This window comes from Eublepharis macularius, chromosome 1 (assembly GCF_028583425.1).
Source record: "Eublepharis macularius isolate TG4126 chromosome 1, MPM_Emac_v1.0, whole genome shotgun sequence".
NCBI lineage: Eukaryota > Metazoa > Chordata > Lepidosauria > Squamata > Eublepharidae > Eublepharis > Eublepharis macularius.
Window position 1 is genome coordinate 253,802,144 of NC_072790.1, and position 60,948 is coordinate 253,863,091.

Here is a 60,948-nt window from a genome sequence, read left to right on the forward strand (position 1 = left end):
CTGCAGACCCCACACTGCAGTTGGGTAAAATCAGCGGTTCCCCACACTCATGCATTAACTGCGTAGCCCCCGTCTTATGGAGTGGCCTGCCTGAAGAGGTCCAGAGATCCCCCCACTCTCTTGGCTTTTTGCAAGCTATGCAAAACTGAAGGCTTTTTCACTCAGGTGATAGGCCTCTGCAGTAAGAAATGGATCCGTCAAATATCTCGGCAAAGAGTCACGGCCTGCAGATTATACTGCTGGGTACTATCTGTTGGTGTAGATACACTCCTACTGGGAGTTTCTGCATCCTTTAATACATTCATGTCCACTTATTTATGTTTTGTTTCTTCAAAACATTTGTTTCTATGCTTGTTTTCAAATGTCTGCAATCCAGACTTACGCTGTGTAAACTACCTTGAGTATCCGTGAGAAAGGCATACAACGAAAAACATAAGGAAACAAACAAACAATGCATTTCTGTTTAAATACAAAATCAAAAAGAGTCCAGTAGCACCTTTAAGACTAACCAATTTTATTGTATTTTATTTTACAATTTTATCGTAGCATAAGCTTTCAAGAATCAAGTTCTCTTCTCGAAAGCTTATGCTACAATAAAATTGGTTAGTCTTAAAGGTGCTACTGGACTCTTTTTGATTTTGCGACCACAGACTAACACGGCTAACTCCTCTGCATCTATGTTTGAATACAGAACACCTCCCCCGCCCTGCTTGGGTGCCAAACCAGAAGACCCCCTGCTAGTTGTACCCACCACGACCAGCCTTCCAAAGTCTCCTTCTGCTTCCTTGGAAAGTGAGGATTTTAATTGCAGGATTAAGCAATTAAAGTAAAGACCGTTTCCCCCTTCAGCCTGAGAGCAGGCAAGGAGGCTCCTGTGGCAGAGGGATCCCGGCCCGGAGAGTTTCATCCCTGCTGGGTTGCCACTCACCTCCCAAACCGGGACCTCATTAACGGCATTGGCCCAAACTCTGTGGTTTAATGATAGAGATTTGACTAATTGCTAGCGTGGCGCCAGTGGCACGCTGACATCACTTCCGGCGCTCTGGAAGTGCTGTCAGTGCGTCAGGATACTGGTGTCCACCCCCCATTTCCTCCCCTATTTTCTCCCAGTGCCCGGCTGAATGGTGGCAGGAAGGGCCCACTGGCGGCAAGAGTTGTTCTGCTGAAGTGGGCATGTGGCAACCCTCATTGGATGGGAAACAAAAGCTACAGGTGGAAATGTGTCTCCCCTAAAATCAGTGGAACCAAATAACTATAACCAAGAAGAGAAATATGAGTGAGAAGGATATTTGAGAAACTAAGCAGAAAATACTATACAAAAATGAATGGAAAGGGAATTTTTGTGTGTGCCTAACCCCAAAGTCAGGTGCAGCCGACAGAATTTTCACACGGCTGCAAAACCAATGCTTTTCAGTGGATTTTTTTAAAAAAACCTTTTTCATCTTGTTTTTTCAAAAAAGGTCAAGTTGGCTTACTATCCAGTACACACTAGATTATTAAAAACTCCCAGCAACATCTTCCCAGCCTAAAAGGACCTCAAAAGAAGCTCAAGGCGTACCTAACTGGGGGACTCTGCCAGGCAGGGAGCCCGTGCGCCCCTCTTTCTGTTCCTCAGAGCAGCCGGGCTTGGAAACACTCTCTCAGGAGCAGCTTGCAAAAACAGGCGCCATCGGGAAAGGAGGTGCAGGAGGCAGAGCTTGCCCCGAGGGGGGCAGCTGGCCCTCCAAGAGAGACAATCACAGGCACCTGTGAACCTGCCCCTCCCCAGTCCTTGAGTAATGAGGGCCACACAGGTCATGATGTGCTAAGGATTAGCGCCTTGAATTGGGCCCAGAAGCAAATCAGCAACCCTTGAAGACGTTTCCAGGCGGGCATACTGCAACCGCAAGGGCTCGCTGCCGCCAACAGGCAAGCAGCCGCGTTCTTCCCGTGGTGGAGTTTCTCAGCAGCCTCCAAGGCCAGCTCCCTGTTCAGCACTTGGCAGTAATCTAGCCTAAATGGGTACAGCAGCAGGGGTCAGCACGGCCCGAAGGGATGGCCAGATGGGAGCAAAAGAAAGACTCAGGGCGCACATCCCGCTGCCCGCCAATAAGCAACAGGTCTACGCAAGTGAACTGTGCGCTGCAGTCTCCCTTAGAGGAGGCTATTTCTAGCGCAATGATGCGCGCATTGTCTTCACAACTCCATGGTCCGACTGTGCGGATAAACTAAATGGGACTTCTGGGCTAAGACTGTTCAGGTCTGCACAAGGAACTGCTGGATTCTGTGAGCTGCAGAAACAGAACTGGCGTTGCAGGATCAGGCGCAGGGTCGGTCTAGCCCTTTACTTCGACGCTAGCTAGCCAGATGTCCCTGAGAAGCCCATAAGGAGGCTACGAAGGCAAGATCTCTTCTCTTTTGTGTGCCTCAAGAATCTGGTATACTGTCTCATTACATGGAGGCTCCATTTAGCTTTCTGGTCGAGCAGACACTGATAAACTGAATTTTCCTAAATATTCCCCTTGCCATGAATTCCGTCTGGGCTAGTAGCAATCCCCACGTTCTATATAAATCATGGCCGTCAAACCAATCATATTTCAGAATTTATTCAGGAAGTTTGACAGGCATAATTTACTCTGCTTCTGCCAGCTGTGAGAAGGGGCATGGGACCCGATGGCGCTCTGAAGCCTCCTGGCCAATACTGATTTTATGTTTCAGCCTCTGAAATCTCACTTCTCAGAGCCTCGCTACAAGTGACATCTTCCACGCGAAGGGCACTTGATCATTTTCGCAAGTCTTTCTGGGTACTGAAGTCCCTCTCCCACACCCCTTTTCCTTCTGTTCCTTCCCGTCTCCGTTAGCACGGCTGCCTGAAGAGACGGAGAAAGCCTAGGAGAGCAGCTTTTGCAAATCATCTTGCTGGGGGGTGGGGAATGCTCTAGAGAAAGCTGACATGTGAAGTCCTCCCCTCTCTGTTAGAACTGTTAGGATCGCTGCCTTAAAAGTCAGAGAAAGCTGCAACTTTCTAAGCTTTCTCTAGAGTATTCCCCCCCTCCCCGAGCTGCCCGCTGCAACTTTGCTAATCGTCTTGCTCGGGGAGGGGGGGAAATACTCTAGAGAAAGCTTAGAAAGTTGCAGCTGCCCGCCCCCAAAGATCATTGAGAGCAGGCTTGCGACTAGAGAAACGATTTGCAAACGCAGGCTTTCTCTGACTTTTAAGGCAGCGATCCTAACAGTTCTAACAGAGAGGGGAGGACTTCACATGTCAGCTTTCTCTAGAGCATTCCCCACCCCCCAGCAAGATGATTTGCAAAAGCTGCTCTCGTAGGCTTTCTCCGTCTCTTCAGGCAGCCGTGCTAACGGAGACGGGAAGGAACAGAAGGAAAAGGGGTGTGGGAGAGGGACTTCAGTACCCAGAAAGACTTGCGAAAATGATCAAGTGCCCTTCGCGTGGAAGATGTCACTTGTAGCGAGGCTCTATGTCAAAAAGGCTAAAGACTCGCCGCGGCTTCTTTCAAAAAGGGCTGAAATTCTGCACTCAGCAGCGCCAGATGTTCCCCTGAATTTGTGCTCACAGGGTCGTGCCAGCTGCCCACTGACATCTCATGAACCCAGCCGCTGTATCCCCCGCCCACCCCTACGCACTTGCCCAGTTGTAGCAATGTAATATTCAGCCAGATATGGCTGGCCCTGTGGAGAAGTTCCAACCAGCCAGATTTCTGTATCAGCAACCCTTCCTCAGAGGCCCTATCACAGACTTCTCCCAACATTTGTCATCTGCTTGGGGGGGGGGAAGCAAGGACCCCCCCTCGCCCGCCCACTCGCTCCTTGGTGCACCCCCTTTCCCTTCCCGTAAGTGGCCATTAATTAAAGCCCAATCACAGTACAGGGAAATCAAATGACTTCCTTGTGATTAAAGTCTATTACCACCGGGAGAAACGGCCTGCATAATAATTGGCTGCTGATAGGAAACCGAGGCAGAGGTGCCAAGGCCCCCGTTCCGTCTTCTGCTGCTGCTTTCAAGAGAGAGGGGCCGGCCAGCCCGCCCGCCCTGTCCCAGCGAGCAAGGGGGCTCCCTTCTGCCTGCTTAATGGCTTCTCTTCTGTTTTCCATGTGTTGACACCTGCAGGGACTCTGGGGGAGGCGATTGGTGGCGAAGGAACAATAGTCAGATGTGCCGGGATTCATCGTCGCCCCCGCCCCACCCCGTCCACCTGGTCTCCTCTTCAGGAAAACCGTATCTGCAGCAAGGCTTGGACTTGCAGGCCGCTTAGCTCCCCCACCTAAGAATCCTGCTGCGAAGACAGAAGGGTCAGAGAATCAAGAGCTTTGATGGCTGGTGGCTTCAGCATGTGCCATGTGCTTGCAAGGCAGTGGGTGGTGCTTGGGCTCCCAATCACATGCTCTGGCGGGCAGGGCTGGCTCAGGGTTTTTTGGCACCCTGGGGTTTGCCACCCCTCCCAGACTACCCTCCTTGCCTCCTCAGCCCCCTGCCATAAGGGAGGGAGGCTGCCCCTGCTCCCTGCCCCCACAGAGGGAGGGAGAAGGAGAAGAGAAAGGGAAGAGCCCACTTGGGCTCTGACACATCCTGAGACAGGCCCCCATCAGGTGCGGGTGACCGGCCAGGGCAGCAACAGGGCTCTTTAGCACCCCTCCACCTTTGCTGCCCTAGGCAGTCTGTTGGGATTTAGCGTTTCCGTTTCAGTCATGAAAGAATTAAAGTGTATGTGTGACTTAGTTAAACTTATTTGCATGTAACTACTTAGGCCTTGAATAAGGATTCCCGCCATGGAAAGGGGAGTCTCTAAGCTTAATGAAGTAGAATTAGGATTTTCTATTGGGCAACCTGCTTATTGGGGGGGGGGGCAATTAAGTGATGCTGTATACTGAAGTTTTATTGTTCTTTGTTCAGAGTTAGTCTCAGTCTTAGGACTACCTTTTACTAGCAAGATGTAGTCAGTCTAGCAATTTATTTTCATCCAACGTCACCCGATTTTTATATTCTTACAGAGCTCTACTGGAGTGTGTGTCTGTTCACACTAATTCCAATGTGCAATCTTTGCCTTAAACTCTGCGACTTAACTGTTAATTTCCTACACAGTCACCCAGGTGACCTTGTGGACAGGCTGGCCTTCCCGGAGGGCTCCCATGTGGCTTTTCAGCCCAGCACCATCAGCCAGCCGGCCGGCCAGCCAGGACTCCTTCCACGCCAAGAACCAAGATCTTGCCGCTGACATGAGTTCCACAGACTCTCTCCTGCCAGGACAGCGGGAAGCGTTTTGGTTTTGTCTGGCATACCCCCAACGGCTGTTCTCAGCCTCCTTCCTGCTTTTTGTGTTCAGTGTTTGTTTGTGTGTTTATTGAAGTGTTTTTTACACCATTTAAAATATTATTCTAAATTCAAATTGTTTTAAACTGTTGTTTTAAAATTGTTTTTTAGTGTTTTAACATTCACCGTCTTGGGACCCTATTTTGAGTAGAAAGGCCACATAGAATGAATGAATGAATGAATGAATGAATGAATGAATGAATGAAAACAGAAGGAAGGTCCATGCTTAGGCCCCCTTAGGGATACTGCTTAGCAGAGCTTTTTTTCAGCAGGAACGCGGTGGAACGGAGTTCCGAAACCACTTGAAAATGGTCACATGGCTGGTGGCCCCGCCTCCTGATCTCCAGACAGGGGAGTTGAGATTGCCCTCCGCGCCACTCAGCGCGGAGGGAAATCTCAACTGCCCTCTGTCTGGAGATCAGGGGGCGGGGCCACCAGCCATGTGACCATTTTCTCCGAGGGCAACCCACTGAGTTCCACCATCTCTTTTCCCAGAAAAAAAGCCCTGCTGCTTAGTATTTCTTCCCAGTGTTGTGTAGTGGTTAGAGCATCAGACTGGGATCTGGGAGGCCTAGGTTCAAATCCCGCTCTGCCATGGAAGCTCAGGCCAGCCACACCCTCTCAGCCTAACCTACCTCACAGGATAAAATCGAAGGGCGGAAATATTATTGCAAGCCGCTCTGGGTCCCATTGCAGAGAAAACCAGGGCAGAAATAAATAAATATCTTGAGAGGAAGGGTATCAGAGTGGTGTGTGTGTGTATGCTAAAAGCTGTGTGTGTGGGCTGAAAGCTCAGATACAACTTTGGAAAGCAATCTGAGGTGCACAGCTGCTGGGTTTGGCTGTGTGTGTTGGGCACACTGGATCTGTGATCTCCCCCAATACCAGACTAACCTGCCTCCTTGAAAAATTTGGCACCATCTTCTGACCCTCCGCTGCACCCCAGTATGAGAACTTGGAAGACAAAAGAAGCATCTTCCTGAAATGAAGCCTGTGGCACCAAATCGAGGCTGGCAAGGCACTCCTAACTTGTTCACGTTAGCCCGGTGTCATTTGCTACATAAGGCGAGACCTGTGTGGCACATGCAGTCCTACAAACTGACTGGCAAAGACCCAGAAAGGCCCTCAAGAAAACCTGCACAAAGGACTGGGCTGCTAAAGGGAAGAGAAGAGAACCAAGTATGTCTCCCTCTGGCTGCAGAGAAGCCCAGGCCACGGCAAGCCCCTGGAGGAGGAAGCTCTGATGGCTTGACTGGACGAGAAGCACATTTTGTGTCGATGCGACCTCAACTTTCTTCTTTAAAAAGAGAGAGAGAGCGCAGGGCATGGGAAATGTCTTCCTGAGAAACCCCACGGCTGAAACACTTGGCTTGTCAAAATTCCTTCATTGTTTCGCCCGAACCACCAAACTGGGCTTCCGATTTTCTTTTAGGAAAATGTTGGCCGCAACTCACACCTCCTTCCCGTGGAAGATCCAGCGACACTCTGTGTGTGTGAGTGAGTGAGTGTCCTTTGTTGTATGCACCTCCCCCCAAAGAAGTGGACCATTTTCATCCACGCTATTTTTTCTTTAATGTGCTCCCTTACCTACCCTAGCATTTTCTCTCCATGTCGTCATCCTTGCTGAAATGGGTGATGATGGAATAGCACACGTCCTCCAGCTCTCTCTTCCGCTCCTCGTACTCCTTCTTTGGCGCCAGCTGGTTTTCCTCCAGCCACAAGGCGGTCTCCTCACACATCTCCAGCACCCTCCTCTTGGCTCGATCGTCCAGCGACTTTCCTTGCTCAGCAACCCTCTTGAGCTGGAAAGTGGAGGACTCCAAAGAGTTCAAGGCTTCTGTCTTCTCCTGTTCCACCTTCTCCTGTTCTCTGTATTCTTCCTCCTCTTGTACGATGCGCTCCATCTCTTCTCGATCCAGCCTGCCTCGGGCGTTCGTGATGACGAGCTGTCTACTGTTGCCGGTGCCTCTTTCCGTAGCAGAAACAGTGAGGATGTTGTTGTGATCCACGGCAAAGGTGACCACAATAACCGGCACGCAACGTGGCGCAGGGCAAAGGCCGCTCAGAGTGACCGTTCCCAGGAGGCGGTTGTGTTTGGTCAGCGTTCGCTCCCCTTCGTAGATCTGCAAGAAAAGGCTGTTTTGGTTGTCCTCGGTGGTGGAGAAGTTTCTGGTCTCCTTGGTTGGGATGGGAGAGTTACGCTTCACCACGACGTCCATCACCCCCCCTACGGTCTCCAGTCCCAGGGAAACGGGGGTCACGTCCAAGAGCAGAAGGTTCTGCAGGTTCTGGTACCGGTGGCCCGTCAAGATGGCTGCTTGGATGGCTGCCCCGTGCGCCACGGCTTCCTCGGGGTTGATACTCTTCCGGAGCGCCTTCCCCTCAAAGAATTTTGACAGGAGGTTCTGTATCATGGGGATGCGCGTAGAGCCTCCCACGAGCACAATGTCATGGATCTGGGCCTTTTTCATCCCAGCATCCTCCAGGGCCCTCTCCACGTGATCCATCGTGGCCTGGAAGAGATCAGCACACAGGTCTTCGAAGCAGGCCCGGGTGATGGTGGCGCAGAAGTCCACTCCCTGGTGCAGGGCGTCAACGGAGACGGTGGCCCTAACGTTGGCGCTCAGGGCCCGTTTCGCTTTCTCACAAGCCACCTGCAGCCTCTGCACTGCCTTGGCGCTCTGGCCGAGATCCTCTTTGTGTTTCTTCTGGAATTCCTGCATGAGATGGTCCAGCAGCCGCCGGTCAAAGTCCTCTCCGCCCAGCTGCGTATCTCCGGTTGTAGCGACCACTTCAAAGATGCCGTCTTGGACAGAGAGGACAGACACATCCAGTGTCCCCCCACCCAGGGCAAAGACAAGGATGTTCCTCTTCACTTTCCAGTGGGTGTCGTCATTCAGGCCATAGGCGATGGCGGCTGCACTGGGCTCACTGATCAGCCTCAGGACCCTGAGTCCCGCAATGGCGCCGGCATCAATGGTGGCCTGGCGCTGGGCGTCACTGAAGTAGGCTGGGACCGTGATGACCGCCTGGGAGACTGGGCGGCCTAGATAGGCCTCCGCCGCCTGCTTCAGCTTGGACAGCACCATGGCCGAGATTTCCTCTGGATAAAAAGCCTTCTCCATCCCTCTATAGGACACTTGCACTCGGACCTTCTCTGCACACTCAACCACTCGGAAAGGCCAGCACTTCATACTGCTCTGCACGGCAGGGTCGTCATAGCGACGCCCAATCAGCCGCTTTGCACCGAAGACGGTGTTCTCCGGATCGAGGCCTCTCTGCATCTCTGCCGGTTCTCCCACGAGGCGCTCCCGGTTGGTGAACGCCACGCAGCTGGGGGTGATTCGGTTGCTGTAGTTGTTGACGATGGTTTCCACCTTGCCCTTCTGGCAGATGGCCACGCAGGAAGAGGTGGTGCCGAGATCAATCCCCACGGCTGGGCCCTTTGGTCGGGTTCTGGCTGGTGCCGGTCTAAACCTGGGAACAGGCTGTGGTGTGGAGCCATCGCATAGGTTATTGACATTCCCGTGGCTGAGATCTGCTCCCATAGATGCGCCTGTCCCCAGGAATTGGCCCTTCTGCCAAAGATGGAAAATTGGCAACCTGGGCGGGCCGGTCTCCTTGGCTCCTGGGGGTTTCCCTCTGCCTCTCTTTCCTCTGGATGTTTCTCCCAAGAGGGGAGGTGCTGCTCCATCACGCTTTATGTCATAAAGGGCTCTGGGGCCAGCTGAGCTTCAGCAGACCTCCCCTTCCCACTTGGCCTGCATCCGGTCCAGTTTCTCACTTTCTGTCAGGGTCAGCTGGGATGTGAGCCAGGAACCTTCGGATCTGCCGGCCGCTGGACGAAGACCGAGGCCTGGCTTGGCGGCATTTTTAGCCGTCAGGGAGAACTGAAGGCTCTCTGGAGGTGAGAGCACAGCCTCATGCGACAAGCCCCTTTCACACTGCAGACTGAAGGCCGGTCTCAGCATGTCTCCACCCACAGAGACAGCCATTGGTTCTCCCTCCAGATCAAGGGGCGGAGCCTGAAGTGGACTGCGATTGTGCCCATTTTATAGGTGGGGAACTGAGGGTCAGTGACTTACCCTGGCAGAGGAGGAGCTTGAGAAAAAATAACTTCCAGGTCTGACTGTCCCCTGAGTACCTGCCGCTTTCTGCAGTACTTGCCTCCCCGAATGCAAAATGCAAGCTTTGCTATAGAATATTCCTTGGCAGGCTGGATTGGCCGTCTTGTCTCGTTTAGCTGACGGCCGTTGGTTGTGTGGATGCCTTTCATAACTGATGGGTTACAATTTTCTATTTTTATATTATTGCTTTTTTTAAAAAATGGAAAACCTGCATACAAATGTCATCAACAAAAGTGATGGAACAAACATGGCAGAATGTGTGCACTCCAGTGGAGTAGCTTTGCCTGGCTTAATAAATTAGATCTTCTGGTTGCAGAAAGCAGAAAGCCCCTCCACAGCTGGGCAGCCCCACAGCCCACCCTTTCTTCCCCCTGCCCAGCCCCTGGGAGGGGGCCATGGCTGGAAGAGGGTGAGCCCCACTGGCCACGGGGGGGGGGTGGGGATGACTGACTGCCCAGCCTTAGACGGCTGCCCAATGGGCTGTAGGAACTGCCACTGCACTTCCTGGTGCGTGCAAAAGGCTGTTGCACCCCCCCCCCCAAACTGCCCCCAACTGCCCTTTAAACTTGAACTCTCTTCACAAGTTACAAAAATGCACTTACAGTCTGTGTACTGTGTATCCTTGATTTTTCAGATACGCACACGGAGTAATTCCCATGTTCCATTCAACACAAGCACAGCTGAATGGCAGATTGAAACCACACATTTATCCAGGCCCCTTGCTTCAGTTGCAAAGAGAAGGCTCTTATTTTGCAAACAGACGTATGCACGCACATGCAGGATGTACGTGTGTCCACCGTAGCATCAGCGCAGGTGTTGGACTGCCCGGAGCGCCCCTTGCGTCTCCCGTGTTGGCCCCGAGCGTGGCAAAGTGAGATTGTTCCAGACGGCCTGAGGTCCAAATCAAAATCTGGAGAAGCTGGACAATATTCTCCAAGGGTCTGCGGGGCTTCCCTTGCAGTTCTTGCCCTCTGCCAAGATAAGTGGGGGCCAAAACCGTTTGGCCCTGAGTCTCGCCTGGCTTGCGTGCCTGATCACGGAGGGTGCGGGGTGGGATTCAGAGAACCTGACAGAACGATCATTACATTATAACGCCAGAACAGTATGTCAAGGGCAATTTTTTAAAAAAGCCTTCTGGGGCTGGTGGGGAAATGGCGGCCATGGGGAGACCGTGTAAGGTTACCAGCCTCCAGGTGGGGGCCTGGAGATCTCCCAGAATCACAACTACAGGGATCACTTCCCCTGCAGAAAATGGCTGCTCTGGAGAGGGGAACCCTGTGGCATTATAATCCACTGAGCTGCCTTCCCTCCCCAATCGCCACCCTCTCCTGGCTTTGCCCTCAGTCTACGGTTGCCAGATCCAGGTTTGGAAATTCCTGGAGATTTGGGGGGTGGAGCCTGGGGAGGGTGGAGTTTGGGGAAAGGAGGGGCCTCAGCAAGGTATAAGGCCATTTCCACCCTCCAAAGTAGCCCTTTTCTCCGCGTGAACTGATCTCTGTGGTCTGGAGACCAGTTGCAGTGCTGGGAGATCACCAGCCACCACCTGGAGGTTGGCAGCCCTAAATCTCCAGGAATTTCCCAACCTGGAGTTGGCAGATCTAGGACTGGGGCAGAGAAAATGGTGCCAATGTGGACAGGACTGGGAAGATCTGGACATTCCCATCCACACGGTCACCCTGGATTTGCTGTGATCTTTCCCAAAACATTGCAGGAAAGCAGATTTGGGAAAGGGGGAGGGGGATCCATGGAAGCCCCGGGAGACTGTGCAGAAGGGGGAGGGGAACCCAGCTTTCCCATGCAAGGTGAAGCAAACACACTGGGTGTAAGTAGTGAGCCACATCTGGGAGAAGGTCCTCGGGACGCCTCCTCCGTTCACACACGCCTTCCCCTCCGCTGGTCTTTTTGGCACCCTAAATTCTGGAGCCCACCCTGTCGCTTTGCCTGCTCCTGCTAAGACTTCCTTTGCACTGGCTGCAGCCTGCCACGGCTGGCCTAGTCCCAAACATCCCGTTATTCGGCTTCTGTTCCTGGCTGCCGCTGCCCCCCAGCCTGGTAAGGGAGCTGCTCTGCAGGTTTTGCCTGGGGTGACTCCCAAGGCCTGCGACTCTGTTCCGTGCCAGAGGGATACAGCTGAGGCCATTTTTCCCACCACTGTTTTGTTTTAAAAATGCATTTTGGGGGGGCCTGCAGTAGGGTTGCCAAGCTCCAGGTGGGGCCTGCAGGACTGCTGGAATAACAACTGCTCTCCAAACGACAGAGGGCCGTTCCCTCTGGACGAAATGGCAGCTCTGGAGGGTGGGCTTTGGTGCAGGACATCCTGCTGAAGCTCCTCCCCTACAGAAGCCACACCCTCTCCAGCCTCCCCCTCCCAAACTCCAGGAACTTCTCAACCTGGAGCTGGCAACCTTAGCCCGTAGATGTTTCAGATTTCTTCTTCACACAAATACCTTCGTCTTGCCTCTATGAGGGAAACAATTCCGTGCTCAGTAAAACAAGACGCAAGCACAAATTTTGCAGATTCCACATCCTACATATGCACAATTGACTCTGCTCGGGGAGCCACCAAAGCACTAGGCAGGACCTTGGAGCCCTGCCTTCGGCCACAAGGAACACCGCTCCAGCCGCCTCCTGCTTCCTACCGCCTGGGGGTTTCCGCTCTGGAGGTGAGCAGCTTGGCCTGTCCCTGAGGAACCAGTGGAAGTCTGCGTGCCCCCTGGCCCTGGAAGCTACAAAACTGCCTTCTGGCCACTTGCACTGGTGAAGCTGAAGCAAAGCTGCCCCCCCCGCCCCCGGGTAAGTTCCCATGGCCAAATGCCCAGGCCCCTCTTACCTGGCAGGAGTCTCTGATTCAAGAGGCTACAAAAGGCTACCCAGCTTGCTTTTGAGAGCTGGGATTCCTCAGGGGACTGAGCCCTGTGCCTAATACCAAGTGCTACTCTGAACTCGCTTGCTATGGAGATTAGACAGCAGAATATACACAGCCGGGCTGCCCTCTCTACCGAGATACAGGGTGAATTTTTACCCAGATTTTTAATGTGCCCTGTAGATGGAGCTAGATGCTGTGGCCATAGGTGGTTCAGTCCATGTCCTCTGTGGTGTCTTCCTTGCCTACATCGGCCTGATCTTCTCCAGGTGTCCCGTCTTCCCTCTCGTCCTGAACATGCGTACTGCAGATGGCGTCCCACGTCTCCTCGAGGTCTCTCTGACGCTGCTCGCAGTCTTCCTTTTCCACCGAGCAGTTCCCCTCCAGCCAGGAGGTGGTACTCTCGCACATTTCCAGCATTCTCTTTTTGGCCGCGACATCCAGAACTTCGTCTTCAGCTGCTCTCTTTAGCTCAAGGGTGCAGGACTCCAAGGAATTAATTGCTTCAATCTTCTCCTGCTGGGACATGTCGTGCACTCGGAACTCTTCCGCCTTCTGCACGATGCTTTCGATCTCCTCTTTGCCGAGCCGGCCCCTGGTGTCTGAAATGGTGAAGTGGCTGGTGTTCCCGGTTTCCATGTCCTTCGCGGACACAGTCAGGATATTGTTTTCATCAATGGAAAAGGTAACTGTAATGACTGGAACCCCGCAAGGTGCAGGAGGAATGCCTTTCAAGGTGAACGTGCCCAGCAGGTGGTTGTGCTTCGTCAATGCTCTCTCCCCTTCGTAGACCATGAATAAGATGGTGTCTTGGTCGTCCTCTGTGGTGGTGAATTCCATGGTCTCCTTGGTAGGGAGAGGCGAGTTGCGCTTTATTATGGTCGCCATGACTCCACCTTGAGTGTTGATCCCCAGAGACAGAGGGGTGACATCTAGAAGGAACATATTCTGCATGTGGGGGGTCTGGTGGCCCGTCAAGACGGCTGCCTGGATGGCCGCTCCATAGGCCACAGCCTCATCGGGGTTGATGCCCTTACACAACTCCTTGCCGTGGAAGAAATCCCTCAGGAGCTTTTGGATCTTGGGAATGCGAGTGGAGCCACCAATCAGCACGATGTCCTTGATTTCACTCTTCTTCATCTTGGCATCTTTCAGCGCTCTCTCCAAGGGCTTCAGAGTGGCTCGGAAGAGGTCGGAGCACAGGTCATCAAAGCGTGCTCTCGTGATGGTGGTGTGAAAGTCTATCCCCCGGTGGAGGGAGTCAATAGAGATGCTGGCACGGGAACAAGCGCTCAAGGTGCATTTAGCACGCTCGCAAGCCATCTTCAGCCTCTGTGTGGCCTTCTTGTCCTGAAGAAGGTCCTCCTTGTGTTTCTTCTTGAACTCCTCCGCGAGATAATCCACCAACCTCTTGTCGAAATCCTCCCCACCCAAGTGGGTGTCTCCTGCCGTGGCCTTCACTTCAAAGATGCCGTCCTCTGCGGAGAGAATGGAGACGTCAAAAGTGCCCCCGCCCAAATCAAAAATGAGGATGTTTCGGCTCCCGCCCTCTGGGCTCTTTGTGTTCAGGCCGTAGGCAATGGCAGCTGCCGTTGGCTCGTTGAGGATTTTCAGGATCTGGAGGCTGGCTATGGCTCCGGCATCTATCGTGGCCTGGCGCTGGGCATCGTTGAAGTAGGCCGGTACTGTGACAATAGCTTGGGAGACGGAGCAGCCTAGATAGGACTCCGCTGTCTGCTTCATCTTGGCCAGCACCATGGCTGAGATCTCTTCAGGATAAAATGTCCGCTGCTTGCCCTTGTGAGAAACCTGGACCTTGAGCTTCCCTTCATGGCTCACCACAGCGAAAGGCCAGTGCTTCACATCCTCTTGCACGGTGGCATCTTCGTACTTCCTGCCGATCAACCGCTTGGCGTCGAAGACGGTGTTCTGGGGATTGAGAGAGGCCTGGCTCTTCGCCGGGTCCCCGACCAGGTGCTCCGTGTTGGTGAAAGCCACGTAGCTGGGCATCGTCCGGTTTCCCTGGTCATTGGCAATGATCTCCACTCTGCCATGTTGACAGACAGCTACGCAGGAGTAGGTGGTCCCGAGGTCGATCCCTATAGCCGGTGGATTGCGCTTAGGCATGATGATTCTGTTTGCCTTTTGGGTCAGCTGGGAACTGGAAGGCTGCTGTTGCTCCCATGAGAGTTCTCGTGGCCCCTCTCTCCTTCTCCTACTTCAGAGCCGCCTGCCTGAGCCTTCCTTCAGGGACCGTGGCATCTTCCCCTTTGCCTACGACTGGGTGGTTTGGGCTCTCCCCCGCCTACAGGGTGCAGAGTCCATCAGGCTGTCCCCTCACCCACCCCGATGACTTCACTGCCACACATCACAATGCGGGCTGAGTAGACATCCCTACCCTGCCCCCCCCCCGAGCTCCTGCTCCCTCCCTGCCTCCTGCTGCTGACCAGACAGGGCTTAGGGACGGTCCTGCAGCATCAGCCAAAGGACCGCACCCCGTTTCCAGCAGTGGCCGGACAGATGCCTCTGGGACGTTCACAGCAGGGCATGAAGCGGAGAGACTTGGCTTGGGGTTGGTCCCAGCATTGGGTATCCAGAGGTATACCACCTCTGCACATAGAAGTTCTACTTTGCAATAAGCTATTGGCAGGGCTTCTTTTCTGGGAAAAGAGGAAAAGAGGTGGTGGAACTCAGTGATGGAACTGAGGACCGCACAATGACGTCACTTTGGGTCAGCTGGAACAAGGGGGAGAGTTTTTTGAAGTTTAAATTGCCCTTGGTGAAAATGGTCACATGGCTGGTGGCCCCGCCCCCTGATCTCCAGACCCCCTCTGTCTGGAGATCAGGGGGCGGGGCCACCAGCCATGTGACCATTTGTAAGAGGTGCCAGAACTCCGTTCCACCGTATTCCTGCTGAAAAAAAGCCCTGGCTATTGGTAAGACTTATTTTCCAGGAACTGGTTTTTAATCTTTGTTAAAATACCATCTAAGCCAGAGGCTATTGCTGCCTACTGGGGCAGGACAGGAAATCCCATAAATCAACTTTAGTTTTGGGTTTTGGGTAGGGCTTTTTCTTTTTTTGCGTAACAGCTTTGCATCTGGATGCTCTTCCTTGCAATACCCCTCTCGCCTTCTGGCTGAGATATAGAGGTTCAGGGTTCTTAATAATAATAACAACATTCTGACTCATATCTGAAGAAAGGAGCTCCGATTCTCGAAAGCTTCTACCCTGAAAATCTTCTTGGTCTCTCAGGTGCCGCTGGACTCAAATCCTGCTGAGCTCCTGAGCAGGAGCAGTCTATCTAAGCCAGGATTTTAGAATACAGTTCTCAGGGCAGGACAAGTGCAGAATTTGTCACCTGCATATAAAGGAAGATAAATGGCACCAAGCCTAAGCTTTCTGAAAAGTGGGATATTAGAACATAGGGGCCCACAAGGAGCTCTCTCCTGTCCTGACTCAAGGGCCTTTTGCACCAGGTGAAGTTTCTTTGCACCAGGAGAAACGGCTGCTGTCAGCAGCCCAGATCTGTTGGAATCCAAACTGTAATGAATTTTTGAAGCAAAGGAAAGCGCCTGCATTGCCTCTCTCTCTCCCCCCCTCTCTCTGTGATGGTTTGAAAGAAAGCTTTTCTCAAGCACCTGATCCACATGCCTGCCTCCTCCCCACAACCAGGACCCCATTCACATAGAAAGGAAAAACGACAACAGCAGCTACTCCTAAAAGCCGGGTGAAGTTTGAGTAGGAAAACGGACACTACGGCTTTACAGTAGTGCCAACTATAGAGCCACTGTGTAGGCAGTGACCCAGGGGTCAAAGGTGAAGGGTTTCCCAGGAGTGCCTTTGATAGAGCCATCTTTGATGAGAAAGGAACCTCTATACACATGTCCCATCATTACCATTAGAATGTGTAGCAAAACTCAGACCCGAAAAGCGAGATTTAATGGAATGTAATTAAAACGGCACTGTTTGGATTTCTTTTCCAGGCGTTCCCCCCCCCCCCCACCTCTCACTTTCTCCCTTTTCGCTGTAACCCCTTAACTCTTCTCATCGCTTGGTTCGTGACTAGCCTTGCAGAGAGGGATTGTGCCCCCCCTCAGCCCTCCAGCTGGTTTGAATTCCATAGAGACCAGTGATAAAATGCTGCAGACGTTGTTGTCTGAATCACCCTTGCTTCCAACACCCCGGATCCCAACGCTGCTTCTCTTCCCAGAAGAAGCCTGGCTGCCCTAAGCGTTGGTGCTGAAGCCCAGGAGAGAAACCTTGAGCCGGCCTGACCCCAGAGCCCACGCTCCAGAGCACAGCAATGGATTCTTGAGGATTCATTTCCCCCAAAGGTTTTTTTCCTCAGCTATAGGCCAGGTTTCTCTACTTGATGCCTGAGGACAAATTCACTCAAAGAACGTTAAGACAGACCAGGGAGCTCGAAGACAGGCACGCAGTTTCCAGCAGCAGCTACTACATTGTGGCTGCCAGGGCGAATCAATCACCCCCCCTCCCCCCAAACACGAACGGGGCCCCTGCTAGGCTGTTCAATGGCGTTCACACCAGGAATTCACAACCATCGTCGTCATCGTAACAGTAATAACAGCGTGCTTATAGACCACCCTTCCGGGCAGATTAAGGTCCAACTCAGAGCAGCGTTCCCCACAATGCAGCTGGGGAGCAGGGCTGAGAGGAGGGCTTACTCAAGGCCGCCTGTTGAGCTCAGGGCAGCAGTGGGATTCCAACCAGCAGAGTACTGACTTGCAGCCCAACCACTTAACCACTATGCTACAGCAACTCACAGAACCAGAGAGCTGGAAGGGGCCATACAGACCTCCTAGTCCAACCCCCTGCCCAATGCAGGATGAGCCTCAAGCATCCCTGACAAGGATTCGTCCAGCCTCTTCTTGAAAACTGCCAGTGCGCTTATCTACGGTTCTTCTTGACAGATTAGAGCACACCCAGAGCTGCGAATGAAGTCAGTGCTATTATTATCCCCCATAATACAGTTGCGGAGCTGGGCTGGGAGGAGCAGCTTGCCCAAGGCCACCTGCAGAACTCATGGCAGGAGTGGGAATCGAACCAGCAGAGTGCTGATTTGCAGCCCAGCCACTTAACCCCTGTGCTACAGGCTGAGAGTCCCCGGAGCGGACTCACATTGGTCTCATATGTGGTTTGGCCTGGGGTCATCCCATTGATCACAGAAAGAATGTTCATGTCACCTCAAGCGCATTTTACAGCGGTGTTTCTTTAAGTCTGTGAGTGTCGGGTAATCCAGTCATGAGAAATTTGCATCGGTTAATACACATGCAAAAGAGGGGTAATCTCCCTTTGCAACATCAAACTGAACGTCACAGCTCGTCATGCCACCTTCAGAGTGCTAGTTTACGTATCTGTCTGCCACTCAGTAAGGGCGAAACTTCTTTTATTTGCCAGGAGGAAGAACAATGGCTAACTCTTGGTCCCTTACACTGAATAAGAGGAGGACACAGGCCACTCTAGGCAATTGTTTCTTCTGCCCAGGAGGACTCACCTCTCCCAAAATAGCCCTATAGAGTCTCTTTCAGGCAACCCATCAGAGAAAGCAGGTATGCTGCCATCGGACGTCCCAACAGTAATCTTGAAACTCGAAAGTCCTGCTTTGGGCCTAGGCCTCTGAAACTTTATCCACTGCATCCCAGAAGAGTTAGCCGTGTTAGTCTGTAGTTGCAAAATAGTCAAGAGTCCAGTAGCACCTTTAAGACTAACCTTTACTGTAGCATAAGCTTTCGAGAAACACAGCTCTCTTTGTCAGATGCATGTATCCCAGTGGCTCTCTACAACACTTGATGAGAAACTTGGAGCAGAATGCCCCAAAAGAACCTCTGGGTGTCCTTTCCCACCCTCCACTTCTCCTCTTGTAAACATTACCCAGTGTCACGAGATCACTTATGTCCCTGCCCCCCCCCTCACATACACACACACAGGCACACAGCGGTTGTTATTCACCATTGTTATTCACGTCGATGTGGGGTCGCTGTTTCGGGTAGATGCCCCTCCCTGTTCAAAATGCGGCAAGTAGCTCTGATTCCAATGCGACATCATGCGTCCACGTCCACGTGTGGGAAGGGCTGTAGCTTCTTAGCTAAGTAAATGTTCATTGCTTGGGCTCTAATTGGGAGGGGGAATACATCTCTTTCTCATTGTTACAGAGAAGTCAAAGCCCCATGGACCCAAGTCTTGTTATTTATCATTAGGAAAGGTCTCTTTAATTGCTGCCCTCCTCACAAAAGCCTGAGAAATCCTCGCCCGGCCAATCCCTCCGTCCCACTTTGAAAATTCGCTCAGGCCTCCCCCACTGTCCTTCATCCTTGACCTCTTTCCTCTCTCCACCACAAGGCCTGCCCTTGTCTACTTTCATAATATTAAAGGATGTCATATATCACGCCCCTCGCTCCATCCATCAAGCTGCCAGCCCTCAAGATCAGGGTCACGGATAAAAAGAGATCAGAGGTCAGCGGGAAATATACAGAGAGCACTAGGGGTGGGGGACTGGCACATCTTGGAGAATGACATTTCTGTTTTGAGGGAGGAGGTGGAGGCTAAGGGCCACGTTTTCTGGAGCTTAGAGTTCTCTTTGCACCTGACTATTGCAACCATCACCAACCAACAGGGAGACTGCAACGAGGAAATCAGAAGGAGACGGGAGACTCGGAAGGGCAGCTGGGAGGGAGCAAGAGAAGATCCTTAAAGATAAAGATGTCTCTCTGGGGACCAAGATAATCCAAACTATGGTCTTCCCCATTGCTATGGATGGATGTGAAAGCTGGACAGTGGAGAAAGCTGACAGGAAGAACATTGATTCCTTTGAAAGGTGGGGCTGGAGGAAAGTTTTGCAGATACCACGGACAGCCAAAAAGACAAATAAGGGGGTCCTAGATCAAATCAAGCCGGAATTCTCCCTAGAAGCTAAAATGATAAGACTCAGGCTGTCGTACTTTGGTCACATTATGAGAAGACAAGATTCTCTGGAAAAGTCAATAATGCTAGGAAAAGTGGAAAGCAGCAGGAAAACAGGAAGACCCAAAATGAGATGGCCGGACTCCATAAAAGAAGCCACGTCCTCCAGTTGGCAGGATCTGAGCAAGTCTGTTCATGAGAGGACAGTCTGGAGGTTTTTCATTCAGAGGGTCGCCATAGGTTGGAGGTGACTTGACAGCACATCACACACACACACACATGGCAACACTCAAGGGTTAACCAGCTTGAAGAGACGGGCAGCTTGTGGACGTGGTTACCAAAAGGGGGGAAAGAAAGAACATCAAAAAGAAACGTGAAAGGAAAAAAAGAGGATACTTTCACTAATGATAGTAGATGAAGCTCCAGTGGATGAAGACAAAGACCAGAAGAAAGCAGGCGAACCGAGCTGCAGGGCTCAACTTGATTTTTGTATGCGGGAGAAGAACACAAAGCAGAACGAAACACCCGGTTTACCTTGTCAGCCCAAGAAATGGACAACGTAGCATACGGCCCACAATCAATGCAACTGTTTTCTTTTTAAAAACATGTTTCTAAAGTGTTGTACAGAGACATAGATCTGATGTGCAAAGTCATAAGGACTGCAGCTGACTGAGCCAACCACTTAGTTACTGAGCGTAACTAAGCGGGGAGTAGAATGGGTTAGGGTTAGCAGGGGAGGGGACAGTTACTCCTGTCAATGAAATGTCTACTGCACGGAGCAATTAGATTATCAATAAATCTTTAACTCACCCATCCTTGGATTTGTGAAGTTACCTGAGATCTAAGCCGTCAGTCTCTGACAGGGACCCAGCTTTGGATAAGCCCCCTCCTCTGGCGAGGGGTTGCCGCCTTGGCCCCGCCTTGGCCCCGCCTAGGCCTCTGCGCACATCACACGGTTCCTCATCAGCTGAACGTGTGGCCTGACTCCATCGTTGTGCATTGTGCTTTGAGTTGGGGTGAGCTGCCACAACAGCTTCCACGCAAGGCATCGCTTGACATGATAATCTCGCGTGCCTCCCATTCAGGTCAATGGAGTTTTTGTGCCAGAGAGGAATTTGGAGGCGCCATGCAGATTTTGCCATCCCAACTGCAGTCTCCTCTTCAGAGCACGATGACCTGTATGGATTGATGTGCTGGACTTACGATTTCACCCTGCACATGGGTGAAATCATTAGCAGCCTGTACACGGGCCTTCTCTGTGGTGGCCCCTACCCTGCGGAACGGCCTGCCTGAGGAGATCAGGAGAGCCCCCACACTCCTGGCTTAATTCAAAAAGGCTTTTGTATTGTAGGGAGGGGGTCTCAGATGCTTTGCTAATGAGTTAGGGACCCTAGACTTCACCACTATGCTGCCTTTCGTACTATCTGTTGCTTTAAATTTGTGCTCCTATGAGCTTCCCGTGCTTCATGTTGTCTAATGTCAGTCCTAGAATTGCTTCTGTTCTGTTTCAGCATTTCGCCACCTCCATATTGGATTCCTGCTAATGTGAACGTGTATCTGTTTACCTTATGGCATTGTTTATGGAAATATCCTTGATATCGACTGTACTAATCTCACACTGTGTTATCCGCCTTGAGTCTCAGTGAGAAAGGCGGACTATAAATGACATTAATAATTATGATGATAACAGACATTTTTTTTAAAAAATGCAACTTTATTGTAGCATAAGCTTTTGAGAACCACAGCTCTCATTGTCAGATGCATCGACAGCTTTCTGCTGATGCATCTGACAAAGAGAGCTGTAGTTTTCGGAAGCTGTCAATGCATCTGATGAAGAGAGCTGTGATTCTCAAAAGCTGACGATGCATCTAACAAAGAGAGCTGTGGTTCTCAAAAGCTTATGCTACAATAAAGTTGGCTAGTCTTAAAGGTGCTACTGGATACTACTATTTAGCACAGCAAATGAAATTCAGTGTTGGTGTTTGATCATACAAATTCAAAAAGTTCTAAATATATGCTAAAGGGGTCTGAACTGGCTGAGATGTGGAGAGAAAGAGATCTTGGGATTTTAGCGGAAAGCTCAGTGAAAATGTCAACTTGGTGAAATAAAGGCAAACTCCATGTTAGAGGAGTTTTTAGGAAGGGGGACAGAAATATAGTGGCCAATATTGTAATGCTCTTGTATAGAGCCTGGGTGCGCCTGCCTTTGGAACACTGTGTGGAGTTCTGGTCACCGTCTCTCCAAAAGGACACTGCAGAGCTGGAAAAAGTACCAAAGAGGACAAGATTAAGGGGTTGGAGCTCCTTTCCTAGGAGGAAAGGCTAACGAGTCCGGGACTTTTCACTTTAGAAAAAAGATGGCTCCTGTGGGGATGTTAGAGGGTTATAACACTACACCTGGGGTGGAGAAAATAGAAAGAGAGCGCTTTTGCTCCTTCCTGTATAATACCGGGGGGAAACTGGGGGGCAGTAGCTTCAGTACAGACGGAAGGCAATATCTACCCTGAGCCCTTCGTGGGGAGGGCGAAATAGAAATCCAAAGAGAACAAACAAAATACTTCTTGCGTAAAGGAGTGACGGAATTGTGGAATTCACTGCCTGGGACGTGGCGGTGGCCATGAGCACAGGTGGCTTAAAGGGGGTGTTAGACAGATTCCGGGGGGAAGGAGAGGTCCATGAATGGCCACAAGCCACAGTGACCGAAAGAAACTTCTACCTGCAAACGCAGCAGATGTCTAAACCTCACTGCTAGGGGGCAACGTCACGGGAAGAGGGTCTGTGTGCCCTGCGAGAAGCTGGCCTAGGACGGCTGGCCTGGTCCGGCAGGGCTCTTCTCAGGTTCTCATGAGCACCTTCTGGAGAGACGGGGTGCAAATACTCTAAGCAAAATGACAGGAAATCCATTGGCCAAGGGTATCTAAGTGGAGATTAGAACTCCCATCTTCTCAAGCCCCCACGGACTCTGCCTGTTACACTAGACTGCATCTGTGGCATGCCAAAACGTTAGCGGTGGGTGGGCCGCTGCCTCCCCGGCACCATGCGCCCCCTGAAGAACTGCTTGCTGCAGGCTGCAGAGGAGGCCAGTTCTAGGTACGTTGTCCGCTCCAATGAGGCACTCGCATCCCTTCCCCGGCCTGCACTGCTACTGGCTGGCTCCAAGGGGGGACGGCAGCCATTTCCCGTGGTGCTGAGGGCCAGGAGGGAGCTGAGCCCCTGCTGGGTATGAGGAGCTGAGGAGCTCCTGGCTGAGCTACCTAAAGCAGCTGCTGGCTTGGCTTGGCTGGAGGGCACCCCCCCCCCCGGGCTTGGCATGGACTTTGGTCTCCTTTGGCGTCTACCTTTCCGCATGCACCACCCGGCTTTCTCAATCCCCCCAAGGATGCTGCCCCTCCAGAGGTGCTGGGAAGCTCTGGTCTAGCCTGCAGTCCCCCCCCTCCCACCTGCTTTGGTGCTGTCTCCTTTGCCACCCTCCGCATGGTCTCAAAAGACCCCCCCACACAGACACTTTTCATTTTATTCTCATCTAATTGAATGGGGAGCTAGAAGATAAAAGCTGGCAGGGCTAATTACGCCTCATTATTCCAAAGGGCCTCTCAGGCCTCACTTCTCCTCCATACTGGCAAAGCACAGGGGAGGGGCCAGGCCATTACGGAAGAGGCTGCAGCGGAAAACAAAGCCGGCCCATTCACAGGGGCAGGCAGGAGGAGGGCCTGCCTGGGTGCCCTCTTGCCGCTCTCTCCTCCCCGCACCCCTTTCCTGAGAGGCAGAAAATTTCAGAGGCAGGTGGCATCTTACTACACGTGGGGGGCACTAACGGAGAAGCCACGCAGAGGGCTCTCGGAGCAGGAGGCGGCTTTGGTGGCCTTCGGGGGTGCCTCGCTGCAAGACGAAGGGCCTACACGGAAGGAGACAACAGCACAAGTTCTGCCCCAGTTGTGTCTCTCCCTTTTGCAGTGTCCAGCCACAGGAGAGCGCAAACGGAAAGGGGGTCCAGGCTGGCTCAGGGGAGTCCTGGGGCAAAGGCCAGAGGCAGCATCTGCACCTGTGCCGATCTGTTCTACCTTACAGGGTTGTTATGGTGATCAAACCCTCACTAGATGCCTCCTGAGCGCTCGGAGGAAGAGGCAAATCGAAATAAGGAACGGATGGGAAAAACCGCACCAGACATTTGTACCGGAGGCACCACAAGCTTCCTGCAGTAATTTTTATTACTTTGGTTGGACATGCCATTGGCTTGAAATAGAGCCCTGAGAGGAAAGAAATGAAAACCTAAAGACTCCCAGAGAACCCTCTGACACTCCTTGGCTGTGGGAAGTGGTTGTCATTCCCCCCCCCTTGCAGTCCAGCAGGAGGGGGGGGCAGAGCCCCAAAGGGCTGCGGGGTCTGCTTCCCTCAGCATCTGGGGGGGGGATGGGAAGGGGGGAGAAGGCAGTGCAGGTGCAGCCCTCCTGGGTGGCCTCTGCCCGGCTGGAGGGTCCAGATCCAGGGCCACGTGGAGGGCCACCTCCCTGTCTCTCTCTCTCACACACATAGAGGTCCCAATCCAGAAGGCGCCTCCCTTGCAAACCGACGGGCTGCACATCGCCCTCCATTGGGGTCGGCGGGGCTTCAGGTTCTACCCAGCAGAACCCCCCAGGCGGCAAATCGGGCCCGCTCTTCAGCGCCGCTTCGTCCGCTCGCGTTCCATCTAAAGTCCAAACGGGTCTGGCGGCCCTTGCGCGGTGCCGTCCTTGAGCGCAGCGCCTCGGCGCCTTTGCTCGGGCCCTCCAGCGCCATCAGGGCGCACGTTTCCCCGACCCCACGCGGGCGAGGCGGAGGGCAGCGGCGCCCCCTCGCCACGGAGGAGACCGGAGCCTCGCGGGCCAGCCGCAGCCGCAGGCGACAAGGCCGCCAGAAGGGCCGGGCCGCCCGCCTGCGTCTCCCCGCGGAGCGCCGGGCCGGGCGCACGGAAGGAAGCCCCGTCCAAAGCCCCGAGCGCGACGGCGCCTGGCGAGCCTTCGCGGGGCCCCGCATTCGCCCGGCGCTTCTGCACGCCGGTGGGGAGGCGGAGGCCGGCCGGGGCCCTCCGGGAAGGCGGCGGCGGCCTTTCACTGGGCCCGGCGGGCCACGCACAAGGCTGGGTCGGGGCCGGAACCGCGGGAGAGCCCGGCGGCGGAATCAGGGCGGGCGCGGCGGCGCGTCCCTCCCCACCGACGGCGCAAACCAGCCGGCCGCCGCCCAGGCGGATCGGGGCCCCAGGCAGGGCAGGCAGGGAGGGTGGCCGGCAGCCCAGGCCAGGCCTCGGCCAAAGGCGGGCCTCGCCCAGGAGGGCGCCCTCGAGCCCCTCCCTTCGTCCACCAGCAAGGGCGGAAAGCCCTCCGAAGCGCGCTCGGCGGGGACTGGCGGGGCCCTGCGGAGAAGCGCCCGAGGCCGCTCCGAAGCGGGCCTCGCTGGCCAACAGAAAGGGCCCGCGGGGGAAGAGTCGGGCCGCTGGAAAGGCCCCCCCAGACCTTCTGGGAGACGCGCCCTTGCCGCGGAGAAGGGCGGCCCCGCGCCCCAACGCTGCCGCTCCTTCAGTCATTCGATGTTTAGCCCGCCCGCCCCGCAAGCAGGCTCAGGGCGGGTCACAATCATAAATGAACCACAATAAATAAAACCAATAAAATACATCTCAGTACCAACATGGATTTCAGCACTCCAGATGGTGCTGCGCCCGTTTAGGAAGGGGGGGGTTGTGGCTTTGACTGCCTGGTTGCGTACCCCGCAATTTTACACAACGGATTTTTTTAAAAGCCCCTGTAAAATAGCGCGCCCCCCCCGTCCCCTCCTCCTTGGAAGAGGCATTGAAATGGCAAACGGGGGGGGGGGTTTCTTGAAGAGTCCGCCTCAATGCCACGCGTGGAGTCCGGAGGCAGACCGGCTCCCTCCCTCCCGGCAGCTCCTGGGCCCGTTTTGCGCGAAGGGACCAAGTCGACCCCGCCTTCTGGCACGTCCCGCAGGTGCGTTGGCCTTCAGGTGGGGATTTTTGCAGGGGCAAGCGCTTTTGGCCCCGTCCCTCTTTGGGAATGAAATCCGAAGGGGGAGTTAACCGTCCGGAATTCGGAAGAAAACCCAAAGAGGTATCGGTCCAAAAGCGGTAAAAATCGCCCCTGCAAATTCTGCAAGTGACAGACAGCTCAAACATACAGAAGAGATGCCAGTTATTGAAACGGAATCGACAGCAGTCTCAGCAGCTTCTCTCATACGTTGGGAAATACGTTTTTCCCAAATATATATTTACATGGACAAAAATTGTCTGGAATTATATTCTGAATTTTAAAAATATTTTTAATTTTTAAAAATAGTTTAATTTTAAATCGTTTACTGCATTGTTTATTGTATTATACTATTGTCTGTTGTGTTGTACATATTGCCTATATTATTGTTGATAGACTAGTTTTTAATGCACTTTAAAATAAACACAGTCCACCTTGGGCCTCGGTGAGAAAGGTGGGCATTAATTGAAGCAAATAAGCCTTCACCCCAAACTGGGGACATTCACTGTGAAATCAAGTTCTCCCAGTCTGCCCAGCATCACGTTCCCACCAGAGAATTCTGAACGATTGGTAGCACCCTAAGCAACGTTACACCCGCTCTTCGAAGCCCACCGATTTCAGTGACTCTGGCGTAACTCTGCTTAGAATTGCACAGCAAATGTGTTTTTAATTCCACATGGAGGAGAATCTCAGCATAGAAAAGTGGGATTCAGTCCCCAAATGTATAGAATTTGCAGTCAGTTGCATAGAATCCCCAATTAATGGATTTGTAAGATTGAGAAGGGTCCAAAAACAGATGGCAAAGACCTTTATTCTTCCAGTGAAGCTATTGTATTCCCCAGAACTGGGATGTGTGCACTGCAGCACAATGCAACCAGCATGGGTTGTGCAGTTCTGTAACAAAGGTGTTGCCACAGCACTCACAGAATTATGGAGGTTGAACGCCGCCAGGGTGTCCGAAGAAGGGAGCTCTAAGTCTCAAAAGCTTACATTGAAAATCTTGTTGATCTCTAAGGTACCACTGGACTCCAATCCTACTGTTATACTGTAGACCAACACGGCTACTCATCTAAGTGCCAGGGAATTACACCCAATTCCTAAAGGAACTCTGGTCACAGGATATGGCATTGGCCATGTCGGGGACGTGCTGTCTTTAACAACTACAAGTAAAGGGTAAGTAGCAGGACTATAGTAGACAAAAGTATATACAGTGCAAAAATATATACAGTGCAACCTACTTGGGGTGTAGTAAAATGCAGAAAAAATAATTCAGAAAAAAAATGTCCAAAAGACATAAAGTTGTGCTGTATTTCCTACACATTTCCAAAACAACTGTCTCATCTTTAGAGGGATATGCAAATTGGAGCATGCAGGGAAATCTAATCTTCCTTTCCTACAAAACTTTCTCAGTTTCCTTCGAAATCCTGCCTGAGGAAGAAACCCGCACTCCAAATTAATCTTGAATTTCTTTTTAGGGAAAATGTTGGTGGCGATTCTAACTCCACACTAAAAGAACTGCATGCAAAATCTGCCCTAAATCTGTGTTAAAATTTGGCCATGCCACCAAAAGCCAGAGGATAAGGTATCAGAAATGACATACAGCCGCCGACCACTATTTATTACAAAGATCGATATCTGCCATCTGTGCGCCAAAACTTCCAAGGCGAGCTGTGTAAATACAACAAGCATTTCAATTACATAAAAACCAAATTTTGCAATATGTCTACCAGCAAAATCAATATCCATAACAAAAAGGCCATCTTGCTTAGCAGTCACCCAGCATCCCCCAGTCCCCAAAAAGCAAAGATGCGTCTCACAAGAGTGCACGTCCATCTTCCTAGCGGGTCACAAGAATCCATCCTGCACCCCCATTTCAAGGGCGAGATGGCAAGATCCCAGGTGGGTCAAGTGATACATCTGTGGAAGGACCCGCAGATCTCTTTAGCGAGCAACACTGAACTCCGAGTGTCCCTCTCCAACCCAAGGAGCCAAAGTTGTACTACTTGGGGAGTAACAAATTCACCACAGGTAGAAGAGGGGGCAGTTTGATTCCAAAAGCGCTAACCGTCTGGAATATACATTGCATCCAAAGAACCGCTTTGCTTTCAGAATTTTACAAAGCACCAAGAATCCAAAGGAATAAAGCACGAAGCCAGAGCAGCACGACGAGAGAGCGATGCCGTTCATACCAGGTGCACCCCCTTGCCTCAAAGCATGTCAGAAATTCCTGGGAAATGCAGGACAACAGGGACTGGCAACGGCAACTGCTCTCAGCGATCATTCCAGACGGGTAGCCAGCCGGAGCCGGGGGGACCTCTTGATCTGGTTTCCCCCCACCCAGCTCTTTGACTGCTTTCAACATGGCTAGACTTATTTATTGATGTCATTTGTAGTCCCCCTTTCTCATTGAGGCTCAGAGCGGACTACCAAGGGTGGAGCTGAGGCTGCTCAACTGATTTTGCTAACATTTCTGGAGAGTTTTCGTCGCTCCCCGTGAGAGCGTCCCCTTCTCGTTGAAATTGCCCTCCTGCTCAATCGCACTTAGTGACATCATCACAAAGACCTGTTTGATGCAACGGGCACTCCCACTACTGATATCTGATGATGTCATCATGTTACATGCATTGTGACATCATCTTTTTAACATCCTGGTCCCCAATTGGGTGGGGTCATCTAAGCAATTGAAGGAGGAAGCAATTGGAGAAAGAGCATCACGGGACAGCTCCCCCCCCCCACACAAGTAAATATTCACACAAACAGATGTTGGTATTTAGATTCATACTTTTGATTGCCAAACCACAAAACACAAGTATTTGGTGATGAGAATGCAACGAATGGATTGTTACCACTGGCATGTGAACAGAAAGTATCCATCTATCCATTCCTCATTTATCCTGATCCTATTGCCTGTATATCGGATATTGTATACTGTCTGATTAAATTGTTTTCTATACTTTGTAATCTGCCCTGAGTCTTAGGGAGAAAGGAGGCTTGAAATGAAGTAAATAAAACAAAATAAATAAAACCAAGCGTTTATATTTCACTGTTCTCTTAAGATCCAAAGTGGTTTCCAAATAAACATTTAAAAAACCCATCATATGTATATATATAAATCGAATGTTGTTATTATGTAATCAAACTATCCAGTTTGGGCTCTCAAAACCTCCCAACAAAGACACTCCATTCAACATCATAAAAGCTACATTGCTTGTAAAACTCCTAAGACGAGCCGCGTTTGCCAACCGTCGAGAAGGCAAAGAGCGGATTGATTTCAAAGAGAGGAGAACCTGCAGTAAATGCACGGGGCTGGAGGCTTGTCCTGCACTGCCTGGCACCAGTGTAATAATCCACTCTCTGCCTTGTTGATGGCACATTATGCCTCAGGCAGTTTTCTGTGTTGCCTCGTTTTTATAGCCCTAGGCCTGTTGCATTGATTATCGGATGCCTCGTGCCGTCTGATTGAATTGTGTTTTGTGTTACGTGTTTTGTAATCCACCTTGAGTCTCGGTGAAAAAGACTGGCTATAAATGGAATAAAATAAATAAGCAAACAAATAAATAAACGGAGCCCTACAAAAAAGCTCTGCTTTCTATGCCTTTTCTTGAAAAGGGAAAAGAAGCCCAATGATTGAGAGAAATGTGGCATGCAAATATTTTAAATAAATACAATAAGCTTTCTGCCCTCCATTCACTAAAACGTAGCCTGCATTTGCCAAACTGTTATACACACGTGCTCACACACCCTGTACACAACAGGGCCTTTGGCACTTGGTATGGGGGATCTGCTCACAGAGGCACCTTCCCCGCCCTCCCGTGTATCTACAGGATGGGGGCAAACACGTTTGGTCAAAATGAGGACGGTAATAGAAAGATAGCGGGGATCTCCTCCAGCAAAGTGGCTGTTGGATGGAATTAAATTTGGGTAAGAATGGGGGAAAGCCAGGGGCACATCCTCAGGGGACTCCCAGCTTCACAGTCCATCCACCACAAGCCAGCAACATGTGAGCGACAGATACTGCAGACTCCCTTGTACAGATTGCATTTGTGTGTCCGTAAACACATGTTCACAAAACCAGCTCCTTACCACAGCACCACTTTCCATTTCCTATGTCTCACGAATCTGCAATGCAGTTTCATTTTTCTGTGAAGGAAAAATGTCTGCAGAAGTGTCCTTAAAACCCACCCCAATGTCACCCAAACTTTAACATTTTGAAGTAAAACAGTGTGCACATTTGGCCAAATAGTTTAATAATAGATATTGAAGGAAGCAGGTTATAGTAACGGGATTAAAATAATCCTTTAATTTTAAGATAGAACAAAATTTCCTCCCTCCCTCTCTTCTCTCCCTTTGAACACCCAAAGTTTGATATTCGTTGGAATAAAATTCAGTAGACATATTTCCCTAAAGAGAGAAGGGCAGAACATGTTTCTCTTAAAGCCTGGAAGAAAATCTAGCCAGCGTCCCGACGACTCCCAGCCCTTCTCACCCAACGGCTCACCCTCTCAGTTCTCCTGGTCCCGGAAAGCCCTAGCCCGGAGTTCCCAGCAGATCCAGGGTTGCTTCAGAGATGGGACTAAACTTGGGAGGCCCTGAAGGGCTTAGTAAGGGGAAAGGGGTGGAAAAAAAGAAGCCAGGAAAGGAAAGAAAGAACCCCCCGCCCAGACTCGGATCAGCATGAATGCAGGCCTGCTGCTGAATCCGTCCATGTAGGACAGGCTCTTTGTCTTCCTTTGCTAAGTCCCTTGTGGCGGGGCTGTCTGTGGAGACTTGAAGGTGGGATAAACGGCTGGAGGGGGGGGGGATGGCTTTCGCACATGGAAATTCTCCCAGTGCAGCCATGGATGCTTCAGTAGTCAAGAGTCCAGTAGCACCTTTAAGACTAACCAACTTTATTGTAGCATAAGAACCACAGCTCTCTTCATCAGATGCATCCACCGAAGAGAGCAGTGGTTCTCGAAAGCTTATGCAACAATAAAGTTGCATCTGCCAAAGAGAGCTGTGGTTCTTGAAAGCTTATGCTATGATAAAGTTGTGTCATATATGCCTATCTGCATATCTGCCATGAATGTATTCTGTGTTGTGTACTGGTCCTCTGAGGGCATGAGGAATTTCTTATTGATGTTAAAGCAGTAGGTTCTCTCGCAAGTGTTTACTTTCTCTTTCCCCGGTGTCTCCAGAAGTGTCCTTGAAGGCTGGTTGCAGCCAGCTCGAAATATATCCTTCTTGGGAACTGAGATAATTTCATTCTTTGTTCTGTCTAGCCTAAACCTAGCTTCCCTCTTTCACTCCCCCTGGCTCTTTTGCGCCCAAAACTTTAACAGTCCTTATCTTGATGGCAGGAATGTTCCCTATAACCAGGGCTCATGTCCAGGGGGAACAGCGTTCCAGCCAGGGGTCCTTTCGTAGAAAAAGAGCTGCAGGAACTCATTAGCATAACTTATTAGCATACACCACGCCCCCTTGCCATCACCGGAAGTGTGTCATTTGCTTAACTGATTGGGCCCAAAATGGCAAAAAGGGGCTGAAAATGGCTGAAAAGGGGCCCAAAATGGTCAGAATTGGGCCGCTGCTGAGCAGGAGAGTGATCCACCCCCCGTAAGAGGCCTGATCCTGGCCGTTTTGGGACCAATCCTGGCTATTTTAGGCCCAATCCTGGCCATTTTGGGCCCAATCCAAACCAAAATGGGCCCCAAATGGCCAAAAATCAGGTGGGTGGGGCCGCCTGACATGCGACCTCTTTGGAGAACTACCAGAACTGCGTTCCTGCACATTCCCCCTCAAAATGAGCCCTGGTTCCGGCGCGTTCCCCCTCTTTCCCCAACAGTCAGGTGGTCCCGGCTGCCTGACTTTTGGACATTATGGACTGTTTTGATTGGGGCTGAATTGGTCCAGATCGAGGCCAAAATGGCCCGGATCGGGTCGGTCCCAGGCAGAGGAGGGTTCCCCCGCTCGGCACCGACCCGATCCAGGCCATTTCGGCTCCAATCCGGGCACAAAACGGTCCAAAATGGCAAGTTTTAGGCATTTGGGGCCATTTTCTGCTGGGATCAGGACCGAAATGGCCAGGATTGGGTTGGTGCCAAGCAGGAGAAGCCTCCCCCACCAGGCACCGACCCAGTCCTGGCCGTTTCGGCACCGATCCAGGCCCAAAACGGGCCCAAAATGGCCATTTTTGGCCATTTGGGGCCCATTTCTGCTGGGATTGGGGCTGGAACGGCCGGGATCAGGTTGGTGCCGGGTGGGGGAATCCTCCCCTGCCCAGTACTGACCTGGTCTAGGCTGTTTTGGTCCTGATCTGGGCCCAAACGAGCCCCAAATGGCCATTTTTAGCCATTTGGGGCCCTTTTCGGCCAGGATCAGGACCAAAACCACCAGGATTTGGTCAGTGCCTGGTGGGGGACCCCTCCCCTGCCCAGCACTGACCCGATGTGGGCTGTTTGGGGCCTGATCCAGGCCAAAACGTGCCCAAAGTGTCAATTTTGAGCCATTTTGGACCCCTTTCTGCCTGGATTGCGGCCAAAACAGCCCTAATCAGGCCACTGCCAGATGGGGGGACACTCCCCCCTCTAGCAGCAGCTGAATTCTCGCCATTTTGGCCCAAATTTTGACCCCTGCCTATAACTAACATCACCAACCCCATTTACCTCACTTTTGCCAATTCACTTGTCTGAGCACCTTGAACTTGATGGATTTCTAATAAAGTTACTTCAACCAATACACCTGTGTGGTTGCTGTGGAGAACTGGGGATTCTACCTGCCAAGGACCGACTACTTGCACCTGACAAAGAGAGCTGTGGTTCTCGAAAGCTTATGCTACAGTAAAGTTGCATCCATTCAAGGGAGCTGTGGTTCTCGAAAGCTTATGTGATGAAAAGTTGCATCCGCCGAACAGAGCTGTGGTTCTCGAAAGCTTATGCTATGATAAAGTTGCATCTGACGAAGAGAGCTGTGGTTCTCGAAAGCTTATGCTACAGTAAAGTTGCATCCATTCAAGAGAGCTGTGGTTCCCAAAAGCTTATGCGATGAAAAGTTGCATCCGTCGAACAGAGCTGTGGTTCTCGAAAGCTTATGCTACGATAAAGTTGCATCTGACAAAGAGAGCTGTGGTTCTTGAAAGCTTATGCTATGATAAAGTTGCATCTGACGAAGAGAGCTGTGGTTCTCAAAAGCTGTTGATGCATCTGATGAAGAGTGCTGTGGTTCTTGAAAGCTTATGCTACAGTAAAGTTGCATCCACTGAAGAGAGCTGTGGTTCTCGAAAGCTTATGTGATGAAAAGTTGCATCCGTCAAACAGAGCTGTGGTTCTTGAAAGCTTATGCTACGATAAAGTTGCATCTGACAAAGAGAGCTGTGATTCTCGAAAGCTTACGCTACAGTAAAGTTGCATCCACTGAGGAGAGCTGTGGTTCTCAAAAGCTTATGCTACGATAAAGTTGCATCTGATGAAGAGAGCTGTGGTTCTCGAAAGCTGTTGATGCATCTGATGAAGAGAGCTGTGGTTCTCGAAAGCTTATGCTACAGCAAAGTTGCATCCACTGAAGAGAGCTGTGGTTCTCGAAAGCTTATGCGATGAAAAGTTGCATCTGTCGAACAGAGCTGTGGTTCTTGAAAGCTTATGCTACGATAAAGTTGCATCTGACAAAGAGAGCTGTGATTCTCGAAAGCTTATGCTACAGTAAAGTTGCATCCACTGAGGAGAGCTGTGGTTCTCAAAAGCTTATGCTACGATAAAGTTGCATCTGACGAAGAGAGCTGTGGTTCTCGAAAGCTGTCGATGCATCTGACAAAGAGAGCTGTGGTTCTCGAAAGCTTATGCTATGATAAAGTTGCATCTGACAAAGAGAGCTGTAGTTCTCGAAAGCTTATGCTACAGTAAAGTTGCATCCATTCAAGAGAGCTGTGGTTCTCGAAAGCTTATGTGATGAAAAGTTGCATCCGCCGAACAGAGCTGTGGTTCTCGAAAGCTTATGCTATGATAAAGTTGCATCTGATGAAGAGAGCTGTGGTTCTCGAAAGCTTATGCTACAGTAAAGTTGCATCCATTCAAGAGAGCTGTGGTTCTCGAAAGCTTATGCGATGAAAAGTTGCATCTGACAAAGAGAGCTGTGGTTCTCGAAAGCTGTTGATGCATCTGATGAAGAGTGCTGTGGTTCTTGAAAGCTTATGCTACAGTAAAGTTGCATCCACTGAGGAGAGCTGTGGTTCTCGAAAGCTTATGCGATGAAAAGTTGCATCTGACGAAGAGAGCTGTGATTCTCGAAAGCTTATGCTACAGTAAAGTTGCATCCACTGAGGAGAGCTGTGGTTCTCAAAAGCTTATGCTACGATAAAGTTGCATCTGACGAAGAGAGCTGTGGTTCTCGAAAGCTGTCGATGCATCTGACAAAGAGAGCTGTGGTTCTCGAAAGCCTATGCTGCAATAACGTTGGTTAGTCTTGAAGGTGCTACTGGACTCTTTACTATTTTGCGACTATAGACTAACATGGCTAACTCCTCTGGATCTAAGGATGCTTCAGTGTCTCTTCAAAACACACCCCTGGTGCGAGGGGAGCCTGAGGTCACACTGCGCTGAGTGGTGCTGTGGGAGCAGCTGGAAATGTGGCAGGTATTCATGTTTGAAGAAAGACAGAGTTGCCATTACAGTTGGCAGAGTGGGAGGTGGAGAAATTGGCCCCCCAGGGCACATCTTGCTGGGATATTCTCCTGCAGGAGTTTCAAGGAAAGGACCACAAGCTTTGCACGGACGCCATTCCTTGCACAGGAGGAAGAATCCCATTTGGGTGCACATGTGTGCACGCAGGAGAGGCTCACCCCACTTCCCACTGGAGGTCTCTTCATCGTGCCGTCCCCAGAGGAGGTTGGGAGTCCCCTCTAAGTCCATGGAAGCCAAGGATGCATGGACTTTCCACACCGCAGCTGCACCCAGAGGACCAGGAAAGGGATCCAGGGAGTGGCCAGCTGGTAGTCCACACTCCCCAACTGTGATTTTATCGACTCTTTCTCTGAAACGGGTCTCCGGTTGTAATCCCAAATCTCCAGGCCTCATCCGGAGGTTGCAGCACTGTGGGGGCAGGTTCATTCCAGGGACCTTTGATGCCTTTTAAACCTGTTTTATAGTTAGGACTGTCAGATCTAATTACATTTGTGACCTCACCCCACCCCACCCCCCGCACCAATTCCATTTTAGGACTTTATAACAGCAAACCAGGGATTTTTCCGCACTGCTCTAAACATTTCCCTGCCACATTTTCTACAGAACTTCCAATGTGATAATGAGTTCTGTGGAATCAGGCAGCTTGCTCCCGACTTGGTGCCTTATTTGTCAGTCCTGATTTAAGTCAGGGAAGGCAAGTCCATCTTGCAGTCCCCTTGGCCAAGGTCCCACAAATGAAAGCAGAAGGTTGACCTGCTTTGGGCTTGTAAAGCCCCTTTCTGGTCACTAGGAGGAGCTCATGCCCCAGGAATCTCTCCCTCTGGCCCACTGGGCTGCTTTCCCCTGAATCATAGAATCATAGGGTTGGAAGGGACCTCTAGGGTCATCTAGTCCAACCCCCTGCACAATGCAGGACAGACTGCCCCTGTGACCCCTGCTCCATGCCCAGATGGAAGACACCTCCAGGATCCCTGGCCAAACTGGCCTGTGGAAAATCGCTACCTGACTTCGAGGCGGCAATCGGCCTTACCCTAGGCATGCAAGAAGGGGCCACGAGAACTAAGCACTGATGCAGCCCTTCCTGCCCTCCCTCTCTTGATCTGCCCAGGTTCGCAGAATCAGCACTGCTGTCAGGTGGCCCTCTGGCCTCTGCTTATAAACCTCCAGTGAAGGAGAGCCCACCACCTCCCGAGGAAGCCTGTTCCACCACTGAGGGACCGCTCTAACTGTCAGGAAGTTCTTCCTAATGTTTAGCTGAAAACTCTTTTGATTTAATTGCAAGCCGTTGGTTCTGGTCTGACCTTCCGGGGCAGCGGAAAACAACTCCGCGCCATCCTCTATATATGACAGCCCTTCAAGTACTGGAAGATGGTTATCCTGTCACCTCTCAGTCACCTCCTCTCCAGGCTAAACATACCAAACTCCGTCAACCTTTCCTCACAGGACTTGGTCTCCTCACAGGACTTGGTCTCTAGACCTGCGGTCTGAAGAAGGGCGCCCTGACGCTCCAAGGCCTGAAAAACTTGTTGGTCTCTAAGGTGCCACTGGACTTAATTTCTGCTGTTCTTCTGCAGGCCGACAGGGCCGCCCACTTGAAATTATCCTGCAGTCGACTATCTGTCGCTCTTATAAAAGCAATAGAGCTCTTTCTACTTCTGAGTGAAGATATACTAACAAATTGTGCCAGGACATGTTAACCAACCATTAGGTGAGCAAGGCCCACAGCCCAGCACTCAGTCAGTGGTGCGGATGGCGACACCCCCCCCCCATGTTATTCAGTCTCTTTAGGAGAAATCATTCCTAGCTCTGGAAATGGATGCCATCCCGGGCTCATTTCGAGAGGGAACGCCCAGGAACGCAATTCCGGCAGTTCCCCAAAGATGTCACATGTCAGGTGGCCCCCGCCCACCTGACTCTCGGCCATTTTGGGCCCGTTTCAGCCTGGATTGGGGCCAAAATGGCCCAGATTGGGCCTCTGACCGGTGGTGGACCACTCTCCCACTCAGCAGCGGCCTGATCCTGACCATTTTGGGCCCCTTTTCAGCCATTTTCAGCCCCTTTTTTGCCATTTTGGGCCCAATTTCGGCCCTGAATGGCCAGGATTGGGTCCAAAACAGCCAGGATAGGTGATGTCAGGGGGTGTGGCACATGCAAATCGGTTATGCTAATGACACATGGTCAGTGATGTCAAGGGTCGTGGCATATGCTAATGAGTTATGCTAATGAGTTCCTCCAGCTCTTTTTCTGTGAAATGACCCCTGATGCCATCAATATGCAGATGACACTGTCTTTCGTTCCCAAGGTAAGAGGTATACAGTCAATGTCCACTATAGTTTTTATTGGATGTTGAAAGTCTCAAGAAGAACAATAGCACCCCCACCCCGCTACTGGTAGGATCGATGGAGGACTGCATCATCAGGTGGAGTGAGCTGGGGCAAGCACAGGCGGTCAGTTTCTTCCAACCACGTCTCGGTTATGTAAACCAGGTCAATTCCCTCCTTTTGCAACAGTGTGGTAAGGTGGGCAGATTTGTGCCTTAGAGTTTTTTTCCACTGCTCCAGAAGGTCGGACCACAACCAACAGCTTGAAATTAAAAGAGTTTTCGACTAAACATTAGGAAGGACTTCCTGGCAGTGAGAGCAGTCCCTGAGTGGTGGGACAGGCTTCCTCGGGAGGTGGTGGGCTCTCCTTCTCTGGAGGTTTTTAAGCAGAGGCCAGAGGGCCACCTGACAGCAGTGCTGATTCTGTGAGCCTGGGAAGATCACGAGAGGGAGGGCAGGAAGGGCTGCGTCAGCGCTTAGTTCTCACGGCCCCTTCTTACACGCCCAGGGTAAGGCCGATTGCCGCCTCGAAGTCAAGTAGCAATTTTCCACAGACCAGTTTGGCCAGGGATCCTGACGGTGTTTTGCCATCTTCTGGGCATGGAGTGTGTGTGTGTGGGGGGGAGTCACTGGGGCAGTCGGGGGGGGTGTAGTTGTGAATTTCCTGCATTGTGCAGGGGTTGGACTAGATGACCCTAGAGGTACCCCTCCAACCCTATGATTCTATTCAATGATTCTATGTGATAGTTTGGTGAGTTTTGGGTGACCCCATGTAAACATCCTGAGGTTCCATGAGGATCTGTAACTTGGAACTATGTTTTTGTGCTGTGGCAGCACCACGAAGGGAGCAATACTTGACGGTTTTGGTGCTGCCGATTAGACTGAGACATGATCTACAATATGATGGCGCTTTTATTTTGGTTCAGTGAAAAAGTCACACGAGTTCATGAGGTTCTGCTTAAAATCACCTGGATCCAACTTTTACCCCCTCCTGTTCTGGAGCAGAAGCGCCAACAGCATGCGGGACACACCTGGGTGGGGGTGTATGAAAGAGAATAAACGTGCGCACGACAGGACCTCCACAGCCAATGCTCCAGTGTGCCACCCTGCTGCGGGTTCTTGGTGGCCCGGAGGCATCTCCCTTTTGGGTCAGCACTCTGCCTTGGGAACCATTCACCCGGGTGGTGCCATCCCCCCTGCCCAGCCTGCCATTTCTCATGCTAATGCCGGACAAAGGGCATTTGCCAGTTGGACCTGAGCGCTGCTACCACCCCTGCCCGACTGTCTTTATTAACAAAAAGGAGTTGCTCCCTTCTGGCTTTCGAATCCAAGCAGGGCAGGTTATTGCCAAGGAAACCACACGGGAGATTCTCTGTTGTGACAAGGAAACAAACACAGCAAGCAGAGAAGTGCCTCAGGTCATGTTGTGTGTGCAGCTCAGACTGCATCATAGGTGATGCGAGAGCAATGGCCCTCCTGGAACATGGAATAGGTGCCATTTTGAGCATAGTGCACAGAGGAGCCACAGGTAGCATGTCAGAGAGCTGAGAAGCCACTGGGGGAGCATCATGGATCCAGAGAAATGGCATAGATCACCAAGAGTCTCTCTACACGTTGCTAAGTACCTAGGGATGCTCAGGTGAACCTCATTTCACTTGTCCCCCCTCCAACTTCCCATGTGCCCGATAGCACAGTCACACTTCAATTTGCTCCTTCTCAGGTGTTTGATATCAGTTCCTCCTCAACTGCTAAAAGTACCCCAGTTTTCCCCACATCCATTCATTGAAATGCAGATCTTGACACTTACTCACACCTTACAGAAAAGCAAACTGGCAAGTCAAAGGAGCATACAGTACTTGTTCTCACAGCAAAAACAGAGCTGAATTGGTGCTTTGCCCTCTGAAATCACTTGCAGATGCAGCCACACAAAGGGAGCTCCCGCGAAATTGGCTTTCACATGCATTGAACAAGAACAGCCTGCACGTGAATTGAGGACTAGACATACATACAATCCTGCACTTGAGTGTCCCTAGGTACTTAGTAATGTGTAGAGAGACTCCAAGCTTAAAACTACAAGTGACGCCTGACACTAGTTGAACACTTGTCAGCTCCCCTCAAGTTTTAATGGGAAATGTAGACAGTTTGACGGAATGTTGGACAAGTGACAGTTGAAAAGTCCGTTGGATAGCAGTCGGAGAGCCAAGCTGCAAGACCAGGATGCCTACATTTCCCATCAAAACTTGAGGGAAGCTGACAAGTGTCCAACCGGTGTCAGGCATCACTTGTAGCTTGGCTCTTAGTGGCCCTCCGCCCTCATGTTGAAAATGTGTTTTCATTTAAGCATTACTGACACCTTGTGGTCAGCCGAGAGCTCAAACTTCAGTTCTTTAACTGCTTCTGGGAACTCGGAAGTTTGGGATGATGGCGCCCAATTCCCTCCCAGTCTCTGCAGTGCTCACAGAAAAAGACGACATCGGCTGGGAGACGTAATCTGACCACTACCACACACAGGCCACAAACCTTCCAAGCCAAACTGGGCCCCATCTTTGGAAGGAGCAATTCCAGTGGCCTGCTTGCCTGCAAAACCAGCCTGACCGAGGAGGAGGGTGTGTGTGCACCCCATCTTTCCAGCAGGTGCTCCGAAGAAACTAAGGAGAGCCCTACAAGACTCGGCCGGTGGTTCTTCTAGGCCAGCATCCTGCTTCACGCGGCAGCAAAGAGCCCGTCCCCTGATATTGCCTCTCAGGCCCCCGTCATTCTGTCCCCTTGTTGCCCTTCTGGCTATTCCTGTGTCTCTTTAAGCAGCCACAGACTTTCTCGGTGTTGTTCTCGGTGCCGGAGTTTGGCGCTGCTGCTCTTCCCTACCCTTGAGCCATCATCACGGGAGGGGGCATTATGCTGAACGCGCAGATGTGGAAGGTTAGCACATTTCTAAACTTTAAAAAAGAAAAGTGTGCACCATTTCAAGAGTGGGCAATCGATGCCAACAAAAACACACCAAGTTATTTCACAGTCACGTTAATTAAGCAGTGAAATAAGAAGAGGGCTGGAAGGGACATCCCTCCCATTAGCCTCATCCTCTCGGTTAAAGGCTCCATTCCGCTTCCCCTGCCTCTGAGCTTGTCCAGCCCTCCGTCGTTGATGGAATCTCGGCCTCTTTCCATCTGCTTTGGTCTTTTTTTAGACCACCCTCCTTGCCCCTTCCCGGACTGCTTTAAGCACGTGCTCTGCTCCTGGCTCATGCTACCATGTGCAGATGCCAGCTAAGGAACAGGTGCTTGCGCTGGTTGATTTATCTGTGGGCCGGCTCCTCTGCAAGCCCCTTCTCCCCAAAGCTGCCTCTGAACCAAGAGCCCTGCCTGCGCGTCACTAGATGGAACACCCTGGAGTGGCCTTCCTCGCCCGTCCCTGCCCCCTGCCCAGTGACGCAGCCCAGCCCCACCAACTCCTCTCAGTCCCACCCGGGAGCAGTGGGGGCCTCCCGGACCCTCTCAGCTTTTCCCACCGGGACCCCCTGGCCAAGGAGAAGTCCAGCAGTCTTCTGACAAGGAATGGTTCGTCCCTCTGCTGCCGAGGAAGAGCGTGATGCTGGTTTTGCAAAGCATTCTGCAGAGCCCACCCAGTTGCCTTGGTGTTAAAACGAAGAACGTTTCCAAGAATGGGTAAGTCAGCTTGGAAACACCTTTCCCACTCAAGGCACTCTGGGTCCTTTCCCATCTCGTGGAGCTGGGCTTGAGGGGTTTGCCGTTGCAAGGGGACCCGAGACGGGGCGTTTCCAAATATTTGAAAGAACAGATATATAGAAAAGGGGTCTGGGCTGTCCCCCTCGAGGGAAGTGCCACTGGAAACAGGCGTTAGCTGTGGGGCAACTTCCTTGGTCGGAAGAGGCACCAGGAATTGGCATATGTTCTTAGGAGGGTTAAAACTTTCACAGCACACCCTCTCTGTCCACACAGGAAGACGGCCCAGCAGCGGCCTTGAGTTTCTAAGTGCAGCCACGCTCTCGCATTTTAAAAACTGGATGGAGATCTCTGCAGTAGTGCGCATGCCTTTCTCCCGGGCACCCTTGGAGTGTCCGTTGTGTGTGTGTGTGGGGGGGGGGGGGGAAGCCGTGCTGAGTTTGGGAGCTGTCGGGCCACAGCGCCCCTTCACCAGCCCTCAGCGGCTCACATCCAGAAGGGAAACCTGCAGCTACACGCGGTGATGCACAACCAGCCTAGTATTGTATGGCACAAGCAACAACAGAGAAGTGGCTGCCCCAAGGAGCTTACAGTACGCAATGTAACAGTGCGAAGAGAATCGACGGAGGGAAGGGGTAGTTGTGAAAGGGGCGCGTACAACTGCACACACGTTGATTGTGTTCTGCCAGCAAGAAGGACCCATAAAATTCACAAACGCATCTGTCATGATATAGTTGGTGGTCTGTAAGTTGCCGCGTGGTATGCTATGGTTTTTGGTTTTGTTCTTTGAGGTTAAAGCAGAAAACTGGGAAAGGGAGGGCTGCAGCCCCCTCCTTGTAGGCCTGCCCATGCCAAGCCCCCTCCCTGCCCATTTTGGTGCCAGGTGATAACTCTGCAAGCTGCTGCTGTGCTAAATTTGGCCACAAAGCCAAGTTAAGTAAGACCCGAAATAATCCGGGGCGGAGGAAGGAAACATCAGCTTCATTCTTATTCGGACCCCGCTCCAGCATTTCCCCAACTTGTTGGACTTGCCCCCGCCTTTCTAAACCTGTGCCTCCTCCTGGGGCCCCAAACCGGCAGCAGCTGCCTGTCCTACAGGGGGACGTGCTGAGCTCCTGGCCTGTAGTCCTGTCCCAGCAGCCTGCTCCTGTGTGGACTGGGACAGGGGGAAGTCAGGGCCAGCATTGCCAGAGGAACAGAGGGGGATCGCTCCACCCCCCTCCTAAATCTACATACGGGGAAACATATATTCCCTGGAAGGTGTTCCGTTAGGTCGACAAAAACTGCAAGTGGTCCCTGGCCCCAAGGATGCTCGCCTGGCCTCGACTAGGGCCAGTGCCTTCTCGGTCCTGGCACCAACCTGGTGGAACTCTCTGTCTGTTGGAAGGAGGGCTTAGCGAGGTTTACTATCCTCCCGCCAGGCCTGCAAGTCGGACGTGTTCCGCCAGGCATGTGGCTAAGGCCAAGGCAGGGCGAGCTCCTCTACTGGTCTCCTGTTGCGGGGGGGGGGGTGTTTTAGAAAACCTGCCCTCACCCCCACTTCCTCCACCAATATATGAATGTTGTCTGCCTGCTACCATCTCAGGGGATGCTTTTGGGCCCTGGTTGAGCAATATGAATGTCTGCCAAATTTTACTGTATAAATTGTTTTTATTCTTTTATTGCTGATTTTATTGTAAACTTATTTATCTATGTTGTGATCTACTCTGGGAGAACAAACCAACAAACCAACCAACCAACAAACAAACAGAAACTCTTCCTGCCTTTACCAGTTCACACCAGGATGGTGGGGCAGCCAGGGTTCATTCACTCCCACAAACCAGGGAGCATTCACTGCCAGGGGGCATTCAGGCGTACTTAGTTCTTGGCTGGGGTGAGGCTGTACCTCAGGATCATACCCCTGCCTGGAATGTTGCACCCCAATTCAGGTGTTCAGTTCCCCCCCCCCCCAGTCCTGAAGAAACATGTGCAGGTACAAACGGGTATTATCTTTCTCAACAAATGCAGGAAGGTGCCTGAAGAAGGGAGCCCTGACTCTCTAAAGCTTACACCCTGAAAATCTCATTGGCCTCTAAGGTGCCACTGGATTCGAATCCTGCTGTTCAGGATTAGATTGGCCATCTAATCCTGATTAGATGACCAAGGATCTCCATATGTTCTTGGGAGGATAAAAACATCCACAGGCAAATTTTTCTAACTGAAATATTTTTATTTGGGTCAATTGGGCATAAAATTCTAGATGCAGGTTTTCAAGTCACACAGGACTCTTCCTGAGGCTGGGGGTCTGAAGGAGGAGAAAAGTAAGGATGCGCTTGCAAACCAGCTCCCAGTTTTCTCCCAAGGCTGGGTATGTTCCGCTCCTCCATGACAGACTGCATATCGCGGAATTTGATGCTGGCGGCAGAATTCAGCATTCACAACATCTTGTCTTTGGTTTGCAAAAAGAAGCTTCCCGCCCTTACGGCCCCAGTGATGATCTTCAGACTATGCAGGCAACATGTGCTGAAACCCAACGGCTTCCTGAGGTGGGAATGGGGCTTCTGTGCTCTGCAGACCTCTTCTCCCCGTGATTTGCAGCCTATTACGCATCACGGACACGCAGAATTCAGCTTAAGATGACGCAGCACGGGCATGCAACTCAAACCGTACAGCAGTGATGCCGCTCTGGTTTCTTCTGCACAGTTTGAGTGGCAGAATTCAGCTCTGGTTCTGGGAATTTGGGATCCTTTTGAGCGCGTCCTTTAATGCTCACCTAGCAACACCTGCAGCCATTTCAGCTGTGGACAGAGGCAAGACGTTTGCGGCTCCATTCCTGTCTTGAGAGTCTCTCTACGTGAGACACCTGGGCGCGTGTTCGTCAAGTGTCGGGAGATGCAATGTCAGACAGGAAGCATGAAAGACAGGAAGGCAAGGCAGCTCTGGTGTCTCCCCTTCCAGAGCCTTTGCCCTGCCGAGGCTTGGTTAATTCAAAGTTTTAGGCAGCGAGGGTGACAGGGTAAAAGCTCCAGAAGGGGGGACAGTCCGGCACACCAGAGCATGCGTCAGATATCTCGTGCAGAGAGATTTTGTGTGTTGTGGCTGACCGGGAGGAAAGGCTCGTGCATGCTGGGCCTTTGCTGCTTGGCATGCACCAGGTAGCGCTGACGATGCACACCTGGGCCGAGCTGGAAGACGGGCAGGGCAGGCAGAAGCCAGGCAGGCAAGCCAGCAAGGAGGCCCCCTGGACTTAGCTCGCCTTCATCTTTCAGATTGCAGAGCAAAGGTTGGATGGCCAGACTAGGAGGTCCATGCCGGGAACAGGCGGTGCCTGAACGTTACATCCCAGTGTGGGTGGGGGGGAATGCTGCAGGGGGGGGGACATGATGGACCCTCCTCCTCCAGCCTTGTGATTTTGGCCTGAACTGGGATGGGGGGTGGGTGGGCATATTCTGTTTAAAAAGCAAATCCATTAATCGATCCCCTAACGTCACAACGAGTTTGACCTTCACGAAGTCTTCACTGCCCTGCTAAAGATCTCCAGGGAAGAAGGCAAACTGGGGGGGACGGGCGGGGGCGGGACAAGGGCTTGGGACTTTCTGAATGCTCCGCCCAGCTCAGGCCAAGCCAAGAAGGTTCAAGGCACTTTTCTGACGGAGCTGGGAAATGCAAAGAGCGCCTCACCCCATGTTAAATATATCACCCACAAAGGAACTGCTAACGGGTCGCCAGTCAATGCTGCCCCTGAACCTGCCTCGTGGCAGAGCTCGTTCTTTGCCCAGGACCTGTCTACCCAGCTCCACCCCAGATTCAGCTTTCAGGACATGGGATGAAGCGGGCCAAGCCGGGCTGCCTGGAGAAGAAGGTCCACCAGCCCATCGGCACCTTAGAGACCAGCCAGGTTTCATTCCCGCGTGAATGTTTTGGGACCCAGGGGCCTCCCGCTGGCTTATTTTTGCTGCAGCCCACTCACCGGGCTCCATGTCTAGGGTTAGTACCTAAAAAGGCCCCCATGGCCCCCTGTGCTAGTATCACCCACCCGCCACGTCTGCTGGGACTGTCAGGCTCGGAACCAGGCCTCTGCAACAGACCCCTGGAGAGCAGCACGGACTGCCCCAGCCCCAGCTGTGAAAGGCATCTGACCACTTGGGCGCAAGGAGGAGTCAATGACCAGATTTTACACACAGGCACAGCCGCACCCACACCCACACATCTTCTGCCTGTGAAATCTTCCCTTTCCTTTGCTCCCCAATTCTACTGTCAGGATCAAAAATACTCCGGCCTATTTTTAAAGCCTCCGCTCACAACCTTTGCCTTTTGGGGGCCGTATCAGGTTGCCATTCTCAGCTGTTTTGGGCTCCCAGCCGGGGGTCTGACAAGCAAACTGGACATCTTTTTCTTGGCTAGCACCGAAGCCAGAGAGAGCTGCTTACAGACCTGGCCAAAAACGGACACGGGCATCCCGGGGAATCTGTACCAGCTTTCTAGCTCACACAGAGGTACACGCCGCTGTTTGCCACCGCCCCCCTCTCTGTCCAGCTACACATTACAAAGTCCTCATGTCTGCTGGGGAACAGCTTTGTATCACACGTGCAAGGGGAGTGTTGTGCCTCCCAGATGCGCACCGGCTCTTCTCTGCTTGTGACTGGGGCTAGAGCCTCCACCAGGGAGGAGTAATTGGACCCATTGTAAAAAACCCCTTCTTGCTTACATAGAAGTTTCACAACAGAGCCAAAGGAGTCTCCTGATAGGTTTTCTATCTCCCGGATGCCTTCTGTGCCAATTGCAACAACTTCTTAAGCAGTTGTGCAGAAGCTGTTGTATAACAAGAGCTGGGGAGAGGGGGCAAAGGAGGGAAGGGACAAACGAATCAACACCAAAGATCAACCTGCCTACTGACCATGATCAAAACAGTGTAAAGCAAGGAAACGCTCCCTTTTCTGCTTGGAATAATGAGGCGTTGAGAAGCCAGGTGTTGGTTGGCTCCCTGGCTGCCTACACAGGCACACAATTGCAGCTCACCAACAGCTCCTGGGGGCTGGCCGGGGCTGTGTTGCCCGGAGGTGGTGGCTCCAGGGGATGATGGGTCTGGCTTTTGACTTTCACGGGACTGGGACCCTTGGAGTTGAGAGTTTCTCCATTCATCTCACTCTCTCTTTCTTGCAGCCAAAAACCTCTTTCGGTTTGGTCTGTTAAAGCTTTCCTAAGAGCCGAAGTTGCGATGCGATGCCAGAAATGTAAAGAGAAGGCCTTTTGGGGTGGGGGGAATCTCTGCCTTTTAGAGGGAGAAGATTTGGACAGGAACTCAGAGAATCCCTGGATATGGGCGGGCGGGGTGGGTGGGGGCGCCTAGTGACAACGCTCTTGCTTTTTATCAAAAAAGTTGCTCATACGAGTGTGTGCTTTTTACATCTCCCTGTCTTGAGCCCAAACCTTTTATGTTAGAAGGAGCTGCTACAAGCCCAGAGAAAGGCAGGGTACAAATAGTTTAATATACAAATAAGGAAAGAGAGCTCGTGTTCCCAGCTGAACGGTTTTTCTTGCAGCAAGGCTTCTTCGGAATTGGCCTCGAATTTCTGGTGGCTTCCACCCACGGTTGCCAACAGGCCAGTCTTCTCCTGGCATGTTTCCCCTAGGGTTGCCAACCTCCAGGGGAGGCTGGAGTTCTCCCAGAATGGCAACTGTTAGAGCTGCTATGGAGATCAGTTTTCCTGGAGAAAATGGCAGTTTTCGAGGATGGACTCTACGGCATCACATGGTGTGCCAGAAATAATTTGATGTGTAATATTTTCCATTTCTGTAAATATTTTTTCCCAAAATGTTGATACTACAGGGCATGACCTCCACATATGGATGTAATCGCCTTGCTGATTGTAATTTCTCAGTTTGTGTAATTTGTATTATTTATTCTTACAGTTGTACTGGGGTAATATACCATCGATGTAATAACTTCAAAGAATTTTCCCTAAGTACTATTGATACTGTTTTCCTGGTTTGAGTCAGCCATAATTTGTTCCATATATTTTGTCCTATTTTTATCCTAATATCATTTCCCCAAATTATTTTCAGTACATTTGACATATTTGTACCTACTTGAGTGAAATAAGGATATATTTTAGAAGTTATTCCTTTTGTACTATTCATGTGTTACGTTAAAATCTGTTCAAATTTCGTCAACTTTCTGGTCATAGTTTGCCTTACTGTAGGATTCACAATTAAATAATGTAATTGACGGAGAAGGAACCAATTCACTGAGGTGCCTTGCAACTTTTCTTTCAGCTGTACTACAGTAAGGGGGATTCCATTTTCATAAAAATCTCTTATTCCGTAAGTCCCTTTTTCTTTCCATTTAACATATTCTTCTAGTTTATCTATGCAAGAAAAATTGGGGTGCAGCATAAATGGAAGTAGGGGGGATATTTCTGGGATTAGTTTATTTTTCCATTTATTCAAAAATTTTAATGTAATGTATGAAAAAGGATTCTCAACCCATTTTACGTCTCTTCCTTTTTTCCCTTTGAAGATATTTCCCCCCAATTAATTCCAGATGTTCCTATTTGCTTCCATGCCCACCCATGTCTTGTCAGAGGTACCCTCCAAGTATGATGTCAATGTTTGCAGCCGGTTTGCCTTGTAATATTTACTTATACTGGGTTCTTCCCATCGCCCTCGATCTAACCTTTTTTGCCCCAGAGCCTTTGTACCTTGTGATCTTTTACTATGATAGATGGAACTGGTAAACATCTTTTGCCATTTTGTTAGCTCTTTTGGGTCAATTGTTATGGGAAGTGTTTGAAAAAAATAATTTAATTTTGGCAGCACTTCGGTTTTTATAGCTCTGATTCTGCCCTTTTTAGGCTCTACCCAAACTCTCCAGGAATTTTCCAACCAGGAGCTGGCAACCCTTTTCTCCTCTTTGTGGCCAGTTGTCTGATGAGGGTTTGTTCATATAATGGAAAAAACAGGAGAACAGCTGGTTTTAAAACTCTTTAGTGGCCTTGAAGGCAAAGGAATTTTTGGTGTTGCGCCTTGAAGACCTTTCCAGCCCATTTAGAGTTATATTTTCAGCAGTAGATTTACTGTGCCTGAAAAGAAGCAGTAGAAAGGGGCAGGAGTCCAGTAGCACTTATAAGAGATGAGTTTTCGTGAGCTACAGCTCACTTCTTTAGATGCAGCTAGAATGTGAGTCCATCTGTCCTTATATGTAGGAGAAAGGAGCGATTACAGAAGCTGAATGAAAAAGAGCCAGTGGATGACAAAGGCAGGAGTGATTGAATAGGGTGGGGTATGCAGGGGGCAGCAGTTGTGGAGAAATCAGCATTGGTAATGAGACAGGAAGCCTAGGTCTCGATTCAGTCCAGGGGGACGCATTGTCTTGAGCTTCTGCAACTGATAACAAACCCTGCCCTTTGACCTCCCAACTCTGGCCCTATGGCTATGGGCCTCATTTTTTTTTCCCTCCAAAGCAGCCATTTTCTCCAGGGGAATGGATCTCTGTGGCCTGGAGATCAGTACTAATTCTGGGAGATCAGTTGTAATTCTGGGAGGGCTCCTGGGGGATGGCAACCCTCTCTGCCTGACCTTTGTAAGGCATTCTCCATTGACAGCTGATAGCATTAAGAACCCCCCCCCCACACACACACATACAGACACACATTCACCAGAGATGCCTTCTGCCTTTATGAGCTGCAAAGGCAGTGGGACATTCAATAGGTGCAGATTTTCCAGCATGGAAATGCTGCAAATGCGTTGAGGCGGGGTAGGGGTGGGGGGGGGGGCAGGGGGCAGGAACTGCACCTGGAGTTTCTGCATCTCAGAAGCTGTCAGGGAACCCCTGTCTGCTTATGGGTGTAGCCCTGGGGCCTGTTCAAGGTATTTGGTCATCCCATACCAGGGACACACAGCGCCTTCCCGTCCCGCGGCAGCAACTGGAGCCCCACAGCCACACCCTGAGAGCTCGGCTTTGACCTGGGCAGTGGTGGCTCAAGCCCAGGAGGGGTGCCAGACCCCTCAGCACCCTGGGAGCGAGCTGAGCCCCTGTGGTGTGTCAGTGCCCTCCCTGCTGAGCCGCCTTTGGGTGGAGGGCTGGCCCAGCACGGCCCCCAGGCCAGGTGGTGTCTCCCACGGACGGTCAAGGTAGGATGGGGAATGCAGCGGACGCCGCGAGGACTGCCGGAAAAGGAGGGACCTTCCACAGCCGTGCCTTTCAAGAAACCCGCGCAGCAGCCTGCGGGGCTGGGGGTGAGGGCTGGTTCTTTTGCTGGCGTATTTCTGGCCAGACAGCAGCAGGGGCAGCCCGAAGGCTCCCCCTCTCCATTCATGCCTCCTGCGCTGGTTGAAGAAGAGGGGGGGAGTGGAAGGTGAGCGGCCCCCTGCCTCAGGCTGCCCCCCCCCCGCCCTGTGTTATATTCCTGCTCGCAAGTGAGTCTCAGTGCCCAGCAATCATTTAATTTCTCAACTCTCCATGGCTCCCAGCCAGCGGAATGCATGAGCTGCGCCCACTGAGCAGCGTTGCCACTGACTGTCTGGAATGAGTCTCTCTGTGGCTGAAACCTGCAAGCAGTGAACGGCCTGCCAGCCAGCTCTTAGCAGCTGCTGCATGGCCGAGGACTGCCTCGCCCGCCCGCCCTGCTGTGGCCTCTGGGCAATGTGGAGACGGAGGAAAGCCCTGCAGGTCCCTTCGGCGCTCCGGGACAGGGACTCAGCTCCCAGGAGGGGCTTGGGCGTGGGGCGAATGCGGGTTGACCCTTAGCTCCTGCCAGGAGTCAAAGTTTGGCCCCTCTTTCTACTGCCTTCAGTGCATCACCTGCCCCCCTCCCAATGCATACAAACGAGACACGGAGGGCTTCCCATGTTTGCACAAATCAGCGAGAGACCCAAGGATGGGCCCTGCCAGTGTGGCGAAATGGGGGGGGGGGGTGCAACAGGTTTTCCCTCTGAGCACTTGGCCGTCTTGAGAGGAGGGGAAAGGAACAAACCCCAGGCTTGACAGGAACTGCTGCTCTTTCAAAGAAGAGTCCAGTAGCACCTTTAAGACTAACCAACTTTATTGTATCATAAGCTTTCGAGAGCCACAGCTCTCTTCATCGGATGCATCTGATGAAGAGAGCTGTGGTTCTCTAAAGCTTATGCTACAATGAAGTTGGTTAGTCTTAAAGGTGCTACTGGACTCTTGACTATTTTGCAACTACAGACAAACACGGCGAACTCCTCTGGACCTGTCAGTCTGGGAATCCCTCCCGGGGCTCCAGCGGCACAATCCCCAGCAGAGTCACACCGGGGGTGGGGGGTGGGGGGGGTGGGGGCTTAGAAGGATGCAGCTCTGCAAAGGATGCAGAGCAGAATGGCGCGAGGAGGAGAGGCTACGGAGTGGGGGGGGGGTCGATCAAACGCTAAGCTTTTCAGAAACCTTTTGGGGCCCCTGGATAAGGAACCTTCATGGGATGGATCCTACAAATCCAATCAGCCTGCAGCAGCGCTTTCCCACCAAAGAGTCTCCCCAATGAAGGAAACTCTTCCGCTAGAGACATCTGAAGAAGAGGGCCTGGCACCAGGGGAAAGGGCGAGTGGGACTGATCCGTGGAGTCCGGCCCCATGTCCGGAGCAAAGGCACCCCGCAGGCTTCGCGGAGGCAGGATGGGCAGGTTCATTCTGAGGGAAGGCTGAGCCCAGTTCTCAGGAGGACCAGAGCAACATGCCAGAGCCTGAATCGCATGGCATGCAGTCCTGTGTGTGCCTGAAGAATGTGCAGTCTTAGATGCAGCCAGGCCGTGCCTGATTCCTTTCTCTCTGTCTTGCTTCCCTTCCAGAGATCCAGTGAACAGAAGGGAGAGGAGAGGTTTGGGTGGCCACGCTCCATAAGCCCTGAATGGACGGGAATGGGGGAAGCGGCCTGCTTCCGGAGGCCACGCCAGGCAGCAGGTGCTGGCTTCCTCGTTAAAGCGCTCCTCCTCCTCCTCCTCCTCCTCTTTTGTAGGCACGGTAAGGCAGGGGTGGGTGGATTGCCGTCTTGTGTGGGCTGATTTGTTCTACACTTTTGCAGCCCCTTGCCTTGCTTTAGATTTACACAGCCAGGAATCCGCTGTGCGCCCTTAGAACAGTTAATCCCCTTGTTCAAGAACGTAAGAATCGCCTTTGGGGGACAGACCAAGATCCCTTTAGCATAGCGTTGCTGGCGAGGCTCCTAGTCATCAGCTGGTGCTAAACAGCGCCCCCCCCCCCGTTGGCCAGTGGTCCCCCCCCCTATAACAGTGGTGTGCCTTCTGCCACTCTTAATAATAATAATATTCTATTTGTATGCTGGCCTTCAGGACAACTTAATGCCCTCTCAGAGCAGTTTACAAAGTATGTCATTATTATCCCCACAACAACAATCCCTCTGTGAGGTGGGTGGTGCTGAGAGAGCTCTGAAGGAGCTGTGACTGACCGAAGGTCACCCAGCTGGCTTCAAGTGGAGGAGCGGGGAATCAAACCTGGCTCTCCAGATTAGAGTCCTGCCACTCTTAACCAGTATACCAAACTGGCTCTTGTGGCCATGGGCCCAGGGTTGAGGTTCTTCACTGGGGAGAGCAGAAAGGCGGTGGCGGGGGGGGGGGGGAGGTTGCGCATAGGAGACAGGTGTGGTGGAGGGCCACTTTGAGGAGCATGAGAGGCCAGGCCCCCATCCCCTGACGCCTCTTCAAAGGGCTTGCTGCACAATTCCATTTTCATGGATGTGGGTTATTCACAAAATATTTTGCAACTGCAGTTGCAAAGGTTCATATATGAGCTCTTCACATTAATCTCATTCCCAGCATTTCTTATGATAAAATACAAAACGTGGTTGGAGCCTATGGACCCATTCTGCTAATAGTGACCCCGTCCTCTGGTGCTCCCTACCCCGATTCGGGAAAGGGAAGGTGCCAACATTCATAGAATGCATCCACAGGATTAATCTCACTTATTGTGTGCGTTATGTGCCGTCAAGTCGCCTCCAAGCTACGGAGACCCTATGAAGGAAAGACCTCCAAAACATCCTTTTATGAACAGACTTGCTCAGATCATATGGCTTCCTTTATTGAGTCCAGCCATCTCATTTTGGGTCTTCCTCTTTTCCTACTGCCTTCCACTTTTCCTAGCACATCTCACTTATAATACGATCAAAAAGACAACTTCAAGATTGATGCTTTAATAGCCAGGAAATTCCCAGGAATACAGGGCTGTTTTCAGTATGGAAGACGCAAGGAAATAGTTTGCCGATCCTCCCCAGGCAGGGAAATAATGGGAAAAGGTCGAAGGGGATGGAGAGGAATACCTGGTAGAAGCCATTCCCCACGGGATGCAGAAAAACAGATGCTGTTGAGGGGCGCCAACTCTGAACTGGGACATTCCTGGTGATTTGCCACGGGATTTGCCACGGCAGAGCCTGGGGAGGGAACGGGATGCCACCCGGCCCACCATGTGAGGCTGCCATCTCCTCCAGGGGAATTGCTTGGAGATCAGTTGTGATCCTGGGAGAACTCCAGCCCCCACCCGAAGGTCGGCAGCAGCTCTATTAGGGCTTGAAGGAGTTGCTAGATGGGCAGGCAGGCAGAGGTGGGATCCAAGGCAAGCCCAGGAGAGCCGGGCCTACTTCGACTCTGAGCTTGTGGAACATGAATCTTTCCCTTGTTTTAGGTTATCAGAAAACAATAGAGTTAGAAAAGTACATTTCTTTTTTAAAATTTTTAATCGAGGGATTCTTGCTTGGGTCTTGTGGCCTGTGGTATGAGTCCGGATCATAGCCTCATATCGTCGTTGGGGGTCAACCTTCTTCCTGAATAGGGGTCCCTCCCCCCTCCCCTGAATCAGATGATTTCAGAGAGTTAGACAGATTTGGTCATGGGGTTGCCCGTTTCGGAGTTGTTGGCACACACACAATACTGGGTGGGCACCTCCAGAAATGATGCTCTTTGCTTTCCGTCACAGTTGATTCCCACTGCAAGATCTTGCGCTGCAACTCTGAGTACGTGGCCTCCACCCTCAACTTGCGTGGCCCCGGCAAGAGCTCGGCCTACTGCAATGCCTTACGTGCCTACTCCCGCTGCACCCGCCGGACAGCCCGCACCTGCCGCGGGGACCTTGCCTACCATTCTGCTGTCCACGGCATTGAAGATCTCATGATCCAGAACAACTGCTCCAAGGAAGGGCCGACCTCGTCACCCCGGCGCCAGGCACCGGCACCCAGCCCGCAAGGCTTTGAATCCCTGGACTTCTGTGATTATGAGAAGAGGTTTGCCTTTCGGCACGGCCGGCCACCTCTCTACCAGCACTGTGCCACGTTTGGGGACCCCCACGTGCGGACCTTCGGCGATGAATTCCACACCTGCCGAGTGGAGGGCTCCTGGCCCCTCCTAGACAACGAGTACTTATTTGCACAGGCCACAAGCTATCCCGTGGCAAAAGGGTCGAATGCCACGGCCACTAGCAAGGTAAAAACAGTTGCCGCTAAACTCCTCCCACTGACTCGCTTTGTTGGTTCAAGAGAGTAAGCGAAACTTTGGTGTGGCCATTCCTTGACCAGCAGGCCGAAATTCCTTCCAGGGACAGATCATGCACTCTGCACACAGAAGACTCCAGTTCAAGGCTCTGCCTCTCTAGACAGAATGATTTCGACCCTGCTCACAAAAGGGTTTACTTTTGTTGTTGTTGTTGTTTTGGGAAAATCTCGGAGAGCTGCCTCAGAGTAGACCATGCTAGGCTAAGTGGACCAATGGCCTGAGTTGTCAGCGCTCGTTCCGGCTTTGTACTGGGAGGCAGACATGCTTTGCTGCGTCTTGGGGGAAAAGCGTTTGCTTGGTTTCCGAGGGTCAGACTAGATGGCATGTCTGGGCGGTCGAGAATTAGGAACCTTAGAAATAAGGATGGAGGGACAGGGGGTCTCTCACCCCTGCCTCTTGTTTCTCACTGCTGCTCAGAGCAGAGGCAGGAGAAAAATTTTTTAAATGGCCATTGGGCGTACGGTGTGATGTCACTTCCAGGAAAAACCTGGAAGTGACATCCCTCCTATCTAGGAATTGCCATTAACCCATGATGTCGCGTCCATTTCCTCCCTGGAAATGACGTCTCACTGATGGCCGTTCCATAGGGTTGCCAGCTCTGGGTTGGGACATTCCTGGAGCTTTGGGGGTGGAGGCTGGGGGTGGGGTTGGTAAAGGGAGGACCTCAGTGGGGTATAATGCCATAGATGGCCCCTTCCAAAGCAGCCATTTTCTTCAGGGGAACTGACCTCTGTCACCTGGAGTTCAGTTGTAATTCCAGAAGATCTCCAGGCAACCCGACCCCCCATGTGCCCCCTCTGCCTCTTGAGCTCCCACTGGATGCCAGGCAGGCCTGGCAACCATACCAGTCCTAACTCGTTTTCCATATGGGTTGCCAGCCTCCAGGTGGTAGCTGGAGATCTGGAATAACAACTGATCTCTAGACAACAGAGACCAGTTTGCCTGAAGAAAATGGTTGCTTTGATGGGTGGACCCTATGGCATTATACCATGCTGAAGCCCCGCCCTTCCGCAAAACCCCACCCTCTCCAGGCTCCACCCCCCCAATCTCCAGGAAATTCTCAACCTGGAGCTGGCAACCCTACTTTCCCTGCAGCCTAGGGGTTCCCAGGCCACAGCCAGCAACCCCCAGGAAGTAATGTGGGGCCGGGCCTAGCTGGTAAAAACCAGAAATGACATCAGAGAGCAGAACCACAAGTGACAAAAGGCACAGATTGGACACTTGTCAGCTTCCCTCAAGTTTTGGTGGGAAAAGTAGGCAGCTTGGCGGAATGTTGGACAAGTGACAGTTGAAAAGTCTGTTGGACAGCAGTCGGAGAGCCAAGCTGCAAGACCAGCATGCCTACATTTCCCATCAAAACTTGAGGGAAGCTGACAAGTGTCCAATCTGTGCCTTTTGTCACTTGTGGTTCTGCTCTCAGATGCTCTAGCATTTTGCAAAAACTCTATAGTAAAGAGTTATGGTAAAGGATCCCCTTGCCCCCAGCACCAGTGGTCAGGCACGTTTAGCTTGACTCTCACCAAGGGCCAATTCTTAGAGATTTCAGGGGTGGAGTCTGGAGAGGGCAGGTTTGGGGAATAGGAGGGACCTTAGCAAGGCATAAGGCCATAGAGTCCACCCTCCAAAGCAGCCGTTCTCTCCAGGGGAACTCATCTCTGTGGCCTGGAGATCAGTTGTAATTCTGGGAGCTCTCCAGCTACCACCTGGAGGCTGGCAACTGTACATCTGGGGGAGAAAACGGTAGCGGATCCGGACGATTCCAGGAACCAGAGGAAAGTCTGAAAGGCTGGGGCGGGGGGGCGGCCAAGGGGCCCCAGAATGTGAGCTGCATGCAGCAGGGTGCTCTGGTCGGACCTGAAGGGCTATTTTAAAGAGGGGTAAGAGAATGGGATGGATTGTGTATACTATGCAGTTAATATATGGAATTTATAGATATGTTTGACATGCAAGGCTTGAGGGCATCTTGCTTTTTCCCAGATTTCCTGTAAAAGTTATAACCTTGCAGTTCCTTTGTTCAGCCTTAAAACAACAGGCCAAAGTGAAGGGATGCGTAGTTCGTTGTCACTATGAGCCTGAACGATGGACCTTCTGCCCAAGCTCGCTCTCAGACACAAGGACAGTAAAATACAGTTGGTTTGACGCTCGGGGGAAAAGTCCTGTTGTGAAGCTAGTGTCTGTTCGAACATGCTCAGAGAAGCACCACAGTAGCATGCCTTTAGCCAACACTAGAAGCTCCGAATATCTCAGATTTGGAATTCAGTAAAATCGCCGTTCCCTGTTTTTGACAAAACTCTGCATAAGAAGCTTTGACGTTTAACCTTTTTTTCTAAAAGTGCCATCTCCGGCTTGGGAAATTCCAGGAGATTTGGGGGGCGGGGCCTGGGGAGGGCGCAGTTTGGGGTGACAGCAGTATATAATGCCATAGAATCTGCCTTCCAAAATAGCCATTTTCCCCAGGAGAATGGCTCTCTGTGGCCTGGAGATCAGTTTAAATTCCGGGATATCTCCAGGCCAGCCATTGGAAGCTGGCAACCCTAACTTAGGTAGGAAAGGACTGATTTCTGTTGGGTATGCCCAGCGATCTGTGAATCTGTTCAATAATGTTTTGTTTAATCAGATCTGGATTTATCAGACGATTTTAAAGTAAAAGTTTTAGTTAATACATTACTATGGTTGTTGTGGGTTTTCCGGGCTGTATTGCCGTGGTCTTGGCATTGTAGTTCCTGATGTTTCACCAGCAGCTGCGACTGGCATCTTCAGAGGTGTATCTGTGACACTGAGAGATCTCTGTCTTTTGGTGCTACACCTCTGAAGATGCTAGCCACAGCTGCTGGCGAAACGTCAGGAACTACAATGCCAAGACCACGGCTATACAGCCCGGAAAACCCACAACAACCATCGTTCTCCGGCCGTGAAAGCCTTCGACAATACATTAATACATTACTGTTTATTGGAAATACAGGGTTTTTCAATTTGAACTTGGAACAAAGAAATAAACCGCAGTTTCTCCTGTGCCCTGCAAGCGTCGAATGTCTGGAGGAAGCATTCAGTCACCAAGTGGCACTAGGATGTCGTGGTTAACCTGTTGCTTGAATTCTGCCCAAGAGGTGTTACTCTCAGAGCCAGTGTTTACAGCAATGCGCCCTCGTAGGGAAAGGCAACGTGGCGAGGAGAGGCAAGGGACAACCACCGTGTGTGTGTGGGGGTGGGTGGTGGGACAAGGAAGAGGGCCAGTGGAGCCCCAGGAGATTTAGGATGATTGACAGCTACTGGAGTTCCAGCACCAGGGCTTCAGCCTTCTCCCAGAAAGGCTGGGGTTCAAGACCCCCTGGAAAAGCAGCAGAGGGTGGCTGGTGTGTTGGCTCCTCCCGCCTGGATCACGGGGAAAGGCTGAGACACCTTCCTTGTATGCCTCCCTTCCAGAATGGCCAAAATACTGCAGCGTATCTGCGGGACCACCTCTGCCCATGTGTGCCCCAGAGGATGCTCCGATTGGGAGAGAAACAACTATGGGTGGCCCCTGGCCCCAAGGAGGCCCGCCTGGCCTCGACCAGAGCCAGGTCTTTTTCAGTCCTGGCTCAGTCCTGGTGGAACTCTCTGCCTATTGAAACCAGGGCCCGGCAGGATTCGTTATCGTTCCGCCGGGCCTGCAAGACGGAGATGTTCCGCCAGGCATATGGCTGAGGCTGGGCCTGGCCTCCTCTGGCTGATAAGAGGAAATAAGAGAAGATCTGGACCCTCCCTGTTAGGACTGTCCACCATCCTCTTTTCTAAATTAGTGTTATTGACTGCTGCCATGTATATATATTGTTGTACGTTATATTATGCAGGTGTTTTAAATGTTTTTTACTGTTTTAACTTGTTGTAATCCGCCCTGAGCCCGCTTGCGGGGAGGGTGGAATAAAAATCTAAAGTAGATAGATAGATAGAGAGATAGAGAGATAGAGAGATAGAGAGATAGAGAGATAGAGAGATGGATGGAGGGGACTCAGAAGCTTCTCGCCCCCTCTTTTGGAGCCAGCATACTCCTGGAGAGCACCTTTTGAGTTCCTCGTCTGTTCTTTCTTGTCAGCTGACGATCATCTTTAAGAACATGAAGGAGTGTATTGACCAGAAGGTGTACCAGGCAGAAATCGACAACTTGCCGGCAGCTTTTGAGGACGGTTCCATGAATGGTGGAGAGAGGCCCGGAGGGAACAGCCTGACTATCCACGAACACATTCCTGGGCGGCACGTGGAGATCCGAGCAGCATACATCGGCACCACCATCGCCGTGCGCCAGGCGGGGAGGCAGCTGTCCTTCTCCATCCGGGCAGCCGAGGAGGTGGCCCACTCCTTCACGGAGGAGCAGGACCTGCAGCTGTGTGTGGGGGGCTGCCCTCCCAGCCAGCGCATCTCCCGGGGCGATGGCTGCTACAGTGGTGGCCGCGTCACTGCGGATAAGGCTCACCTGTTGTGCAAGGAGAAACTGCCCGTGGAGGATGTCTACTTTCAGTCGTGCGTCTTCGATGTAGTGACTTCCGGTGACGCCAATTTTACTTTGGCTGCACACGGTGCGCTGGAAGATGCCAAGATGTTCCACCCAGACGCCAAGAAACTTCACATCTTCCAAAACAATGCGGCCTGTGCGCTCGGCGGCTCATACCCCCTCCTCTTCCTCCTCATCGCGTCCATCGTTTGTGTTTTTCCCTGTATTGTGTTTTCCCTTTGTTAACTGGTTGTGAATTATATTGTGCCTCTTCAAGATGTTGGCTTACGGGCTTGGTTTCCTAGAATGGCATCTGTTGGCAGAGGCAGGGCACTGAAAGGTGGCATGGGAATGCTGTGAAGGGCATGGACTGAGAGGGGGACAGCGTCTAGAAGCTGTGCTAGAGAGGGAGCAAGCTGAGGGCCCGACTACACGAGATGCCATACCCGGGGTGGTCCCGGGGACGTGTCTCCATTTGGTCACCCTGGGGAAAATAATCTAAGATCACCACGGGGAGGTGATTCTGGTTGGGACCACCATGGTGTGTGGGGGGCAGGGGCTCCCCTCCCCAAGCTATTTTTTTGAACCAAGATGTTGCTGGGCCGTGGGGAGGGGGGGCAAATATGCCCAGAAACAGGCCTCCACAGCTCTCGTAAACGGCTTTCCTCCCGGGATGGCATCTCTTCCTCTTTGGCCCTGAGAGCCATTAACCGCCGGCCCATGCTGGGCTGGAACTCTTTGCAGGGCTTTGAACACGGAAGGCCGCTCTGGCGCAGCAGCTGAGTTTGGCTTTCTGCTCGTTCCTGCTGGAAACCAGGACTCTGCAGCCACTTACGGAAGCCCCGAGTGGTCCATTCACAGGAAGCCTTGTTGTGCACCGTCAACATGTCAAGGAAATGCCTCTTTATTTCCGTAACGGACCGGTCTTTCTGAAAACAGCCCCCCATACTGATTTGTGAAGAATGGCACATGTTCCTTTCGAACGCCCAGACTCTGCTTCATGTGCACACTCCTTTCTTTTGTCCTGCTGTTGCCTCTAGTCCCACAGGTTGTGGAGAAGACACAAAAACCTGCCAACCCCTTTTTTTCTGGGGTCATAGCGGGACAGGCCTAGATGCTGTGAACAGCACTTCACTCAGAGCCAGGCTACAAGTGATGCCTTACACAGGTTGGACATTTGTCAGCTTACCTCAAGTTTTGATGGGAAATGTAGGCGTCCTGGTTTTACAACTTGGCTCTCCATTACAGCTGCAAGACCAGGATGCCTGTATTTCCCATCAAAACTTGAGGGAAGCTGACAAGTGTCCAACCCGTGTCAGGCGTCACTTGTAGCTTGGCTCTCACTGCGTCAAACCCCCCCCCTTTAATCCTCAGGGCAGGCAGCCTCTCTTTCCAGCTTCACTGAGGCAGGTGGATGAATCCCGGTGGGACTGGCGGCACGACCCAGTGGGAAATGCACGGCCTGCGTCTTGTGCAGGAGAACTTCCTTCTGGATCCTCCTGAATCCCTTTGCTCAAGAGCAAGCCTGCCAAAGACAGCGGGGCTTCAGCCTTAGGTCTGCCACGTCACCTGCCGTGAGTGAATCTCAGAGGGAGCTTAGTGGTGTCTTGGAAAACTACCCAGGAATGTAAATACACAGTTAAATGTTTAATATATTAAAGCGGAAGACTTTTATGGTAAGCTAGCAGTTGCATTGGGAGGAGTAGCCATTATTTTTCGTGGGGGAGGCAATCTGCAGAATGCTCTCTGCACACGATCCAAAAGGGCTTGCACGGGGGAAGGAACAGCGCTGGCATTTTATGGTCTTTGAGCAGAAATTTGCTCTCTGTTAAGCCTGTGGAGTTATCGTTCTGCTAAAATGGCAGAAATACCAAAGAAAGAATCGGTGCTTTGTAAGATCAGCTCTTTGCAGATGACAATCAGCAGCCCCGTTGATTGGGGTCCAGTTGCACGAACTCAGGTGTGTGCCCTCAAGCCACGCTTGCATGCAAACCACGGATCTGCATCCTGCGCTCCGTCTGATTTCGGGAACCTCGGCTGGCCCTGCAGTCTTGCCCCTGCAGCCAGAGCCGGGCTTAGGAGGAGTCCAATAACCAGGGTGTACGTAGCATCTGTACTTAGGGAATGCCACCCCGTGCCAGCCCTGTGGTGTTGTGCTCCACCAGCACCTACTGCCAAGTGCAAGGAGTAAGTATCTTGGCCATTAGCAGTTAATGGAAAGGAAAGAATTTTGACAACGCGAATGTAGAGGGAGGGCAGGGCCGGCATCAGCACCCGGTGAGGGGGCGCAGCAGCCAGAGGGGAGCCGTGGCTTCTGGTGGGGCCCACGGCTGCTGGCTCCCTGATGCCGGCCTCACACACCCTTCCGCTGCCCGCCTGCGAGGGCCCCGTCCCCTGTGGTCCCAGCTGCACATGCTGCCCAGCACTGCGGGAGAAGAGCCCGTGGGGGATGCACAAAGCACCAGCGTTCCCGGGGCCGTGGTGGCGGGAATCCCGGCTGCACCCTCCGCCCAGCACCATCGGGGAAGGGGCATGCAGGCCATGTGGGCAGCTGGGACTGCAGGTGGTGGGAGAACTTGGGGGTGGGCAAAGGACAGTTGGGGGCATGTGGGTAGGTGGGACAGCAAGAAGGAGCTTCTAGTAGTTGGCATGGGGTAGGGGCTCCCAAAACCAGGATCTGGCCCTAAGGGAGGGGCATGGGCACGGTGGGACATGAGCTGATTTTTATGTGCCAGTCTTGTCAGCCACGCGTGCCAGAAACGGAAGCCTGTTTAACTGTCAGATCTGCCTTCCCAACGCCAGAGTCTGTTGTAATCCTGCAAGATCATGAAGGTTTTCCGGCCGAGAATTCTTCACGCTGCTCTTCCAGGAGGACCCCCACTCTTCCTCGGGGGAAGTCTAGCCGCTGAAAGGGCTCAGACCCACTCGGCTTGGCTCCGGAGGCACATTTCTGGAAGGCGGGAGAGGCGGGCCGGGAGGCAAATGTCTTCCTGAGCACCTTTTCTGTTGTGTGTTTATTGATTTCTGTTTTGGTTTTTAATTGCTGGCTCCTCCATTGGGGGAGGGGGGTGATTTTTGGCTGAAAATCAATATTGTAAATTAAAACCAAATCATTCCCCTCCTACCGGGAAATAATAGCAGCCCTGAAATAGTTTAGTACACATCGGCGTTGTTAATCTGCAAGCGTTTGACATTAAAATACGTCTATTTTTGAAGCCCTCGTTTCCTGTCATCTGTTGCTCATTTTGCCGGCGGGCTTGCAACAGGTGAGGCTAAGTATAACTGTGTGTGGGGGGGGGGCTCTCCTTTTTCACTCCAGGAGCTGAAGGGGGAGGGAGGCGCCGCGAGCCAGCGGGGAAGAGTCTTTGGCCCGGCAAACCCCGTACGGGCGGCCAGCTGTTTGCTGGCTCAGATCCAACCCCAGGAATTTCTTCATCCTTCCAATCGCCATGCAAGCCGCGCAGCACACGGGTCAAAAACCCACCACGGGCAGTCCAAGAAGGGGAATGCCTGCCACCCTCGGACTCCTGCTAGTTAAGCTAGCAAACGGTAATTGGGCGAAAAGACCCGCGTCCCTCCGTGGGGCTTACATCAGATGCCAAGGCAGCCAATGGAGAATTTTAGGACAAACCAGCGGCTAAAACTGCTGCCGCATCAGCAAAGCCAAGGTAAGCATGAAACTGCAGCAAGCAGCTCAGAAGCGACGAGGCCAGCAGAGCGAACGAGGAGCAGCAAAAGACTTTGAGGAGGAACCTCCCACAGAGCTGACTTCTGCCGCCAAAGTGCCAGCAGGGACGATGCCGGGCAGGTTGACCTGGAGAGGGAGTGCCACAGTTTTGGCACTGCCGTTGAAAAGGCACTGCCCCACCTTCCGTGGGAAGCAGACCTCTGCTTATTTTATTTGCGTTATTTATAGTCTCTCTTTCTCACTAAGACACAAAGCAGATTACGCGACCAGCCAACTGGAGGCGGCTGTCCAGGGTCTCAGGCACAGAAGGGATTTCCCCGTCACCAATGGCTACTCCCAAGCCTGAAGTCTAAATGACTGTGTAACTGCAGCGTGGTTGCATTCGGTTGTAGTTTTGCAGGAAAACGCC

The 60,948-nt window shown here is 51.9% G+C and overlaps 3 protein-coding genes across 3 annotated transcripts in view; 1 reads left to right on the forward strand and 2 right to left on the reverse strand.

Moving 5' to 3' along the window:
• Nucleotides 1-8,766, reverse strand: part of LOC129325773 (heat shock 70 kDa protein 1B-like) — a 9,529-nt gene extending 763 nt beyond the window's left edge. The window contains exon 1 of the mRNA XM_054973664.1: nt 6,939-8,766. Within this exon, the coding sequence (XP_054829639.1) occupies nt 6,939-8,592 (1,654 nt within the window). The 5' untranslated portion in view covers nt 8,593-8,766. The remainder of the gene's footprint in view (nt 1-6,938) is intronic.
• A 3,745-nt stretch (nt 8,767-12,511) lies between these two features.
• LOC129325779 (heat shock 70 kDa protein II-like) lies at nt 12,512-14,425 on the reverse strand. The gene has a single exon (XM_054973677.1). It carries the CDS (start codon nt 14,423-14,425, stop codon nt 12,512-12,514), a length of 1,914 nt encoding a protein of 637 aa, XP_054829652.1.
• A 25,126-nt stretch (nt 14,426-39,551) lies between these two features.
• Nucleotides 39,552-60,066, forward strand: LOC129343040 (hemojuvelin-like). Its single transcript, XM_054999001.1, has 4 exons — nt 39,552-39,871; nt 49,675-49,846; nt 51,812-52,314; nt 56,456-60,066. Exons 2-4 carry the CDS (start codon nt 49,744-49,746, stop codon nt 57,095-57,097), a joined length of 1,248 nt encoding a protein of 415 aa, XP_054854976.1. The 5' UTR covers nt 39,552-39,871; nt 49,675-49,743; the 3' UTR covers nt 57,098-60,066.
• Nucleotides 60,067-60,948: the final 882 nt, after the last annotated feature.

What these genes read in the sequence shown, in the direction of transcription:
- LOC129325779 (XM_054973677.1), bottom strand. Translation starts at nt 14,425, where the DNA reads ATGCCTAAGCGCAATCCACCGGCTATAGGGATCGACCTCGGGACCACC.
- LOC129343040 (XM_054999001.1), top strand. Translation starts at nt 49,744, where the DNA reads ATGGGGGAAGCGGCCTGCTTCCGGAGGCCACGCCAGGCAGCAGGTGCT. An exon ending in CCTCCTCTTTTGTAGGCACG is followed by an intron (nt 49,847 to 51,811) that starts GTAAGGCAGGGG and finishes TTTCCGTCACAG; the next exon opens with TTGATTCCCACTGCAAGATC. An exon ending in ATGCCACGGCCACTAGCAAG is followed by an intron (nt 52,315 to 56,455) that starts GTAAAAACAGTT and finishes CTTTCTTGTCAG; the next exon opens with CTGACGATCATCTTTAAGAA.